At 37.2% G+C, this 72,089-nt stretch overlaps 3 protein-coding genes and 2 long non-coding RNA genes across 7 annotated transcripts; 3 read left to right on the forward strand and 2 right to left on the reverse strand.

Annotated features, from left to right (window-relative positions):
- Positions 1 to 4,946: 4,946 nt before the first annotated feature.
- LOC140955088 (uncharacterized) lies at positions 4,947 to 6,388 on the reverse strand. Its single transcript, XR_012168763.1, has 3 exons — positions 6,250 to 6,388; positions 5,844 to 5,941; positions 4,947 to 5,558 (listed from the first exon to the last, which is right to left on the reverse strand). It is a non-coding gene; the product is annotated as an uncharacterized lncRNA (long non-coding RNA).
- Positions 6,389 to 7,802: 1,414 nt separating this feature from the next.
- Positions 7,803 to 15,814, reverse strand: LOC118043382 (uncharacterized). Its single transcript, XM_035051342.2, has 12 exons — positions 15,663 to 15,814; positions 13,736 to 15,099; positions 13,373 to 13,380; positions 12,703 to 12,878; positions 11,341 to 11,401; positions 11,155 to 11,253; positions 10,455 to 10,549; positions 10,134 to 10,247; positions 9,768 to 9,835; positions 8,610 to 8,720; positions 8,198 to 8,426; positions 7,803 to 8,025 (listed from the first exon to the last, which is right to left on the reverse strand). Exons 2-12 carry the CDS (start codon positions 15,094 to 15,096, stop codon positions 7,915 to 7,917), a joined length of 2,433 nt encoding a protein of 810 aa, XP_034907233.1. The 5' UTR covers positions 15,097 to 15,099; positions 15,663 to 15,814; the 3' UTR covers positions 7,803 to 7,914.
- An 8,248-nt stretch (positions 15,815 to 24,062) lies between these two features.
- Positions 24,063 to 27,536, forward strand: LOC118043385 (disease resistance protein RPS2-like). Its single transcript, XM_073406951.1, has 4 exons — positions 24,063 to 24,233; positions 25,021 to 25,292; positions 25,494 to 25,980; positions 27,485 to 27,536. Exons 2-4 carry the CDS (start codon positions 25,043 to 25,045, stop codon positions 27,534 to 27,536), a joined length of 789 nt encoding a protein of 262 aa, XP_073263052.1. The 5' UTR covers positions 24,063 to 24,233; positions 25,021 to 25,042.
- Positions 27,537 to 30,309: 2,773 nt separating this feature from the next.
- Positions 30,310 to 31,508, forward strand: LOC140954130 (disease resistance protein At4g27190-like). The gene is made up of 2 exons (XM_073406478.1): positions 30,310 to 30,913; positions 31,285 to 31,508. The coding sequence occupies exons 1-2, from the start codon at positions 30,347 to 30,349 to the stop codon at positions 31,288 to 31,290; spliced, it is 573 nt and encodes a 190-aa protein (XP_073262579.1). The 5' UTR covers positions 30,310 to 30,346; the 3' UTR covers positions 31,291 to 31,508.
- Positions 31,509 to 49,393: 17,885 nt separating this feature from the next.
- LOC118043383 (uncharacterized) lies at positions 49,394 to 51,855 on the forward strand. 3 transcript variants are annotated; one of them, XR_004686631.1, is made up of 6 exons: positions 49,394 to 49,493; positions 50,469 to 50,540; positions 50,641 to 50,712; positions 50,800 to 50,873; positions 51,366 to 51,484; positions 51,698 to 51,855. It is a non-coding gene; the product is annotated as an uncharacterized lncRNA (long non-coding RNA). The 3 variants fall into 3 exon arrangements; XR_004686632.2 differs by lacking the exon at positions 49,394 to 49,493 and adding an exon at positions 49,514 to 50,057; XR_004686633.2 differs by lacking the exon at positions 49,394 to 49,493 and adding an exon at positions 50,072 to 50,382.
- The last annotated feature ends 20,234 nt before the right edge of the window (positions 51,856 to 72,089 follow it).

Below are 72,089 nucleotides of genomic sequence, written 5' to 3' on the forward strand. Positions count from 1 at the left end.
GTTGATGAAACTTTGAAAACCTTGGCAAATCAGAATTGTTGGATTCGTAAATCAAGTCAAATAAATTTATGTTCCTTCCAAGAATAAAAAAGACTATACTAGCTGATATGCTATAAAGCAGGCCTTTTATAAGAGGGCAGGACTAATGCTCAGTTGCTACTGTTTCGTTGTTAGCAGGACCTGCATTGGATGGTCTTGTGATATTTGTTCCTGAAAGACATTGCCGGAAGACATCAGTTTTATATTCACAGTCCATGCAATCGTCATTGTACGTTCATTCTAGCAGTTTCTTCAGGCGATCAACAATTTATCATAGGTTTTTTCACTATATTCCCTTATTTACAATTCTATAGACATGGAGGAGATCATGAGGGCGATTGGATTTTCATTGACTATGCTATTGAGTGGAAATTGTGCACCAGGATTGAGCACGCAGCTGTTTTCAAGGATGAAGTATATGTTGTAACTGGAGATGCAAGAATTGGGATATTCAATCTGCTAGATTCTCAACCTCGTGTAAGAATGCTGGAAGTACATGGAGGCGATCCTGGATTGCTTGTTCCTGGATTCATTGAATTTAGTTGCTTCAGATGAACAGTATTTTTTCATGGTTCTATATATGAAACGACATTTACTAATTAGATTTTACTGAACTCACTCTCAGAAGACGGCTGGCCTCCTCAGGTTCTATCCACGAGTTTGTGGAATCAGAACAGTATGATCCGTTTAAAGACATGCTATAAGTTTAAGAAGTTTGCTGGGGGGAAGTTAGGAAATCAATAAGAAATTTGGTGAGGGAAATTAGGAAATCAATGGTATACTGAGAGAGAGATCTCTCTTAGTGGAAGCAACTTTATCAAATAAAAAATTAGGAAATCAAATCCCTCAAGATAATTGTTTGGTTTGTTGGGTATACGACCAAAGTCCCATATTGGCTAGAAATATGGAGGATCATGGGTATATAAGGATGGACAAATATCTTCATTGGTATGAGGCCTTTTGAGGTATAGCCCAAGAGCAAATCCATGAGGGCTTAGGCCCAAAGTAGACAATATCATACCAATGTGGAGATAAGTGGTGTTCATAGTCCCAACAAGTGGTATCAAAGCCTTGCCCCAGAGTTAGCCATGATGGATGAATCCTCAAAATGCCGAACAAAAGGTGGTGGGCCCCAATTAGATCACGATGTAATATGTGGATCAGCTCTATTGGATAGGCGGTGTACTCCAGATGCTTCATGGACGTGTCTTGGCTCCAACACGGTGAAGAGAAGTTGACCTAGAAAGAGCAAACTCTCAAGTCAGGTGGTGCTCTCTGGATGCTTCATGGACGTGTCCTATAACCCCAACACAGTGAAGTAGAGAATGAAGAATCCTGGTTGGTAAAGAGTGGACGGATGAATGATCGTTTGAGGGGAGGCTCGGTGGTCCTTTGTTCGAGGGGAGGATTGTTGGGTATACGACCAAAGTCCCACATTGGCTAGAAATGGGGAGGATCATGGGTATATAAGGATGGACAAATATCTCTATTGGTATGAGGCCTTTTGGGGTATAGCCCAAGAGCAAATCCATGAGGGCTTAGGCCCAAAGTGGACAATATCATACTAATGTGGAGATAAGTGGTGTCCATAGTCCCAACAAGGAAGTGCCACTAATTGGCAATATCCTAACAATCACCCCCTTTGCCATTTATGTAGGCAATCGTCCTCTTGCTTCATCAGCACAAGCTTGCATTCTGCAGCTCTTCCAAGCTTACCATTCCGAGAGCGTCTGTGGCCAAGTTTACAGGTACTCGCCAAACCTTTCAATCACCAGAGTCACCAAAGGATCACTTCAATCAGATGGTCTCATACATCACATTTGAAAAGTGTTAACACTTGTCTCTAGGAACATTCCCCTTCGAGCGTATCAACCATGCTCAGTCCGGAATGATTTATCAAGCCTCACACCAAGGCTTATAACACTCTCTCAAACGAATATTCCAAGTGCGACAGTCATTATCTAAGTATCTCAATATGATCACGAGCCCACCACTCTTCCAAGAGTCTACTCATCCAGGAGTTGCATCTGCCCTCTATTCCACTCTAGGAACCACGCCTTACTTCTCTGTGAGTCTCCCGCTCTTAGTCTCAAGAGTCTAGGTAGCTATCCACCTTTAACCATGGGGGCAGCCCATTAAAGGTTGATCCATATATTTCTTGATACTCTGAGTATTACAATGCCTTCACCGAGCTCACCACCTTGACAAGAGTCAACTTGTTCCCGGAACCTGCGCATGCCCTCTACTCCTTCATAGTAGTCGCGTCTTAATGCTCCACAAGTCATCCACTTATTGTCCAAGGCAAATGTCCTCTAGCTCATTGATCTTTAGCATGGGGGCAATATCCATGAAAGTCAATCCTGCATTTGTCTCCATACTCATCATAGCTACTTCATTAGCTATACACATGTCCACTTATATCTAGCCATCACATCGGCTCTGGGGCGTTCTGAACTGGGGCTCCTATCCTGGCCCTCACACCTTCTCCTCAGGTGCCTCCGCTCATCGTCATGCGGCGGTCTGAATCTAGGACTCATTTTATAGCCCACACACCTTCTTCTAAGGTGTCTCTGCCTTTCATAGGCAGTCGCATCCTCCTTCAGCTAGGATACTTCAAAGTAGCTCCAAGATTCTCTACACCATGTGGATTTGGGAGAGATTACTGCCACTGACTACATAGAAAGAGAAAGTTGTGGTATACCCCTCGCAATCCTCCACCTCGATTTCTATGTTTGGAGCTTCTACGCCTTTCTGCTTGACAGCTCCACCTACACCACTCTCTTTGGTGTCTTCACCTTTCATAGGTGGTCGCCTTTTATCACAGGCGTTTGCACCCCCTCAATTAGGTGCCTCTGCAACAGCTCATCTTTTCATCCTTGCATGCATTGGAAAGGTCCTCGCTTGTTGCCTTTATCAAGAGCACAAGAGACTTCTTGTTGTACATCCTTCACACAGTCTCTGCTCTGAGCTTCATCTGGGAACTATTCTTCTCCTTGCACCTGTTGTCTCATTACAGTACCTCGTTAGGATCCTTCGGGTACTCCTGCACAATCTCCGTGTGCCTTCGTGCAATATCTGTTCTCTAGATTTTTTTCCCCTATTCCTTGCTTATGTTTGACAGCAGCTCATCTTGTCACAACACTTGGCCAAGTCAAAATAGGGTGTCAATCTTTATCCCCTTGCTATATTTCTCTTCCATTATCAGGGTCTTCATCAATTCTCCCCTCGAGAAATTACAGTCACCGAATCTAACTTCTTTGGAGAAATCACCACTCCATCAGATCCTGGAGTGGGTCACACTGGTCCCGCTTAAAACCCAATCTCCTAGACAGAACTTCTTAGGCCATATCTATCCATCGTACTGTCTCTCCGTATATACAACCATTTTCTAGCTTTGTTGCGGCTTTCCTTCACAAGTGATCTGGAATATACAGGTTTAATACATGATTTCTAAACATCTAGCGAGACTACCGGTGCTTAGATTCGTCAAGATTGGTCTTCGTCAATTTCCACTCTCCACCTCAAATCGTCCACATGACCGGGTGTCTAGAGTGTCCCAATTTTGCCTACCATCAAGGCAATAAATTTCCCCATTTACTAGTTCAGCACATGTAATTGGGCAAACATGTGCACCTTCTTCTTCTTCATTTCCATCGACCTCAATCCAGACCCTCAGATGCCTCCTGATCGGGCAATCTCTCTTTAATAATTCACCACTGCCATTTTCGGTCTTGAATCTCAACGATCAGACCTTACCATTGCAACCAGAATGATCAAATTAGCTGGCAACATGTCTTGAATCGTCCAAATCGCACATCAGACGGCTACAATTTGATCAAAACAATTCTGGCCTAATTCAACGGCTCAGATTCAGTCTCAGATCCGGTTGCACATAGGATCAGCTACACTGGATCCTGTCCCTCAGCTCACGGCTCGGCTCGGTTCTCCTTTGGCTCCATCGGCGCGGCTCCACTCGGCTCGGCTAACGGCGCTGATGTGGCAGTGGGCCCTACTATGCTGACGTCACCATTACATCATGCTGATGCCATCATGGGTCATGCTTACTTTTCATGATGACGTCACAATTACGTCATGCTGACATCATCCTTATCCGGGTCAGCCACGTGGGTCGGGTCGTCTGGTATTCGGGTCGGGTCAGCCCATCCGGGCGAAGAAGACGCGTGTGACGCGTGGCGCGCGTCTGCGCGCTTGGCCAACCTCCTCATCGGCGCGTGTGGCCATGTTCGACGTGGTTTTCACCAGTGGCTTTGTATTTCCCTCCTCTACACAGTGGTATGGTCAAAACACAATTTTGACAACTTTCATTTTTAAGCAAAAATCAAACACCACTTAAACCATATGCTCTGATACCAATTGTTGGGCAGAATCCGGGGACCGGTGATGAACTGATCTCTGCTCATAGAAGAGGAAAGCACACTGAGACACAGTATTTAACGTGGTTCGGCAAATCGCCTACATCCACGGGAGAGAGTCATTTCATTATAGATAGAGAAAGGATACAATAAATACATGGAGGAGGATCACATCCACTCAACTCCCATCTCTCGTTGCTGCCCTTGCAGCTGCATGGTAGCAGCCCTTTCTCTTCTCTTTCTCTTCACACTCTCTACACTTCTCACACTCTTGCTCTCTAGATACATGCCTCTTTTATAGGCAAAAACATGGCTGAAAACATGGCATAAATTATACCATAATTCATGCTTCCACTTGCTTGGTGGTGGGGTAGTGCCACTAATTGGCAATATCCTAACATGGTTTAGTTTATGTTTTGGTTCTTTCACCTCACAAATCCCTAAAGATAATTGTTGCTCGATACCAATTTGTCAATTGTTTTACACTAAGTGCAGAACATAAAACGTAAAAGGAATCAAAATAGAAATGTGGGAGACATCTTAAATAGAGATACAGTTTTAGTTTGAAACAAAGACTATCAAATCTGAAGATTACATGACAAACAAATCCATAAAATAAAATCAGATTTTATTCCTAAAGATTTGGTCTTCAAGTAAATAACTTCATCAGCAAATCTCCTAATCTTCTGCAGCTTTTTAAGGCATTCTTTCAACAGGCTACACTACTCCGCCATTCCCATTCTCTAAATCATCCTCCATTAAAAAATTATAGATCTCAGCCCAACTTCTTCCAAGTGTGTGACCAATTCCATCTGATGCTTGTGTCATTCCTCCATCTCCTGCTAAATTGTCGACTTCATTATAGTTTTGTTCTTGTGGAGTGGTTGAAATGGCATTATCATTTTCATTGCTTGAACTTGCTATGCTTTTATGTCTTTTGTTGCCACCATGCATAGCTAGAAAAGCTTCTTCTTGAACTTGTTTAGACACTTGTCTACAAATTGCAACACCACGCCCTTTCTCTCCTGATAAATGCCATTTGATCCTTGAAATGGAAGTATCCTTAGCAAATTGATGCCCGCAATACAAACACTTCATCTCCTCAACATGATGCCAAAATGGATCATTTGACTGAACCATTGTGCCCTATGTATAAAAACAAAGTCAAAATATTGAATAAAATTAACGTAAGTTACATCAATCGGAAAAGGAAAGGTTGAAACTAAAATAATAAGTTAAAAACAGCAAAGAATATAAAAAGAAAAAAACAACGAATTTGGTATGAAATCCATAAGGCAATTTATTTATAAAAACGTAAGAAAGATCAATTTGTTTATATTTGGGAACTATTGATGATACTAAATCCAAAGTTTCTCAATAAAAATGGTACAAAATGAAGAAGATTCGGGTCGTGACATATAAATACATTACCTGGATTCAAAAGAATTTCAACGAAAGAATCTGAAGCTAATTGCTGAGTGAGGTAACGAGTGGACGCACCCCAATGTTGAAACTCTGGGAAAGCTGATCTGAAAATGTAAGCACAAGAATATGAGAAAGAGTAGCCAAACTAGTCACCTATCAAGCTGACAAGAGGCACTCAACAGACAAAGAAACCTTGAGAGCAGCTGTTTTTAAGATAAGTAGTTGAAGTTGATAGCAATATGAACATGTAAGAACAAAGCTATAATATGAGTTTTGAGTTCTAAAATAGATTATGCAACATACATAATTAAGTTCTACCTGATTGATCAATCTACAATCCTACTTATTAATTCTACAACCAAAAGGGCAAATCTTATTTGAAACAAAATTAGTGGAAGAAAGTAGGATTTACCTTGCAAGCAAGAAAGATAGAGATGAAGAACTCAAGACGAGATGATTCAATTCAATCAGAAAATTAAAGAAGCTCCGATCATGAGAAAGGTTTAAGAAATTTGGTGAGGGAAATTAGGAAATCAATGGTATACTGAGAGATCTCTCTCTTAGTGGAAGACTAGCTATTAAAGTCATTGCGATAGAAATTGGCAGGAAGCTGCAACTTTGTGTCACTTTCTGCTTGCGAAACCGTTTGGGAAATGCGTGTAAACCGTGTATTCAAAAAATTCCATTTTTTTTTATTAAAATTTAATATGGTTTATATGTTTTGGATCGTTTTGATGTGCTGATATCAAAAATAATTTTTAAAAAATAAAAAAATATTATTGATATGCATTTCAACACGAAAAGTTATTTAAAAAATAACCACTACTATACTGTCAAATATCCTCTAGAATTATTTGTCCTATTGGAACGATTGCTCTCATGGAAACCTCCATGCAAACTTTATGTCACTTTCTGCTTCATTTATTCAAACTAACTGTTCAACGTGTTCACATTACACTGCTTTAAATCCTCGAGTCTAATGAATTAATGAAGATAGAAACTCCGAAGAAAATCACTTGGCCATAAATCCCTTGTGCTGTATCCAAAGACTAGTCTCCCTGCCTCCTGGAAATCACCAATGTCACTTTCATGAATCACTTGCTTTATTTAATCACACTAGCTATTCAACATGTTTACGTACATTATACTGTTTCAATCATTGAGTCTACTGTTACATGCTAAAACATTTATGTATTTTTTCAATTAAAAAACCAGAGTCACAAGAACAATAGATGAACACCTGCTTTATTTTTTTCATCATCCTTGCAATCCAGTTTGCTGTCGAGTTGAGTTATTCTAACCGAGTTACAGAACTTTCAATTCCTTATTAAGGTGCGTGGTTCATATCAAGGACGATGCAGAAGTCAGTATCCTCACAATTCGGGTTCACTCACTGTATAACAGTTCATTTCTGAGTTTGCGTAGTTTGATTCATCCACCCCAGTTCATACAAAACCTTTATTTCATCATAATGGTGGCTCATATTAATTTGTATATAATAATATCTGGAAGTAAGATTCTGAACAATAATTGAACAAAACATCCCTTTCTATTTTAAAAACAGATTATACTTTTCTAAATCTTCGGTTCTTTTGATATGAATAATTAGTTGAATCTGAAAGATTTCTAAAAGAAATAGAAGCTGACAAAAGATGAAGAAATTATATTCTCAGCTTACTAAATGTTTTACAGTGTACATATATATATGCGTACAATCTTAAAAATAAGGTGTTCCAAGTAGTCAGGAGAGCATGGATACAAGTTCGATCAATCTGGTCCACTGAAATTAATTTTGCTAAAAAGAAATTGCAGAGAGATGCTTTCCTTTGGTCATTAGCTTGCTTGGAATGGAAGAAATGCCAGATTTCCCAATATTCAAAGTTCCAGTACTTCTGTTTTGGTTGCTCAAATACTCTGGTACGGATATAGTCCAATCGATTTTTTATAAACGAAAAAGAAAAGAGATTAACTTCAATTCTTTGATTTATTTAAGAAATAAAACCATTAAAAACCAAATATTATTCCTGCATACATCACATTGTTACACAACCATTTGTAGATAGACAAGAAGCCATAGCTAACTTGGAGATAGAAAGCGCACCCTAGCAAGTGTGAATTCTTTTCCAGCTATCCATACACCAGTTTGTGACCATTGCACATCCTCCCAGTCAAGATTCTCCTCCAATACCTGTTCAAATTCACAGATGTTGCAGTCAGCCTAGAAGGGGGAAAAACTTAAGAAAAACGTAACTACAAGCTGACAATATGAGTTTCTTCTGCAGTCTCCTTGTGAAAATATGCCAAACTTTAACATCTAAATATGAAGAGAAGTTTCAAGTAAAGAAATTGAAATAAAGTACCTCAACATGTTCCAGGGGCAATGGGATCCCAACTGACTGCATGACCTTCTGTGGTAGTGGTTTCTTACAGCGAGACCACCGGAATATGTCAATAAGAACATTATCAGAGTCGTGCTTCTCACCGTTTGAGGAATGTGGTTGGTGACTATGGAACTTGTTTGTCTCTTCATGCACCTGAGTAGCCTGTGTCACTTTCACCATTTTCTCTCCTGTAAAACAGAGCTCGTACCTTCACATAAGAAATCAAAAATTCAGAATCAGAACATCACTAAGAATTCACCACGTGAACTTCATGATTTCAATACCTCAGACTTGCACACAAAAAATGTTCGTTTACTAAATATTTTAAATATATAAACCAATATAATTTTGTTTTCTATGCATGAGCAAACAACAAAAGAAGAAGAAGTACCTGCATGAATGTGTTTCTAAATATAGAACTTCTCCCTTCTTCAAACGTGCAGAAGTATAGAGAGGCTTTTTCAGACCCTTGTCAGCAACAATACTAATGCTGTATTTTATCCTGATACATTATGCAGGCATCAAAATTGAAACATTGAGCATTTTACTAACATATAAGTCAAGAAATACAAGAAGATTGGAAAAGTGCAAACACCTTGCAAGGAAATGAAAATTAGTGCCCACACAGATAAACAAAAAAGATAAACACTTATTGAACTATGTCATTGGAACATTCTAAACTCCAGTAAACTGTCATGGAAACATCCAAACTTCAGATAAACATGTCTATTGGTTGGAAACTGTGGATAGTTGATCGAATGAAATGTTAGAACAGCTATATAAAACCAAGATCTAGGGTTAGAACACGTATAGTAAACTAATGGCACAGCAGTTGTAGAAATTAATAGAGGATATCTGTTATGTGTTGCTAAGAAAAAAACCTTAAAACGCCTTTAAAATCTTGGTAGCTATTAGTTTTCATAAACCAGAAAAATCCCATAAAGAAAACAAGAACAATTCCCTAGAAGGCTATCAACTTCAAAACAATAAGATGAAAACAATTGATGCCACAGCAAAGATAACTGAATTTGTTTGGGTGGATATGAAATAAACTCTCTATGAGATCTAAGTTGAGAGTTGTTCCATATATAAATGTTCAGGCCCTTCTTTTCCTTTTCTGTTCCCTCTTCACTTCATCAGAAGGAGAATTAAATCCAAACACAAATACCGATGACCTATTTTACACACAGCTATATGATAAAAGATCTAAATTTTCATGTGAAGAAAAACTTGTTACATCACAGAGTTGAAATAGGCCATCATCATCTCTTTATTGCAGCCTTAGGTGCATTAAAAGCAAGATCCACAGGTCAATGACTACAAGCACAATAGACAAACATACGCATTTGAACACACATGCAGTTGATAATTTCATAAATAACTACATGGTATGGATATCACAATTAATAAAACACAAAGCAAGTTGCTTCCAAACCATTTTGGATGATGGCAAAATTAACTTCTACTTTTCATAGGACAAAAACCTCAAGTCCATACAGATCTGAAAAATTGCAGCATATCATAGTTATCAAAAAGATCTAGAATCTACCAGGGCTCATTGCAAAGGTTGTACTGTATTGTAACTTCACGTACAAATCTCTGTTGCCGCAATGCATTCTGAAAGAGAAAAGCTGTCATAATGTAAGTAGATCCAAATAACAGAAAAGTGCTTGGTCACAGAAATATTTTAGCTCTTTTTATTAGTAGCCACAAACATGCGATTATCATTGAAATAAGCAGAATCATAAAGAGTAAAACATTTGCTCAGAGCTCTACCTCAGATGACAGTTCTACTAATTGAGTAGAACATTTGCTCAATCAAACAGTGAAAACAGGATATAGGAACAGCATACAGAGAAGTAAAGAGCAAGAACATAAACTCAATGGATTATGGAAGAAAATGGCAATGCCATACCGAAGCTGCAGCACGGGTAGTCATTGTCCGTTCAACAGCCACAGGAGCAAGAGTAGGTTCCACTGCTGATGTATGTGTAAGACAGGGCTCAAGATCAATGGTTCCACCTCCTTTCTGAAATAAACAAGAAATTAGAAATAACCATGATTGAAGGCATTTCTTGACTAGGATTTTGTAGGACAAAACAAGAAGCAGCAAGCAATATTCGTGAAGATGGTAATAGCAATGTCGCTATGACACCCTCAGACATTTCTAAAGGTTCTCAATGAATTGCAGAAAAATTGAGATTAAAACTACAATTGCGAAAAAAGTTTCCACCACCTTCATGATGCAGCAACGCTCAACACGGTAGCTACAACCAATTCCAGCTCCCCAGGCACGTGAACGAACATTATTTCTCAGCATAGAAATGTAGCCTAATGCACATACCAAAGTTACAGTGTTAAAAGTCCGCACAAGTAATAATGCATGGATGGTAAGGACACACATGCAGAAAGGCAATACTAGCAAGAAAAAGTTAAGAGTGTGTAAGTCATTTAAGTTTCTCGTATGGCTATATACCATCAAAGGAAGTATTGTCATCTTGACAATTGACAAAAGAGCACAGTTCAAGCATGTCGGGTTTTTTAAGAGCTCTAGTTATCTTGTTTGGAACATGTCTTTGCATCCTTGTGATTCACTTGTGCAAATATGGTATGGATTATGCATGACTTTGATGTCAGCAAAATCGATTATACAAGGCCAATCTCAGACACCATTACAAAGTTGACTACACTTCAACCAAAACCCAAACTACTCTGACCATCTAGGTGATATCATTATTTTCACGAACTTACAACATAAGAACTTTAAGAAACAACACAAATTTCATTCTGAAGTAAGATGTAGAGACACACAAGTTCAAATGGATAGCTGTCTCCAGATTTGTAACATTTACATGAATTATTTGACTGCATGATCATGATGTGAATGTGTTTAGAAATGGCAGCATCATAAAGAGAGCGAGATAGAAGGGGCTTACTATCTTGTGGAGGCAACACTCTGATAGTAGCACATAACTCTTGGATGGCAGGTGGAGGAGGTGAAGCAGTGGGACGGAAGTAGCCTGTATGCATGAGAACTGCAACAAAATTGCAACATCAATATTGTTTCAGTTCAGATATAAACAAATTCTACAATTGTTACTGTTCATCATATCACAGCATACCAGCGACAAGATCAGAGTCATTTGTATATATATCTGTCCCCCATAATTGTCCACCTCTTACCTGCACTTAATAAACTTAAAGACCTAAGCATGGGCATACTTATCTAATAGGTAATACCCAAACATGAAGACATCAAACTATGCAGAGCAGAAATCCTGTAATATTAGAGCTAGCATGTCACATAATTGCTCTTATAGAGGTCTCTTCTCTTCTAAAGAAAGTTGACCATCTGACGATTCACAGTAAAAATTTGTACACATCAGAACATAAAAGGCACCCACATATCATACAACTTATCTACCAACAAATTGACCTTAAAATTTAAGAACAGCCATATCTTTCAAAATTTTGGGTTGCAGACACAACACACACATAAACATATAGAAGGAACCAAACCCCACACAACCGATCTCATCATTCAATTCTAAACCTCCCAAAACTTTCAGATAAAGGCTAGTTAAATTCACGTAATCAAACTAATAAAAATCAGACTCTATGAAGAAACCCTTATTCAGACAACGTGGAAAGGTTTGAAACTTTTTAAGGAAACCAATGGACCATTGGTTGTTAGAACCTTACTATTCACAATTCGAATATTACAATTCATTGAATATTACAAGCAACTCAAACAATAAATTAAAAATAGTAATATATTGTTGAATTTTTTCAACAGATAGAGTTCATGGACGACAAACCTTTGGTAAATCAAACCTAAACCAATTAAAAATTAAATTTTCATAATAGAAAGGGAAGTGACAACAGCAATTTTCATATTAGAAGGATTATTACTTTCTATTAAAGCCAGGAGATCTAGTAGTTTTGATAGCTTTAGAAGTATTATAACTTCTTGTGTCATTACAATGATCACGAAATAGCAATATGTTGAATTTTTTTCAAACTTTTAAACTTCTGAGTCTTTGAATGACTTGGAACTAATAAATTAAATGAGTTGATACATTTTAGGTTTAATAACTTAGCATTTTTTATTTGTTTTAGAAGTATGCAGTATGTAATCATACTTGGATAATACTGGCAATTAAAAGTTCTGACCCCAATGCATCCTTAGAATTTCCCACAAGCTCCCACACAAGAGACAATCAATATCTTGTGGTAAGATGGAAAGGCATGGTCAAACAAACAACAATCAGATGACGTAATGGGGAGTCCACAGCTCAAAGAGAATATCAATAACTATACCCTCACCTCTGACCCCCTTAGCATTTGTCCAAGAGATATACAATTCCAAGATAGTTTAAGAAAACATTAAAAAGGAAAGAAAAAAAAGACACATGAGAGAAGAAATAAATTATATTATAAAAACAAGCAAAAGTGTCAAATATTACAAACAGCAGCATGCTTACTTGGCGATTTGTAGCAGTAATATGTTCAGCTGGTATTCGAATTTCAAGAGTGGGGCCCTTTTGACTGCTTTCACTATTTTTATCAGATTGAGATGTTTCATACTCCTTCCAAAATTTTATCAGCTCTTGCATGCAATCACTAACTTTATAAATGACAGAAGATACCTCAGATTTGCCTGGAGCACCAGAAGGTAAATTCAATAGCCATAAAAAAAGAAAATCAAGTAACTTGTGAACTACGATGTTATCAAGTTATTATTTTATCATCCATCAGCAAGCTCTAATATGTTTACTAATAGAAGTAATTTATGACACAGAGAGCACGAATTGTTGACACAAGCTAAACATTTGTTATGACAAAGAAACCTAAAAAGGCCCAAAATCTACCAATTAATAGAAGCTCAAAAAAATATTATACAGCACAATGAAGAAAAGAAAGGGAAGGGGGAAAAGGGAAATATGAAAGCTAACATCTCATTCTGGCATATCCAATGCATTAGGAGAGTGGAAAAGGAAAGAAGTTAAAATAATAATCTAATTAAGCAGTGATAGCTAATAGTTTCAGTTTAAGCAATCCAATCAGTAATCTGAAGGAGATCCCTTCATGCAACCCATTGATCATAGCGCACGAATAAATTTCCAGCTTCGTAAAATGGAAATGGCAGCTTACCTTGACATCTGCAAGATATAAAGGAGCTTGGTTATGATGATTTTAGACTATAGTTTACTCTTGAATTATTAAAGTAGAATGATGCTCAATTTAACCAATCTAAGAGAACAAACATGCTAAAGAATTCATGACAATGGAAAATTTGGTTAAAGGTTTCAGCAACAATGAAAGTAATTTTATCTTTAGAAACTATCATTGTAGGATAAATCTCAGGACACTTAGCTCCAATAATAGCAGTTTCCACTTTCATATCAAATATTTTAAAGCAAGTTTCCACAAGGTAATTGTCAATAATCCAAAATCAATCATAAGGATAACATACTTCCAATTAAAACAGCAATTAAGAAGAATTGAAAAACATACCCCTCAGAGTCTTGAGTATGGGACCTAAACCGGGGTTCACAATTTGCCACTTGCGGGCTGCCCCTAGGCCGAAGCATCCTCTTGCGCTGCTGGACTCCACAGTTAAAAACTCCTCTTTCCCTTTCAGTTGCAATTTCACCATCAGCACATCCATCATCAGATTCTTTCCCACACATCATGCTACCTTTCTCAGGTCTATCTCCTTCTATGCCGGCTTCTCTTTCTTTCTTTTTATCTTTAGCTTCTTTATCGACATTTTTCCAGTTATCAAAATCCTTCTGTTTCTTTGGCTCCAAAGCTGGATTTTCCTGTTCTGAAATTCTGACAGATCCATCCACAGACTCCTTTTCATTGTGCAAACCCTCCTTTTCAGCTCCAGTTCCTGATTCTATTTTCATGTGGTCCTTCTCCCTCTCTTTTAACCTTTCCCTGTCTTTTGACAGATCCTTCCTCTCCCACTCCCACCTCTCTCCTTCTCTCTCTTCCATCACCGACTCTTTTCCTTCAGCACTACTGTTGCCTACTTGCATACTTCCCCTTCGGTCACTTCTTTCCTTATCTCTGTCTCCCCATTCCCGGAGCTTCAAATCTTTCCTCTTCTTCTCCTTGTCTTTAAATCTATCCTCGCCTTTCAATTCAACTTTATTTTCTCCATCTGCTTCATGAACTTTGGCATGATCCCTCTTCTCAATACTGACAACTTCCTTTCCAATCTCAACAGGGCCTTGGGAATTTCCACGTGATATATGCCAAGGATCCACATGTCCACCTGCAGATTCCAAATATCTCTTTCCCCTATGGTATTCTTTTGTTTCCTTCCAATTCACCTGACTACTTGCAGGACCAAAACCATCCTTTTCTATCTTCATGTCATTCTTCGGCTCAATATGAGCTTCTCTGTCATACTTTACTTCCTTATTGTCATCCCCTCTACTCTCAAACCTCACATCCTTTTCATTTTTAACACTTTGTGAATCCCTCCTTGCCTCTCCATACATCTCTCTTGCATCAGTCCTTGGGTCATGGTTTTCAATCCGGTAGTCTCTGCTGTCCTTGGAATCCCTTGATTCAGGCCTGCTTTCAGGAGCAACATTCAAATGAGAATCCATGTGTGATTCATTTGAAGATGCTGGCATTCGATACATAGAATGCAAAGGTGATCTTCTATCTACATCTCGAGACTCAGTTCTGGGAATCTTAGCCACCCTAGCATCCAGACCCATCTCATATGGTAGATGGTACTCATTCGAAACCCCTGATGTCAGCTTAGGATACGAACCTGTATCTTCATGAGGAGGGAATTTCAAAGAAGAAGAATGACCACCTTCTTCATGCGATCTTTTAACAGGAGCACCACTCATGCTCTATATCACCAACTTAACCTCATAAGAAATCAAAAAACAAAACAATAAAACTCTAATAAAACGAGCATTCACCCCCCCCCCTCCCCACCATCACAAAACAAGAATTAACCTTTTTTTTCCAACCAACCGAAACCCTCCAAATCCAAGTACAAAAAAGAAAAAAAAGCTTTAAACTAAAAAACACCAAAATGGAGTCAGCAATGCTCGATATAGACTGCTTCAAAAGCTTGAAACAATAAAACTATACATAAAATGGTAAGCTTTAAAAATCCAACAATCGACAATGGCAAAAGCTTAAAACTTTCACACTCTCACAAATCGTAAACTTGAAATTGAAACTCGTCCTCTCACAAATTACAATGAGAGGAGAATAAATCAACAATACTTTCAAAATGGACCACCTTTCTCTCTAAGAAACTTAGGCTTTGAATTCTAAACACAGATCTTTGATAGAGCAATCTTTTTATGGAAACCAAAAAAAAAAAAACCGAAACATAAACCAAAAAAATTACTCAAAAAAATGAAATGGCAACACTAAGAGAGGGTTTAGTTAGTTTCTGTACCTTTGTTGTTGCTGTTGTCTGTGTCAATTCCCTGTCTGCTTCTTTCTTTCTTTCTGTGTCTTTCTCCACCTTTGCTCTGTTTTTTGCTTTCTTCTGGACGCTAAGCTTGAGCTGAAGGTAACCCGAATCCAACGCTTGCCTATTGGACTCACTTATTTTATTCATTTACAGCCCATAGAAACAAAAGTCCATTTTATAATACGAGGAATAAACAAAAGGCCCAAGAGTCGGGTCATAAATTACTCACCTGTACCAGATTAATTCAAAATAGTATATTTTAAGATTTTTAAAAAAATTTAATTTTCGTTTTAAAAACATAAAATGAAATCAAATAATATTTAATTTTAAATTTGACATGGCTAAATACTAGATAAACAAGTAGCCTATTTTGAAGTATAGTTACGGTTGTTTTTTTAAAGTATTTTTCACTTGAAAATATATCAAAATAATATTTTGATTATTTTTAAAAAATTATTTTGAAATCAGCGCATTAAAATGATTTAAGAATATTAAAATAAATATTAATTTGAAGTAAAAAAATTAATTTTTCTTAAAAAACACTTTTGAAATGCAAAAAACAGAACTTACTAAATTAATTGCATGAGTCAGATTTATAATATTATAATAAATAGTTATAAATTAAGTTTAATTCATTGTTAATCAGGATGGGTTATTATTCTATCATATTCTTAGTGGAATAATGTATGACTTCTTACTTTTACTAGTTCTTAGTTTCCTACAAATTTAGGTTTATTTCAATTTTTTTATATTTTTCTTTGAAATGATTCATATGTGCTGATTTTGGAATTGAATGTAAAATAAGATTCGAACCTTGAAATATTTTAGTATTAGGATGACAATAAGAAACCCAAACAAATCACCCAATAATTAATTCAAACCAATATAGTGGCAAATCTAGTAAATAATTATTAAATAAATTATATTTTCCTTATATTTATCTACTGAGGTTATTATTATTATTATTATTTTGTGATTTGATGGGCTTTTAAACATTATTCATGGTGAATGATAATTTAACTTGACTTGGAAGGTATTCAATTTCATTTAATTTGATTGTATGAGACTTTGAGTAACGGGTTTTTTATCCCACCTTAATTTTAAAAATTTTATTTTTTTATATTTTTATTATACATATTATATTTTTAAATCTTGGATTAGTATGATAAGTTGACTTGGGATCTAAAACCAATTTGGATTGAAAAAAAAATAAAAACTAAATTGGTTAATTTAGTTAAAAAATCGAAATAACCTGATGACCCGGTTAACCTGGGCTTTACTCAGTCAAAATTAGATTATCAATTTTGTTGGCTTTTTTTTTTTATCAAAACAATATTATTTTAATTTTTTTTAAAAAATAGTATCAACTTGAGTTTACTCAAGCTAAATCTTCCATGTATAACTCAAAATTTTCATTGGTTAGATTTTAAAATCATGACACGTAGAAAATCCTAAAAGGTATAGTTCGACTAGTTAGATCTTGAGTTTATTTGTTAGAGATTACCAATTTGAGTCTCATAAACTTAAGGACCACTAAAAGCTTACATGATTGTTAATTTCAGGGTCCATGAAATTAGTTGAGGCACGCGCAAGCTGGCCGAACACCCATATTAATTAAAAAATAAAGAAGAAAGAAGAAACTCATCACTCATCAAAAAATGATTTTGTGAAACCGAAGAAACACACCAAAATTGATCTGAAATCGAAGTAGTAGCAAGTGCTGTAAATAATCAGAAATCAACGGCACTTTCACTATATCAATCCAACAAGATACTCATTGAATTTGAATATTTGAGTGGCCTTTTTAGCATTCCATACGATTCCACATCGCTAAAAACACCCAAGGATAACTAACCCAGCTGAGTGAAGATCTATACAGTTGTTGTGAGGAATCGAAAAATCGGTGGCATTTTCACCGTTGTGTCTATTGTGCAATATTTTTTGTTGGCCCAACAAAACAAAACAAAACTAATTTTTTGTTGGATTGATTGGCCTTCTTATATTGGGCTTGATCCATTACTATCTGGCCCAACAAAACAAAACCTTACTGAAACCCAGAGTCAAAACCAAAGTCAGAGTAATTTTATTATACTCAAAAAATAATTAGTGGTATTAGCAGGGAGTAATTTGAAAACTCAAAACATAATGCCTGCCGTTAGTCCTGCCTTCTGGTCTTGTTAGGAGGGAGTAATTTGAAATTGGAACCATAACAAACTGATCTGTAGACATCTGATAAGATTTTGGCTAGCTTGACTCGGCCTTTCCTTGTGAGCCATCCATCTGCCATGTAAAGCAATCCTAGCCGTCCCTTAGAGAAACTCTGAATTAACACCTCTCTCAGCCTCAACCCGATCAACAGCCTTCTTTCCCAATTCCTCTTTCAATTTTGTTTTGCAGACCCATTTCCATGCTAGAACAGTAGAACCCTAGCTTGCTACATTCCACCCCTCTTAAAAAACCTTCATGGTGAGGGTAAAGGCCACTCGTTCATTGCTAACTAATTACTTTAAAAGTTTATAATTACTTAAATAGATCATAAAACGACATTTATAAGGTTAAAAAAATATAGTTAAAACTCTCTCTTAAACACCCCCTGAAACAATGGCGGACTTGACAGAACAAACTCTATTTTTTTTAGGATATTGCAGGCAGAGAAGGGTATTCAAATACTGATATGCAGTGATTGCTGCTTTGACCTTATACCCTTTCAAAAATCCAAATGTAGAAGAATCCCTAAATATCAAATAATTTGCACTAACACGATAATTAGTATCTGATTGCAGATCAACTCTGCAAGATGAGGTTGATAAACCCACATGGGAGTGTTTGAATCACCAGCAGAGTTTACCCTAAGTTGGCTGTGCATGAAGAAGCTCCCTTGTTCATGTTTAACCATGGAAATCTGAGCTGTTTTAATAAAAAACCCATTACTCTGGATTACTTTGTGCATTTCCACAGCCATTCTAAATTATATAATTACCTTCCTGTTTTCAAAGTTTCAACTACAACTGGGTTATTGACATGGAATGCTCAACAGCTTGTTCCTGGAATGTATTAAAAAATGTTTGTGCTACAATAATAAATATAATTTTTAATCCATAGTTAGGCTATAATGAAATTTAAAAAACTCGACGAAAGTTAAGATTACTGTGCAGATTAAATCTAGAAGTTGTTTTTCAATTTTATTTTTTATTTTTTAATTAGTTAGGTCGGTCTTGTTAATATGTAAATAGTTTAGTATGTTATTTTTAGAACAAATTAGTTGTTCAAGAATTTTTTAAAATATTTTAAGTGCAAAAACAGCAAACCAGCACTTGAAGAACATCAATAGCTGAATCCAGGTATATTATTTTTTGTTCGTCACATGTTATTATTTTTTGGATCTTTTAAGTGCAAAAACAAGTTGTAGAAACATGAACTGGCATGGTGTTGGCATTTGTAGCTTCGCTTCTTGCTACTGCTGAACTCATTTACATGTCACGAAAGGAAATAATGAGCCTATTGCCCTGTTTCCATCGCCCATCGACCCGTACTTCCGCACCTGGAGAGCCTGTAGGCACTATTCCTGGCAATGCTTTTATTCGACAGTGGAGTATGTATATGCTCGTCAGAATAAAGATAATCCAATTAAGATGTGTCTTCTGCCTTTCCTTTTCTTATTATGTGTGGTGTTTTTCCATATTTATAAAAAATAGTTCCATTGACAAGAGTACTGCTTAGGAACGGTATATTTCTTATCTAAAAAAATGGTAGTGTTTTGTTTCAAGGACTGCATATTTTTAGTGGAATGTGTCGAAGACTTTGACACAGGATATGATCTCGTCTTCTTATTGTTTTAAATTTCTTGCAGCTCTATATCAATTCTGGTCTTTAATATCTTAATTACAGTTTCTTGCAGTTCCTACATCACGAGAGCCAATGACCATCGATCTTTAATTTGAATAAAGCCTATTTCTTATCTCTTCATCATGGAAGAAAAAAGGGAATTTCTTGGTTATTGTTTTGCAGTAGAAAGAGATAAGGAAGATAAATGGGATATATTTCCTTGTATTTTTTATTTTAAAAATATAGAAATTTATCAAAAACCTATAGTAAAATATATATTTATTTTATGTGTTTTTGGTTTTTTCTATTCTGATGTAGTAATTAAATGCTATTTTGCTTTTGTTCATGTAACGCTACTAGTTCCCAAAGAGAAGCTAATATTTGCTCAAAAGCTTGTGCTTATTGACCGTGGCTATTAGGCTACCACTTCCTCCAAATTCTGGGATTCAGACATCTCTGACTAGCGATCCCTTGTTATTGAGGACAGGTTTTGTCCATAAAAAGTAAAGCATGTGCAAAAACTAACCAAAAAAATTTAATCTTTTTGACACAAAATTAATTAAATCTAACAATTAAATAAAGATTATATTGCTAAGTACTTTTCAACATTAAACACTTAATTACAATCATAGCTTCCTTTTCCTCGTTTTTAGAATCCCTGTTCAGAAGGCAATCCTGAAAACTCAGGGTAGGTTAGCGTGATAGGTGAGTATTTAGAATTTGCACTCTTATATTCTTGTGCTTCCTTTTTCGATGAGCTTTTTCACAGCTTCAAAATTGGGGTTGGCTGTATAGTTTTTTCTCAAAATAGTAAAATTAAAGGTGAAAGGCAACTTCCTTTGACTAACGCCTACACCGCTGGTTGTATAGTTTTTTTCAAAAAAACATTTTTAACCATAAATCAAAAAGTTTATATAAATATTTAATTAAATGAATAGATAATCATATGTATAAATAAATAAAAATAATTATTAACAATAACTAAAAGCAAAATTAAAAAAATTGAGACATAAATATGGATCAATGGATTTGATCTTATAACATGGAACATTTATTCGGTTGTATTTACTAAATTTATTTATTAAAAATATTTATTTATTAAATCAAACAATAATGAAAATAGACATATACTAAACTAATTGAATAAAAGAAAAGAAAAAAATATTATGCAATGATGCAAATATTATAAATATTATCTAAAAATAAATATTTTTATTTTATAGATGAATCAAGATAAATGAAAAAAAAACACAATTGTTTTAAAAAAAACTTAATTAAAAAAAAGCCTTGCAAAGCCCGTGATCTAGGACATGAGACCAGGATAACCTGATAAAAAAAAAATTTGATGATAACCACAAAACCAATCTCTTTTTATTTATTTTTTTAAAAAAACATAATGTCAAACAATTAAATCAAAAATGAAATGAGAAAAAAAAAGAATGTTGACTCGCATTAACTTTTTTAAACCCTAATAAATTAAATGTTGAAAGATGAAGTCAGGAAAAAAATCAATTAAACAAAATGATCTAAAACAAAAAAGTCATAGTTAAAAGAATGAGGGTGAAATCGAAATAAAAAATAAATTAAAGGGCAACCAAATTTTTTTGATTGGAGGGTTAAATTGAAAAGAAAATCAACTTAAACAAAAAGAAAGAAACTCAAGAGAATGAGGGTCAAATTAGAAAACATAATACAACATAAAATTTGATTGAAAGATAAAATTGAAAACCAATAAAAACTTTAACAAAAAAGACCAAGGAAAAAAAATTAAAAATAAGGACTAAATTAATGGAAGAAATAATATATGATAAATTGTAATTGAAGGACTAAATTGAAAATAAACAAAACTTTTATTAAAAGGTTAGGAACAAAAATCATAAATCTAAAGAATAAGAATCAAAATTGAAATATAAAAAATAAAGAGGAATAACATGTATTTTTTGGGTAGGAGATAAAAAAATAAGAGGAAAAAAAGACGACCACCGGCAACAAACTACCAATCATCCACCATCACCCGTCGCACCATGAGAAAGAGAATGTAACAACGCTTCCAACAACACGATGCAGGGGCAAGTTTGGTCGGCCAAGAGGCGCCTCATGCTCCATTCAAATGATGTGGATGCCCTCCATGTGTTGGCATGTAAAGAGCATGTGTCAATAGCTTTTTCAAATAAAAAATTCATTATTCAATCTAAAAAGATCGAAATATCCTCCATAAAAAGATTAATTATTCAATATAAAAGATCAAAAATAAATTAAAGATAATCACAAAACATCTGTGGAATGATCCTGTTAACTGTATTTCTTCAAATCATGAAGGGAATTCCAAAATGAAGTAACATATTCTAGATACTTGTATCCTTGATTTCCAATGATCCTGTTAACTGTTTTAACACACTTCATTCTTGTCTTTTGCTCTGTTGCAAAGATTGTTCGCCAAAGAACCATAATCCTTAGTATTGGCATGGACGATCTTCTATTTCTTGGAACTTAGATTTACCATAATCTATCTCGACATCTTCATTTCTTAGAGGTAATCCTCGATCAGTTTTTTTCTCCCATGATCCTTAGCTTTCTTTTTTCGCTTTTCTCAATTGATTACATGTTTATTTCAAATATGACTTCAACTTTCACTTATGAGCTCGAGTTATATGCTCCTTAATCTTGCTTGCATGCTATTTTGTTGCCCAGAGAGATCTAATCACTGTGCTAGCTGAAACGTATTTAAGTAGTTAACTCGAATTTTCTGTATTTGTTGGTCTCTCTCTCTCTCTCTCTCTCTCTCTCTCTCTATATATATATATATATATATATATATATATGTGTGTGTGTGTGTGTGTGTGTGTGTAGTCAGATTTTGCATTTAGCTTTGAATTGTAATAATAATTTCGTCCTCGAATTCCATGAACTGAATTTGTTCATATGTTCAAGCTCCTGGTGAAAAAGGATCAATGAATTTGGTGTTCAGGAAATGGTTATCAGATTCCACTCTCTCCAACTGATAAAATATTTGGGGTTGAGTATTGAAAGAAGGTGTTCATGGTTCTATACAGATCAGACGTGACTTCAATTCTGCAATTCTCATCTTTCTCTCTGCTTACATCCTTCTTCCTTGACTGATGGGCAGTACCTAGTTGACAGCACAGACTGATATGGACCCATCCCAATGGTGGAGAAGAATGAAGGCCAAGCTAAAATTAAAATTAAAATCCCTAAACAAAAAGAAAAAGAAAAGACCAGAACTAAACATAAAAATCCAGAAAAATCAAGTAAAAATAAAAAAAATTTATTCAAAGAGATCTTCGTGGCCCTCCTATAGAAATGAGTTTTATAAATCTTTTTAAAAAATTTGAGTTTGATTTAAAAATCAAATCCAAAATTATAGTTTTTTATTGTCACTATGTTATCCAGCACAACCATATCTCTCTTTTTGAGCTTTATCATGTCTACTTTTCTATAAAAATATATATTAGACCATTTATGTTATCTATTTATTATGACAAATTATTGTTTAATTGCTCAGAACTTTCAATTTTTATTAGCCTTTCAGTATCATCTTCTACCTATCAATATAAAAAACTCTCTCGCTGTTATTTATATCATAATTCAGACAATAATTCATTTTTCCATCGTCAACACCTTGTAACTCGTTTCCTGTGCTTAGTAATCATGTGTTTGTGTACTCAGGAGGGGATTCACCTGCAATATCCTTTATTTACTGGTAAATATATGTCCAGAACTAGAAGATTCTTGCTTTGGGGTCACATTTCCAGTGATTTTGTAGTTATCGCTTCCCTTAGAACTAAGCCGTGCAGTGTAGCTTTCTTCAAATAAACATGATCGAATCCTACAACTTCCCTTCAGTTTTCTGGCAAAGGAAGAGTTAATCATGTTTGATAATGCTGTGGATAAAAACGGATAATAAAAGCTAATAATATTATCATGCTTGGGTAAAATATAATGACCAGATAAGGAGAATTCGAAGGATTCTTGATGTTATATTTCTTTCTTGATTTTTTTGCTTCCGCCATTTGTAGGAAGATTTTAAAGCATGATGATGATGTAGAGCTCTAAAATTATCTAAAGCTGATGTAAACTGAAACTACATTAAAAATTATTGGCTACTCTCTCTTATTCCGATCAGCTTTCCAGAGTTTCAATATTGGGGTGCGTCCACACGTTACCTCACTCAACAATTAGCTTCAGATTCTTTTGTTAAATTCTTTTGAATCCAGGTAAAGTAATTATACTTCATCTTATTATGGAATTTGTTGTAATATAGGAAATTTTGTACTTTCCTTATATAGATTTATCATGCGTTGTATTGTACACAATAACTAATATATGTCGCCCTAGTTGTATAAATAGTTGCATCAGAGCAGGAAATATCCTAACAGATTTACGCCTCCCTCCTTCTCCCCTTGCCCGGCGCCTCCTCCTCTTCTGCCGATTACGGCTGCAGTATTTTGGTTCTTCACTCTTGCGTTCTCTGCTCCCTCTTCTTCTCCTTGATACTATCTTCCTCCTGGAGCATACTCCAGCAGCATACTGCACTCTTGAAAGCAGTAACATACTCTAGTGAACAAACAACAGTCCCCTCTGCAAAAATAACTCTGCTGCAGATTCATTCCAGCAGCAACTCTCGATCCGTTTCCTCCAGCTTCAACTTTGGGGTGCGTCCACACGTTACCTCACTCAACAATTAGCTTCAGATTCTTTTGAATCCAGGTGAAGTATTTATACTTCATCTTCTTCATTTTGTTGCTGTCTTTGTTTTTGACATGTTACTATTGTTTGAATCTTTTTAAGTAAAACACAGGTTGTTGAAATCTTATTGAGAAACTTTGGAGTTAGGATCGTCATTAGTTTCCAAATATATGAATAAATTGATCTTTCCTAGTTTTTATAATCCATGCCTTATAGAGTTTATAACAAATTCATTGTTAATATTATTTGTTTTGATTCTTCCAAACAACAGTGCCCATTTGGTTGTAGAATTGGTTCATTGATCATATTAGATCTTAAGTATATTACTAGCTTTGTTCTTACATGTTCATATTGCTATCAACCTCAACCACTTATCTTCAAAACAAGCAGAATTTCTTCCAAATTTTTATTTTAGATTGCTTTTCTGACAATTATTTAAACTATTCAATATTTGTTATAATTTTTTATCTTCTTAAAGTACATCTCTTTAGGAAAATATACAGTTAAGTGTCTGCCTATTTAACATGTAATGATTGATTTAATTATACAGATTCAGTTTATTTTTTTAACACATTTACGGCTAGGATGTTTGCTGGTTGTAGACAAACTGGAGGATCTGTTCTTGCTGCCTTTGCTTCTGGCCTTCTTTCTTTGAAGGGCACTGTGCACTCTTTTCCTTTGCTTACTTATTTAAAAAATAATGATTTCCTCTGAATTTTCATTTTAAGATTGAGTTCTTATTTTCCAATTAATTCAACATCCATTTTTTATGCGTTACTTTTGACAATTTTTTATTTGATGTTTGAAGGGCCAAAGAAGAAAGCGGTGAAATGGCTAGACCGAATGATCCATTTTATCATGATCAACTCTGTTCTCCATCTGCAAAAAACGATGTCATTATGGATGATGTGCAGAACATAGTTAGAGAGAAAACAGAACCAGTAGCTAGTATGTTGGAGCAAAGCCATGCAATACTTAATAAATTGGCAGTTGGTGATGATGGAAGGATACAGGTGGGAGTTCAGGCCATGGAACAAGGTGAAGGATTTATTCAGCATGTCGACAGAAATGTCTGCCCAGGTAAATTATTTATACCTCATCGCCTTTTTTCTTTTTCTTTTTTTTATACCCGTTTTTCACATGGAACTATTGCTTGAATCTTTGGAGTTAGGATCATTAATAGTTTCAATCAATTGGTCTTTCTTGGTTTATATAATCCATGCTTTATGGAGTTCAAGCTAAACTGATCCTAAACCTATTTTCCTTCCCACGTCTCATCAGAACGAGCTAGATTAATGGAGAACAGTAGTGGAAGATTAGTGCAGCCCAGCACAAGTGCTAGCTCTACAAAGCTAGTGGGTCGAGCATTTGAACAGAATATGAAGGTGATATGGTCTTGGTTAATGGATGATGAAGTCTCAACCATTGGCATTTACGGAATGGGGGGAGTTGGTAAAACGACAATACTGCAACATATCCGCAATGAGCTTCTAGAAAGACGAGATATTTCTCATAGTGTCTACTGGGTGAATGTGCCTCAAGGTTTCAAGATTGAAGAATTGCAGGATCTTATTGCTAAATGTCTTCATTTAGATCTTTCAAGCAAAGACGATGATCTGTCTAGAGCTGTCAAGTTAGCAAAAGAACTAGCGAAGAAACAAAAATGGATTCTCATTTTAGATGATTTGTGGAACTCTTTTGAGCCACAAGAAGTGGGGATTCCTATCCCATTGAAAGGATGCAAGCTCTGTTGGTGGGAGAAACCTTTGTATTTCTGTTGGAGAGCCTCCCATATATCATGTGACGTTTCAGCGGAAGCTATTATCTCGAATGTATCTTCATCAAGACCTTGATAGATGATGGTCTTTGCCTTGTTGTCCTTCTTTCTGTTGACTTTGAGGGCTTGCTTCTGTGCCTCTTGTAAAGCATCTTCTCTTTCTTTGGACTCTGGTTCATCATAACCAGTTTGTACAATATCAAAACACTCTTGTGACCCAAGGAATGCCTTCAATCTGATGCACCAACTATCATAGTTGTCTTTGGTCAGCTTTGGAATGAGTGTATGTGTACCTTCTGTAGTCATTTTCCTCTTTGAATGACTATATCACCTTTCTGGGAGCCGAATTTGACCAAACGGACAATGTAGATCGATCCGGAATGGTCCAAATAGTAGGGAATCGGTCTGACTTTGTTGAAATCAGGTCCGAAAATGGGTGAACCGTTAAAAAAACCAATTCTGTACGGCGGGCGGTTCGCTGGGTTGAACTGGGAATATTCTGGGGAATATTCGGGGAATATTCCTTCGGCTCGGCTGAGGCTGGAACGCGGCTTGTGGCTCGACTAGGCCTCGGCGTATACGGCTCGGCGCGGCTCAAATATGGCGCGCGTGTGGCTTAGTCGTCTTCAACCTCGGGGCGCGTGGGATGCGCGTGGGCGATCTGGCTGAATATTCAGGAGGCGCGTGTGGGCTACCCCGGACTCCGATGAGGCTGATTCTTGCGACAGTGAGTTCGTCTTGATGAGCTCTACACTGTGGAATGATCAAAACTTGTTTTTGACAACTTTGAAAATTCGGATATACCCCAAAACTCTTCTGTTTTCCGGCGAACGGGGCTCTGATACCATTTGATGGGGCGGAATCCGGGGACCGGTGATGTACTGATCTTTGCTCATCGGAGGGGTAAGCACACTGAGACACAATATTTAACGTGGTTCGGCAAATTGCCTACATCCACGGGAGAGATAGATATTATTAGAGATAGAGAAAGAATACAATACATGGAGGAGGATCACATCCACTCAACTCCCAGAAAGGTGATATAGTCATTCAAAGAGGAAAATGACTACAGAAGGTACACATACACTCATTCCAAAGCTGACCAAAGACAACTATGATAGTTGGTGCATCAGATTGAAGGCATTCCTTGGGTCACAAGAGTGTTTTGATATTGTACAAACTGGTTATGATGAACCAGAGTCCAAAGAAAGAGAAGATGCTTTACAAGAGGCACAGAAGCAAGCCCTCAAAGTCAACAGAAAGAAGGACAACAAGGCAAAGACCATCATCTATCAAGGTCTTGATGAAGATACATTCGAGATAATAGCTTCCGCTGAAACGTCACATGATATATGGGAGGCTCTCCAACAGAAATACAAAGGTGCTGACAGAATCAAGAAGATTCGTCTTCAATCTTTGAGAGGAGAATTCGAATTATTACGAATGAAGTCCTCAGAATCTATTTCTGATTATCATACAAGGATTATGATGATAGTCAATCAGATGAGGAGAAATGGAGAAGCCATCATAGATACTCGAATTATTGAGAAAATTTTGAGATCCATTGATCCAAAATTTGATCATGTTGTTGTCGCAATTGAAGAGTCCAAGGAAGTGGACAAGTTGACAGTGGATGAGCTTATGAGTTCTTTGCAAGCTCATGAGCAGAAGATTGTAATGCGAAATGAAGATAAGGCCATTGAGCATGCCTTACAAGCAAAGTTGTCCCTCAAGGACAGATATGAGCAAGGGGAGACTTCATCAAGTGGCTACACCACTCAAGGAGGAAGTCAACAATCCAGAGGAGGATTCCAGCAATTCCAAGGAAGAGGTTCTTGGAATACAAGCTTCAGAGGAAGAGGTGGTAGAAACACCACCAGAGGAGGTCGAGGACAACAGGCATTCACTCCTAGAGGAAGAGGAGGCGGTTACAATAACCGTGACAAGAGGAACATCAAATGTTATAGTTGCAATCAATTTGGGCACTATAGCACCGAATGCCGAAGGAAAGCTCCGTTAGAGATACATGAGCATGCCAACTTTGCAGCAAAAGATGACACAGGAGCAGCTGCATTGCTTGTCCAACAAGGACTTGGTGAAAAGCAGGAGGACATATGGTATCTAGATACTGGAGCCAGCAATCATATGTGCGGCTACCGAGAGTTATTTAGTAATCTAGATGAGACCAAGCAAGGTCTAGTTACTTTTGGAGATACCACAAAGGTTTCATTCAAAGGTAAAGGCAACATCCCAGTCAAGATGAAGAATGGCGATTCCAGCTACATCGCCGATGTCTATTATGTCCCAGCCATAAAACAGAACCTAATCAGCTTAGGTCAACTTTTGGAGAGAGGCTATACTTTTTACTCGGAGAATTGTCATCTAGCAATTAGAGACAACAATTGGAGATTAATGGCCTACGTGAAAATGTCCAAGAATAGGATGTTTCCTTTGAACATCCAGTATGATGCAACAAGGTGTTTGAGCGCCATCACCAACAGTGAAGAATGGCTTTGGCACCTAAGGCTTGGACATCTGAATTTCACGAGTATGAAGATGCTAGCAAGCAAGAAGATGGTCAAAGGTTTGCCTCACATTGATCATCTAGATGAAGTCTGTGAAAGTTGTGTCCTCAGCAAACAACACAAATCCAGTTTTGCCAAAGAAGTCAACTGGAGAGCAAAGAGGCCACTGGAGTTAGTACACACAGATGTGTGTGGCCCAATCACGCCTATGTCGACTGGACAAAATAGGTACTTCCTCACTTTTACTGATGATTTTAGTAGAAAGACGTGGATATACTTTCTGAAGAGGAAGTCAGAAGTATTCAATTGTTTTAAAGATTTTAAAGCAATTGTGGAGAAGCAAACTGGTTACACGATCAGAACCGTAAGATCTGATCAAGGTGGAGAATATACAGCAAATGACTTTGAAGCCTATTGTACACAACAAGGCATCAGACATCAGACGACGCTAGCTTATTCACCACAGCTGAACGGTGTAGCAGAAAGGAAGAATCGCATGATTCTTGACATGGCAAGAAGTCTGCTCAAAGCAAAGAAGTTGCCCAAGCAATACTGGGCTGAAGCTGTATCATGTGCAGTGTATCTACTGAATCGCTGCCCAACTAGAAGTTTGCAAGGAGTCACTCCAGAAGAAGCATGGAGTGGTCACAAACCAAGTGTTACTCATCTACGAGTCTTTGGTTGTGTGGCATATGCAAAGATCCCAGATGCAAGAAGGAGAAAGCTCGATGATAAGAGCGAGAAATGCATCTTTGTCGGATATGGTGAAAGAAGGATGGGATACAGGCTGTATAATCCCATCACAAAGAAGGTGATTACGAGTAGAGATGTTATCTTTGAAGAAGATAAATCTTGGGCATGGAATGGTGATCAAGAAGCAATCAAATGGATCAATCTTGATTTGATCCTTGAAGGTGAAGAAGTACCAACAGTACTTGTCGAAGAACCTATTGTGCCAGCAGCTGAACCACAAAGTCCGACACACAGTTTCCCTGTATTCAACAGGAGGAACACACCAGGAGCATCATCATCAACACCACCAGCATCATCATCAACACCACCAGCATCCTCATCAGAAAGACCAAGAAGGATGCGGAATCTTGAAGAGTTGTACGATACCACTCAGGTCATGGAAGATACAACTCTGTTTTGTTTTCATGCAGATAGTAACCCATTAAGCTTCAATAAAGCTGTCACAGAAAAGAAATGGATAAAAGCAATGGATGGAGAAATACATGCCATTGAGAAGAAAGATACCCGGAAGCTGACTTATCCTCCAGAAAAGAAGAAAGCAATAGGTGTCAAAAGGGTCTACAAGACGAAAGCCAAATTAGTGGATAAAGGGTACAAGCAGAAAGAAGGCATTGAAAGGAGAAGTGTTCATGCTTGACATGATATCTCTCGATTGAGTTTAAAGGGGAGATTTGTTGAATAAACTCAATCCAGAAGCTCCTAGATGGTCAAGGAAGGCAACCACCGCCCAGCCAGCCACCAGCTGCCACCAACCAACCACCCACCAGCCGCAGCCGCCAGCCGCCTTCAACAGCCGCCTTCACACCTGGAACAGTAGATTTTCGTATTCTGAATTTATGTATAAATAGGGTGCTCAGTTATGTTATTTTGTGTGGAGAGAATTGTGAGGAACACTTGAAAGAGAATAGAGAGAGAGAGAGGGCGTGTATTAAGCTTTTGTTTTGTGTAATTGTAAGCTTCGGTTTTGTGTAATAAAACAGTGTGTTTTATCCCCTCTGAGTGTTTCAAAGCCACCACCAGTGGTTTCTCCCACCAACAAGCTCATTATCACAACTCGATCATAAATAGTATGTCGACAGATGAATAGCCAAAACAATATAAGAGTGGATGCTCTTTCTGATGAAGAATCCTGGACTTTGTTCATGGAGAAGCTTGGACATGAAAGACCATTTTCTCCAGAAGTGGAACGAATTGCTGTAGATGTTGCAAGGGAATGTGCTGGTTTGCCATTGGGAATTGTTACATTAGCAGAAAGTTTGAAGGGAGTGGATGACCTACATGAGTGGAGGATTACATTGAAGAGATTGAAAGAATCAAATTTTTGGGACATTGAAGATCAAATGTTCCAGATATTAAGATTGAGTTATGATTATTTAGATGATTCAGCACAACAATGTTTCGTATATTGTGCATTATTTGATGAACGTCATAAGATTGAAAGGGAGATGTTGATAGAGTCGTTTATCGAGGAGGGGATAATTCAAGAAATGAACAGCCAAGCAGCAGTTGACAAGTGCCACTCAATTCTTGATAGACTAGAAAATGTCTGCTTATTGGAAGGAATTGATGGTGGTAGTGCTGTCAAGATGCATGACTTGCTTAGGGACTTGGCCATCCAAATACTAGATGAGTACTCTCTAGTCATGGTAAACTTTACTTTCTATCATCCTCCTTTTTTTATATACAGTTTAACCACTAATTTTGTTTCATCACGTATTTCTTTTGATTCTTCTGAATCAAAGTGCTCTTTGGTTATATTAAAATCAATGACTAAGTTGTAGAATTTGTAGGCAGGATTCTATCTTGATCAGGTAAAACTAATTTATTTATGTTGCTTAATGAATAACATAACTCAACTCATATTATAATTTTGTTCATTTTGTTGTTATCTTCAACTACTTGCCTTTAAAACAAGGAGAATTTCTTTAAAAACTTTTTTTTAGATTACTTGGCAGGCTATTTTTTAAAAAATTACTTCAAAATCAATTTTTAATTTAATGTTTATTTGTATCTGCAGGGCTAGAGAAGAAGAAGAAGAGGATGATGACATCAGGACAAACTTTGCTGATGACAAACTTAGTTCTAGAGATTGCATTTGTAGTTTTTTATCAACTGGGTTATGCATTATGTATGGATATGCTCGTCAGAAGAAAGATAATCCAAACAAGTTGTGTCATTTTCTTATTATATATGTGTGGTGATTTCAAAATTAATCAAAAAGAAGAGTGCTTGGCAATGGTATTTTCTTTGAACTAGAAAAAAAATGGCAGTACATTTTTGTTTCAAGGACTCGGATTTTGTCGGCTTTTGATAATGAAGATTCTCTACAACATTCAAGGCAAAAATAATTAAATTAGAATAATTATACTTCAACTTATGCTTTTATTTATCTTCTTTATCTTTTTATTGCAATACTGTAATGTTATTTTTCAAGTCTATTTTTATCAACACTACTATGCACAGCTTGCTTAACAGGCTCGTCTGAAACATCTTGCACTGTTTGTGAAGCTTTGGCCTCAATCTTCATTTGCTTGCAATGATATATTAACTGAATAAATGATTGTTGAACCAATACTAAGAGATCAAAAAAGAGATGTAAACAATTTTGCTGGTGTTTTCTTGTTCTTTAATGAGTATTAGAGATTATTTGGACAATTGTACCATTTCCAGATATCAGATTCTATATTTCCCATTTTTGCATGTTTCTTAATCCTTATTGACATCAAGTTTGTTTGATTGAAGTAAACTGATAAGCCTTGTTTTTGGATTATGAAAGCTCATATATATTTGGATCTGATTTTAGGACTAATAAGATGAAAGTGTTTATAATTTGACATTATAAAGTTTCCAAAAAGAAGCTGATCTTCTTGCAAAACGTATTATTATCCATCATGGTCATTAGTTTATCACATTATAAACTAGGTGTGTGTGTGTGTGTGTATATAAAATAATCGAGTGGATTTAAAAATAAGGCCAGAGAACCATTAGACTAATGGGATTCTAGCAAAAAGGAACACAAATGTCAGATTTGTATGAAATCCCTGCATTTTTTTCTAATTATAAAAGCATTGAAGAACCACCATGTTTTTTAAGGAATGTCAATGTGTTCCATAGCCTTCAACTTTTTCTTTTCTTTTCAATGGCCATCAAATCTCATATGTAATTCTGCATCTTAAGGTCTATTTTCTGGAATAGACATTGTTAGTCTAATTTGCAAACCCGCCCACAATGATCTTGTTGGGAGCACCTGTCTCAGATTTCTTGAAAATTGCATTCAGCTCCGCAATAGCCTACTGGGATCCTTTTTTCTCGCTGAAGTATACTTCTTGCTTTGGTTAAATTCTTGACAATACGACCCAATTAGGGGTGATTATTTTTTGTTCGGTTTGGTTTTTATAAAAAAAAATAAAAAAAATTTTTTTTTCAAAAAAAACCCAAAAAGCGGTTCAAACCGACCAATTTCGGCTTGGTTTGGTTTGTTTTTTAGAACAAAAACCGGTTCAAACTGGTTTGGCTCGGGTTTTCCCGGTTTTGCTCGATTTTTTTCTGGTTTTTTTTTCTTCTGTTTGGGTCCGGTTCGGTTCGGTTTTTTCAGTTTCAAACTTAAAACTGAAACCGAACTGATTGGTTTTTTTAAAATTTTAATCGGTTTGATAGATTTTTTTTCACGATTTGACTTTTTCAGTTATTTTTTTCTGGTTTTTTTAGTTTAATCAGTTTTTTAATTTTTTTTTCTCATTCTTGTGACTAGTATCTTTGTACTTCTTTATTTTTATCAGTACTCGACATAATAAAAATCTCACCCTTTTCTTTTTGTCTTGGCCGAAACCCATCAATGGGGTAGATTTTCTCTTCAATTCTTCCAATTGAATCATTGTCCCATCATATTTCACGCTTATAGATATCTTTCAAACTACACAATATCATCAATTTAAACATTCATTCAACAAATTTCAAACTTCCATCATGCATATATAACCTAAAATGTATCCATTTCACAAGATTAAACTCAAACCAAGCCTGAATCAACACCCCTCTCAGCCTCAACCCGATCAACAGCCTTCTTTCCCAATTCCTCTTTCAATTTTGTTTTGCAGACCCATTTCCATGCTAGAACCCTAGCTTGCTACATTCCACCCCTCTTAAAAAAACCTTCATGGTGAGGGTAAAGGCCACTCGTTCATTGCTAACTAATTACTTTAAAAGTTTATAATTACTTGAATAGATCATAAAACGACATTTATAAGGTTAAAAAAATATAGTTAAAACTCTCTCTTAAACACCCCCTGAAACAATGGCGGACTTGACAGAACAAACTCTATTTTTTTTAGGATATTGCAGGCAGAGAAGGATATGCAAATACTGATATGCAGTGATTGCTGCTTTGACCTTATACCCTTTCAAAAATCCAAATGTAGAAGAAGCCCTAAATATCAAATAATTTGCACTAACACGATAATTAGTATCTGATTGCAGATCAACTCTGCAAGATGAGGTTGATAAACCCACATGGGAGTGTTTGAATCACCAGCAGAGTTTACCCTAAGTTGGCTGTGCATGAAGAAGCTCCCTTGTTCATGTTTAACCATGGAAATCTGAGCTGTTTTAATAAAACGCCCATTACTCTGGATTACTTTGTGCATTTCCACAGCCATTCTAAATTATATAATTACCTTCCTGTTTTCAAAGTTTCAACTGCAACTGGGTTATTCACATGGAATGCTCAACAGCTTGTTCCTGGAATGTATTAAAAAATGTTTGTGCTACAATAATAAATATAATTTTTAATCCATAGTTAGGTTATAATGAAATTTAAAAAACTCGACGAAAGTTAAGATTACTGTGCAGATTAAATCTAGAAGTTGTTTTTCAATTTTATTTTTTATTTTTTAATTAGTTAGGTCGGTCTTGTTAATATGTAAATAGTTTAGTATGTTATTTTTAGAACAAATTAGTTGTTCAAGAATTTTTTAAAATATTGTTAAAATATTTTAAGTGCAAAAACAGCAAACCAGCACTTGAAGAACATCAATAGCTGAATCCAGGTATATTATTTTTTGTTCGTCACATGTTATTATTTTTTGGATCTTTTAAGTGCAAAAACAAGTTGTAGAAACATGAACTGGCATGGTGTTGGCATTTGTAGCTTCGCTTCTTGCTACTGCTGAACTCATTTACATGTCACGAAAGGAAATAATGAGCCTATTGCCCTGTTTCCATCGCCCATCGACCCGTACTTCCGCACCTGGAGAGCCTGTAGGCACTATTCCTGGCAATGCTTTTATTCGACAGTGGAGTATGTATATGCTCGTCAGAATAAAGATAATCCAATTAAGATGTGTCTTCTGCCTTTCCTTTTCTTATTATGTGTGGTGTTTTTCCATATTTATAAAAAATAGTTCCATTGACAAGAGTACTGCTTAGGAACGGTATATTTTCTTATCCAAAAAAATGGTAGTGTTTTGTTTTAAGGACTGTATATTTTTTAGTGGAATGACACAGGATATGATCTCGTCTTCTTATTGTTTTAAATTTCTTGCAGCTCTATATCAATTCTGGTCTTTAACATCTTAATTACAATTTCTTGCAGTTCCTACATCACGAGAGCCAATGACCATCGATCTTTAATTTGAATAAAGCCTATTTCTTATCTCTTCATCATGGAAGAAAAAAAGGGAATTTCTTGGTTATTGTTTTGCAGTAGAAAGAGATAAGGAAGATAAATGGGATATATTTCCTTGTATTTTTTATTTTAAAAATATAGAAATTTATCAAAAACCTATAGTAAAATATATATTTATTTTATGTTTTTTGGTTTTTTCTATTCTGATGTAGTAATTAAATGCTATTTTGCTTTTGTTCATGTAACGCTACTAGTTCCCAAAGAGAAGCTAATATTTGCTCAAAGCTTGTGCTTATTGACCGTGGCTATTAGGCTACCACTTCCTCCAAATTCTGGGATTCAGACATCTCTGACTAGCGATCACTTGTTATTGAGGACAGGTTTTGTCCATAAAAAGTAAAGCATGTGCAAAAACACATACAATAACCAAAAAAATTTAATCTTTTTGACACAAAATTAATTAAATCTAACAATTAAATAAAGATTATATTGCTAAGTACTTTTCAACATTAAACACTTAATTAAAATCATAGCTTCCTTTTCCTCGTTTTTAGAATCCCTGTTCAGAAGGCAATCCTGAAAACTCAGGGTAGGTTAGCGTGATAGGTGAGTATTTAGAATTTGCACTCTTATATTCTTGTGCTTCCTTTTTCGATGAGCCTTTTTCAAAGCTAGCGAAATTGGGGTTGGTTTTATAGTTTTTTTCAAAAAAGCAAAATTAAAGGTTAAAAGCAACTTGCTTTGACTCACGCCTACACGTTGAAAAGCAACTTGCTTTGCCAATAGTCTCAAAGCACGAAACCATAACAAAAATGGTGAATGACCAATTAAGATTTAAAGATTTGATCTTATTTTAGCTTTTACAAGAACCAGATCTCATATAACAACTGACATTGATCATCTGAGTATATTTTTCACTCCGTAGATCTGGTGCAAAAGCCTAAGGGATAACTGTGCCTGATGGGAACCAATGACAGAGCCCACTCTTACAAGCATGTAGTTCCGACTCCATGTCAAAACTTACGATCCATGCTAGCTGCTGGCCCGAGCCCCTCTTACAAGCATATATTTCTGGCTAATTGATTTTCTTAGGAGTTTCTATCTTCATCTATTGTTCTCGCGACTCTGGTTTTTTTATTAAAATAATACATGAATGTTTTAGCATCTAACAGTAGAATCAATGGTTGAAACAGTATAATGTACGTAAACAAGTTGAATAGTTAGTGTGAATAAATAAAGCAGGTGTTTCATAAAATTAAAAATAATTCCCTTTACGAGTTCAGCTGTTACTGACAGACTAAAAAATAAAGCAGGTCTTCGATCTAACAGTAGAATCAATGGTTGAAACAGTGTAATGTACGTAAACATGTTGAATAGTTAGTGTGAATAAATAAAGCAGGTGTTTCATGAAAGTGACATAAAATTTGTATGGGCAGTGGGAGTAATAATTACATATTTGAACAAATAAAGCCCCTTTACATGGTGGTTCTCAGGAGACAGTGGAAGTAATAATTGCATATTGGACAATGAAAGCACAAAAGAATTTGCATGGTGGTTTCCAGAAAATAGAGTGATAATTGCATATAGGACAGAGAACGCAAAGGGATTTGCCCTATTGTTTTATTTCTTTAGAGTAAACGGGTAATTATCCAGTCCTCCTTCATGTTAATCAATTAATTGCCTGTGCTTTCCTTCACGAGATCAGCTGTTACTGACAGACTAAAAATAAGTTTGCAGTACTGATTAAATTAAAACAACAAAATAGGATTGTTCCTTTTTTATGCTGATATAGGAAATGCGTAATTTTCCTAGTAGCATATGTTTATCCATGCTAGCAGCTGACCCGAGGAGTACTGTTATTTCTGGCCAAGTGATTTTCTTTGGAGTTTCGATCTTCATTAAGTGTTCTGGCTTTTTATTTAAAAAAAGTACATAACACTGTTGTTTTAGCATCTAACAGTAGACTCAAGGATTTGAAGCAGTGTAATGTGAACACGTTGAATACTTAGTGTGAATAATTAAAGCATAAAGTGGCATAAAGTTTGCATATAGGACAAAGAAAGCACAGGCAGAAAGTGACATAAAGTTGTAGCTTCCTGCCAATTTCTATTGCAATGACTTTAATAGCTAGTCTTCCACTAAGACATATCTCTCTCAGTATACCATTGAATTCCTAATTCCCCTCACCAAATTTCTTGAACCTTTCTCATGATCTGTGCTTCCTTTTCATGATTGAATCGAATCATCTCATATTGTGTTCTTGATCGGTATCTTTCTTGCTTGCAAGGTAAATCCTACTTTCTTTTCTTGTTTTTCTTCCACTAATTTTGTTTCAAATAAGATTTGCCCATTTGGTTGTAGAATTAACAAGTAGGATTGTAGATTGATCAATCAAGTAGAACTTAATTATATATGTGTTGCTTGATCTATTTTAGAACTCAAAACTCATAGTTAGCTTTGTTCTTACATATTGCCATCAACTTAAACTATTTATCTGGAAAACTGCTGCTCTCAAGGTTTCTTTTGTCTGTTATGTGCCTCTTGTCAGCTTGACTAGTTTGCCTACTCTTTCTCATATTCTTGTGCTTACATTTTCAGATCTGCTTTCCCAGAGTTTCAACATTGGAGCGTGTCCACGCGTTTCTTCACTCAGCAATTAGCTTCAGATTCTTTTGTTAAAATTCTTTTGAATCCAGGTAAAGTGTTTATACTTCATCTTCTTCATTTTGTTGCTGTCTTTGTTTTTGAATCCTTTTTAGTAAACCGCAAGCTGTTGAAATCTTATTGAGAAACTATTAAAGTCCTTGCCTTCTAGAGTTCATACCAAATTCATTGTTAATATTAGTTGTTTTGATTCTTCCAAATAAAAGTATGAGTTTGAGTTCTATGCATTATAGAACTCAAACTCATATTATAACTTTGTTCATTTTGCTTTCAACTTCAACTGCTTATCTTCAAAAAATGCCGAGTTTCTTCCAAATTTTTATCTTAGATTGCTTTTCTGACAATTATTTAAATTATTCAATAGTTGTTATAATTTTTTTATCTGCTTGAAGTGCATCTCTATAGGAAAATATATAGTTAAGTGCCTGCCTATTTAATTTTAGAATTTGTAATGATTGATTTAATTATACAGATTCAGTTTATTTTGTGAACACACTTACGGCATTAATGTTTTGTAAGATATTTGAGGTTTGCACTCTTTTCCTTTGCTTACTTATTTAAAAAATAATGATTTCCTCTAAATTTTCATTTTAAGATTGAGTTCTTATTTTCCAATTAATTCAACATCCATTTTTAGGCCTTACTTTTAACAATTTTTTATTTGATGTTTGAAGGGCCAAAGAAGAAAGCGGTGAAAATGGCTAGACAGAATGATCCATTTTGGGATTTTGTTGGGAAGTTGGATGATGGTCGTTTCAAATGTACATTTTGCGGCTATATATATGCTCCTGCTACTTCCGTTACGAGGATCAAATGGCATTTGTCAGGAGTCCAAGGGCGTGGTGTTGCCATTTGTGGACAAGTTCCTGAAGACGTTCAAGAAGCAGCTTTTCAAGCTGTGCATGGTGGCAACAAAAGACATAAAGGCGTAGCACCAGTTACAATGGTTCAAGCAATTGGAAAATTTTTGGAAGAGATCACCAATGATATAGAGGATGATACAGAGAATGGGACTGGAGGAGTAGTGCAGCCTGGTGCAGGAGCTAGCTCTTCTGGAGGGCTTACAGGCAACACAAATGAGACTCCAGGAGATCCATTACCTACTAGCTTACATGTTGAAGTCGACAATGTGGCGCCACAAGGGCAACATCTGGAGAGAGTAACTGGGCAGCCTGTTGTAAGAGGTAGTTCTCGTGGGAGGCCACTTGTTAATCATGATGAGCCTCAAGAAGATTATCATGATCAACCCTGTCCTCCACTAGTGAACATGGATGGAGACCCTGGGCAGCCTGTTGTAAGAGGTAGCTCTCATGAAGTTCTTCAATGTAATGGCGATGAGAGCGGACGAGATGTGTTTCTAACTGAAGAACTAATAGGTGGAGAGTTTGAAAATAATAAGAATGCTATCTGGTCGTGGATAATGAATGATGAAGCCTCATCAAGTATTGGCATTTACGGGATGGGGGGTGCGGGCAAAACAACATTGCTCACACATATCTACAATCAGCTTCTACAAGAACCTGGCACTTTTCCTCATGTTCACTGGATCACGGTATCGCAGGATTTTCGTGTTTGTAAATTGCAGAATCTTATTGCAAACGACATTCATTTAGATCTTTCAAATGAAGACAACGAGAGGAAAAGGGCTGCAAAACTGTCAAAAGCATTAATTAAGAAACAACGGTGGGTTCTCATCCTAGATGATTTGTGGGACTGTTTTGATTATAATAAGGTGGGAATTCCTATCAGAGTCAAGGGATGCAAACTAATTCTTACAACTCGATCATTTGGAGTTTGTCAGCGGATGTTCTGCCAGAAGACAATCAAAGTGGAGCCTCTTTCAAAGGAAGAAGCTTGGGCTCTGTTCATGAAGGTACTTGGATGTATTCCTCCAGAAGTGGAAGAAATTGCAAGATCTATTGCTAGTGAATGTGCTGGTTTGCCTCTTGGAATTATAACAATGGCCGGAACCATGAGGGGAGTGGATGACAGATGTGAGTGGAGGAATGCTTTAGAGGACCTGAAACAATCAAGAATTAGGAAAGATGATATGGAGCCTGAGGTATTCCATATACTGAGATTTAGTTTTATGCACTTAAAGGAGTCAGAACTGCAACAATGCTTCTTGTGCTGTGCATTATTCCCGGAAGACTTCAAGATCCGTAGAGAGGATTTGATAGCTTATTTGATTGACGAGGGAGTGATAAAAGGGCTGGAAAGTAGGGAGGCAGAATTTAACAAAGGCCACTCGATGCTGAATAAACTCGAAAGAGTCTGCCTATTGGAAAGCGCTAAGAAACTTAAATTGGGCGTTCGTTTAAGATGTGTCAAGATGCATGACTTGATTAGGGATATGGCCATCCAAATACTGCAAGAGAACTCTCAAGGCATGGTTAAAGCAGGTGAACGGTTAAGAGAAGTGCCGGGTGCAGAGGAGTGGACAGAGAATCTTACTAGAGTTTCACTGATGTATAACCAGATTGAAGAAATTCCTTCCACGCATTCACCGAGGTGTCCCAGTCTTTCAACTCTATTGTTATGCGACAATTCACAGTTGCAATTTATTGCAGATTTATTTTTTGAGCAGTTGCATGAGCTCAAGGTTCTTGATCTGTCTCGTACAAATATCACAAAACTACCTGATTCTGTCTCTGGATTGGTGAGTCTCACTGCATTACTGCTCATTGATTGTAAGATGTTAAGGCATGTACCGTCATTAGAAAAGCTCAGGGCATTGAAGAGGTTAGAACTCTCTGGTACTTGGGCACTTGAAAAGATTCCTCAAGGCATGGAATGTCTATGCAACCTGAGGTGTCTTAAAATGAATGGATGTGGTGAAAAGGAGTTTCCTAGTGGGTTGTTACCTAAGCTCTCTCACCTGCAAGTCTTTGTATTACAGGAGTGGGTTCTTGAAAATAGTAATAGTGAAGCACAATATGTTCCGACAACAGTTAAAGGAAAGGATGTGGCATGCTTGAGGAAATTGGAAAGTTTGGTATGCCATTTTGAAGGTTGCTCAGAGTACGTGGAGTATCTCAAATCTCGGGATGAAACCAAATCACTAACCACATACCAAATTCTTGTAGGACCACTGGATAAGTATGATTATGATTATGATTATGATTATGAGGGTTATGGTCATGATGGTTGCAGAAGGAAAACAATTGTTTGGGGTAACTTGAGTATCGACAGAGATGGAGGTTTTTGTTGAAGCTTGGTACCTAAGCTAGCAGAAGCAGAAGACTTAGCAGTAATTCACTGCTGCATTATTTCTTTGTTTTTAGCTGAGACTATTATCTAGTGTAGGATATGTTTTTGATTTCTTTGTTAAGATTATCTAGGATAGAATTAACTTGTAATCATCTCCTTAAATAAAGGAGAAGAAGGCAGGCACGTTTCTAGTTATTGTTTTCCATTCAAATTCTGTTTCTTTCCCTTTATAAATAAAGACTTGGGATGGCAGTAACCAACTACTCAATTCTGCTCTTTGTTCTTTATAATTGATAATCAAAACTCTGTGTTTTTACTTAAGCATTTGTTCTTCTCAATCGTGAACTAAGTTCACTGTTCTTTTCTTTCATCAGTAAATGCAGGGCAGCCTTTTATAGTTCTTTACATTTCAACAATTGGTATCAGAGCTCTTTTTTTATCTTTGAAGGGATTCTTTGTGAGTGAGAAACACGAGAGTACTGTGAGGATAAAATCAAAGTTTTACTTTGAGGACTGGTGAGTGATACACGAGAGATTGAGTGAGTTTTTTAAAGCAATGGATTCTGCAAATTTTCCAGCAAAAAAACACCATTGTTTGCAGGCAGAATTTTTGGGGTGTGGGCTGTGGAAAATGGAAACCTATCTCAAAGCTCTTGATTTATGGGAGATAGTGGAAAGTGATAGGCAACCTACTCCTCTAGGTAACAATCCCACAATTGCTCAAATGAAGTTTTTTAATGAAGAAAAGGCAAAGAGATTCAAAGCTCTTTCTTGTCTTCATAATTCAGTAAGTGAAGACATCTTCACGAGGATCATGGCATGCAAAATCTGCCAAGGAAACATGGGATAAATTAAAAGCAGAGTTTCCATGGTGATGAGAAATCAAGAAGGATGCAGATTCTGAATCTGAGAAGACAATTCGAAGGTTTGAAGATGAAAGAAAATGAGAGCATCAAAGATTTCTCTTCTCAAATTTCAACACTTGTGAATCAAGTAAGACTCTTGGGAGAAGATTTTCCAGATTCAAGAATTGTAGAGAAAGTTCTGGTGAGTTTGCCAGAAAAATTTGAACATAAAATTTGTTCTTTAGAAGATTCTAAAGATTTTTCTGAGATAAGCCTGCAAGAATTGGTTAATGCATTGCAAGCTGTGGAGCAAAGGCAAGCATATAGACAAGAAGGATCAAGTGAAGGAGCCCTTGTTGCAGTTTACAAGGATAAGGGTCGGGCTAAGAACATCTTCAGAAATAATCAAGAAGGAAAAAGAGAAAAAGGAAGAGACTGGAAATCTGCTAACTGGCAACAGAATAGCAATAACAGTTTCATGAGGGGGAAAGAGAAGAAAGAAAATTTTCCTGCTTGCAAATACTGTCAGAAAACCAATCATCTTGAAGCCTGGTGTTGGCTCAAGAATGCTCAATGTCGAAAATGCAAGCAATTTGGTCACATTCAAAGATTCTGCAAAAATAGAACAGAAACTGAACAACAAGCACAAGTAGCCGATTGTTCAGAAGTCAAGGAAGAACTTCTATTCATGGTCACAGTTCAGGACATATGTAATTCAGCAGAGACAAAGGACTCATCATGGCTCATTGATAGCGGCTGCACTAATCATATGACAGCAGACTTAAGCTTATTCAGAGACTTGGATAGAAGCTACTTGTCTAAAGTCAGAATTGGAAATGGAGACTGTGTGAAAGTTGAAGGAAAAGGAGCAATTGCAGTAGAAACACTGTCAGGTACAAAAATTCTTAAAAAATGTTTCTTTATGTACCTAAGATCAACCAAAATCTAGTTAGTGTGGGTCAATTGATTGAATCTGGATATTCAATAGTTTTTAATGATGGAGTGTGTGACATTAAAGATAGAAATGGAATGCTTTTACTGTCTGCAAAAATGATGAACCGAAGCTTTAATGTAAATTGGAGTGAAGTGTGTTTAAGTGCTAATACTTACGAGTGCAAGGAATCTGTTCTTTGGCACAAACGGCTGGGACACTTCAATTATGCTACTTTAAAAAGAATGGCTGATCAGCAGATGGCTTATGGATTGCCAAATATACAGGAGCAGCAAACTATATGTGAGGCTTGTCAGCTGGGAAAACAAACTAGAACTGTTTTTCCAGAAAATGCATACAGGGCAGTATCTAAACTTCAACTTGTACACACAGATGTGTGTGGACCTATGCACAATGAATCATTAAATGGTTCAAAGTACTTTCTTCTGTTTATTGATGATTTTAGCAGGTATTGCTGGGTTTATTTTCTAAAATCCAAAGCTGATGTGTTTGCTGAGTTTGTTAAGTTCAAGGCAGTAGTTGAACTAGAAACAGGAAGCAAATTAAAGACTTTGAGATCTGACAATGGAGGAGAGTATACCTCTCGACAATTTGAAGCATACCTTGCTAAAGAAGGGATTAAACACCAGCTGACTGTTCCCTACACACCACAGCAGAATGGTGTAAGTGAAAGAAGAAACCGAACATTGATGGAGATGGCTAGATGCTTGCTCTATGAGAAGAAGTTGCCATTGAATTTCTGGGCAGAAGCAGTAAACACAGCAGCATACCTTATAAACCGAATGGCTTCAAGAGTTTTGGCAGATAAAACTCCTTATGAACTCTGGTATGATTTTAAACCCAGTATTGATCATTTAAAAGTATTTGGAAGTATCTGTTATGTTCTGAAACCTGAAGTCAGAAGAAGGAAACTTGATCAAAAGGCTGATATAGGGATTCTTATAGGCTATAGTACAAATTCTAAAGCTTATAAAATCTATGATTTGAATGTTAACAAAGTGGTGGTTGCTAGAGATGTCAAAGTTGTAGAAAATGCAGCTTGGAACTGGAAAAAAATTCATCAAATGCAGGATCAAACCAGATGCAACAAGATGACCTGGATGCTACAAACATGACTGATCAACAAACAGATGTTGCTGGGAATATTGAGCAACAAGATGAGTTGGATGCTGCAGAAAATAGTGATGATCAACCAGTAAGAGGAACAAGAACTCTATCAGATATCTATAGCAGGTGCAATGTAGCTGAGGCAGAACCAATAAATGTTGAAGAAGCTATGAACTCTCAAGTTTGGATAGCAGCAATGAAGGAGGAGCTTGCAATGATAGACAAGAATCAAACATGGATGCTAGTTGACAGACCAGCTCATAAGAAGGTGATTGGAGTGAAATGGATTTTCAAAACAAAAGTAAATGCAGATGGAAAGATCAACAAGCATAAGGCCAGACTTGTAGTGAAAGGATATTCACAAGAGGTAGGGATCGACTTCACAGAAACTTTTGCTCCAGTTTCCAGACATGAAACAATGAAACTCCTGTTTGCTCTAGCAGCACAAAACGGTTGGTATATATTTCAATTGGATGTTAAATCTGCATTTTTGAATGGGGTGCTAGATGAAGAGATTTATGTTGAGCAGCCTGCTGGTTTTGAAAAATCTAATTTAACAAACAAGGTTTATTTACTGAAGAAAGCATTGTATGGATTGAAACAAGCTCCTAGAGCTTGGTATAGCAGGTTGGATAATCATCTCTTAAGCTTGGGATTTAACAGGAGCATGAATGAGGTAACTTTATATGTGAAGCATGCTGCTGGACATAAACTAATTGTATCAGTTTATGTTGATGATTTACTAATCACAGGGGATAAGGAGCAGCTTGTAGAGGAATTCAAAAACCAATATGAAAGACATGTTTGAGATGAATGAACTTGGTTTGTTGACTTATTTTTTAGGAATGGAAGTAACTCAAAACTGATCAAGGTTATTTTCTTTGTCAACAACGTTTTTCTTGAAAATACTGGACAGTTTTGCAATGAACAATTGCAAGCCAGTAAGCACTCCTATGATACAGGGGCAGAAGCTAATGAAAGAGGATGGCTCACCAAAAGCTGATGGGAAAATCTACAGGAGTCTAATTGGGAGTTTGCTGTATTTAGCAGCCACACGTCCTGACATTCAATTTGCTGTGAATTATCTTTCCAGGTTCATGCAAGAGCCAAGTCAAAATCACTTTGTGGCAGCTAAGAGAGTATTAAGATATCTAAGAGGGACTGCAGGTTTTGGCATACACTTTGTGAAGTCCAGCTCAATTAATCTTGTTGGTTTTTCAGACAGTGATTGGGGAGGAAGTGATGAAGGAATGATGAGCACATCAGGCTACTGTTTTGCTGTGGGAAAGAGTATGTTTTGCTGTAATTCAAAGAAACAATCGGTGGTGGCACATTCTACTGCAGAAGCCGAATATATAGCTGCTTATGTAGCAGCAAAACAACTAATATGGCTGAGGAAGATGCTAAGTGACTTAGACTGCAATCAACACAATCCCACAACATTGTTTTGTGACAATACATCAGCTATAGCCATTTCTAAAAACTCTATCTTCCATGATAAAACCAAGCACATGAAGATCAAGTTTCATGCAATCAGGCAGTTTCAACAAGAAGAAGAACTGGAACTGTGCTACTGCACTTCTGAAGATCAACTAGCAGATCTTTTCACCAAACCGTTGGGTAAAACCAGGTTTGAAGATCTAAGGGCAAGAATTGGAATGACTCGCTTTGGAACCAAGGAGGAGTGTTGAAGCTTGGTACCTAAGCTAGCAGAAGCAGAAGACTTAGCAGTAATTCACTGCTGCATTATTTCTTTGTTTTTAGCTGAGACTATTATCTAGTGTAGGATATGTTTTTGATTTCTTTGTTAAGATTATCTAGGATAGAATTAACTTGTAATCATCTCCTTAAATAAAGGAGAAGAAGGCAGGCACGTTTCTAGTTATTGTTTTCCATTCAAATTCTGTTTCTTTCCCTTTATAAATAAAGACTTGGGATGGCAGTAACCAACTACTCAATTCTGCTCTTTGTTCTTTATAATTGATAATCAAAGCTCTGTGTTTTTACTTAAGCATTTGTTCTTCTCAATCGTGAACTAAGTTCACTGTTCTTTTCTTTCATCAGTAAATGCAGGGCAGCCTTTTATAGTTCTTTACATTTCAACAGTTTTCAGGTCATGTTTCCAAAGGACATTCAACAATTGATTATTGATAATAATGATGATGCAACAAGTTCATGCGATGTTTCCTCTCAAATAAAGTATGCAACTGATCTGGAGGTTATCAAGATTTTTAGTTGCAATAGCATGGAGAGCTTGGTTTCATCTTCTTGGTTCCGCTCTACTCCACTACCATCTCCATCTTACAACGGTATATTTTCTGGTCTTAAGAAGTTCTTTTGCATTGGATGTAGTAGTATGAAGAAGTTGTTCCCTCTTGTCCTGCTGCCAAACCTTGTAAAATTAGAAGAGATTAGAGTTGAAAACTGTGAGAAGATGGAGGAGATAATAGGTGGAACAAGACCAAATGAAGAGGGGGTTATGGGTGAAGAAACTAGCAGCAGCAATATCGAATTCAAACTCCCAAAGTTAAGAAATATGGATTTGAGAGGATTACCAGAACTGAAAAGCATTTGTAGTGCAAAATTAATTTGCGATTCTATCGAAGGAATTGAAGTAAGATATTGCGAGAAGATGGAGGAGATAATAAGTGGAACAAGATCAGATGAAGAAGGGGTTAAGGGTGGAGAAAGCAACAGCTGTAGCATCACCGATCTCAAACTCACAAAATTAAGGAGTCTAACATTGATTGGTTTACCAGAACTCGGAAGCATTTGTAGTGCAAAATTGATTTGCGATTCTATCGAAGAAATTGATGTAAGATATTGCGAGAAGATGGAGGAGATAATAAGTGGAACAAGATCAGATGAAGAAGAGGTTAAGGGTGAAGAAAGCAACAGCTGTAGCATCACCGATCTCAAACTCACAAAATTAAGGAATCTAACATTGATTGGTTTACCAGAGCTCAGAAGCATTTGTAGTGCAAAACTGATTTGCGATTCTCTCCAAATAATTGAAGTATGGAATTGTGAGAAGCTGAAGAGGATGCCAATTTGTCTCCCCTTGCTTGAAAATGGCGAGCCATCTCCTCTCCCTTTTCTTCAATGCATCGTGGTATATCCAAAAGAATGGTGGGAGTCAGTAGTGGAGTGGGAGCATCCTAACGCTAAGGATGTCCTTCGTCCTGTTGTGAGGTTTTTGTCGAAGCATGTGTACGGATGACAGTGCCCTTAATATAATAATAAATTAAGAGTAAGCATTGTTGTTTTAATTGGATTAATAAGCTTAAGCTATATGTCTACTTAATGACTGATGTGTTTATTATATTAATAGGTTTGACCTGGAAGACATTTATTTAGAGAGTAGAACATCAAATGCAAGATAGTGGAGCATGCGATGTCATCCGTCCCTTTATGGAGTTTTCTTTATGGAGTTTTCATTCGTAAGCATTCATATGAAACTCTTGTAATTAAAAGTAGCTCGCTCATATTAAAAAACTGATTGCCATGGTAAAATTCTTGTAGCACTGGGACACATTGTAATGTTCATCATAATACTGTAATTATTTTTTTATCCTCCTAGCAAAAATACTTAAGCTTAATTATTTCACTATTTTGTTGAATCTGATCTATATCTTAGGTTTTTTTTTTAAATTGATTTTTTTTTTTTATCTTTATACATTTGATTTATTAGAGGTTAGTTTTCATATCTTTATTTTTATTTTTTTTATGTTTAATTATTTCAATCTTATGCTCATGTTCATGATTATAAGTTTAATGTATTGACGGCGAGCAAAATAAATAAATAAAAATTTAACTTAGAATGTGAAAAATCCTTAAATATTATGGTGCAATAATACTGCACTATCAAACAAGTGAAATGAGACACTATTCAACACTTCAAAGAGCCATCAAACATTAAGGAATTTTTGGTGTATAAATATCTAAAATAAATTTTAAATTATCTGATTTATAATTTTTTATTTTAGATTAATTTTTTAATGTTTTTTTATTATTTTGATATATAAATATCTAAAATAAGTTTTAAATATAAACAAATATTTTAAAATAAAAAATATTTTTAAAAACAAACGTCAACACACAAACACATACCATGGAGAAATTTACAGCAGTGGTTCGTGGAAGATGCTGCCAACTTTCTCTGCTTAATGTTCAATGTATCTCATCAGTCCAAAACACGCTTCATTTCACAGTATCCTTTTCATGGATACAATGAGTTGCCAGGGAAGATTACGTTGTTCACTGGTAATTTTTTTCCCATTTCACTAATATAAAACGAGAGCCTTGAAGAAGTGGTTGATGTATGACTTCATATGACAAATCTGGTGAGCAATCTCATCACATTGATTAGAAAATGAGAAGATAAAATGAAGAAACATTTTGGAGGGGGAATTCAAAAAACAATAGGGAGAGGGCTTGGATGGATTTGCGAAGATGAAAATGACCCTCCGCTTTAAAGTTGTCTACAGGCTTGGATGGATTTCCTTAGCCTTGGCATTGCAAATTTGACAGTAGTGGTTCGTGGAAGATGCTGCCACCTGTTAAAGGAAAGGAAGAGGGTTGTTTGAGGAAGTTGGAAAGTTTGGTATGCCATTTTGAAGGTTACTCAGACTACGTGGAGTATCTCAAATCTCAGGATGAAACCAAATCACTAACCACATACCAAAATCGTCTAGGACCACTGGATAAGTCTCATTATGGTTATGATTATGATTATGATGGTTGCAGAAGGAAAACAATTGTTTGGGGTAACTCGAGTATAGACAAAGATGGAGATTTTCAGGTCATGTTCTCGAAGGACATTCAAAAACTATACATTGATAATTATGATGATGCAACAAGTTTATGTGATTTTTAGTCTCTAATAAAGAATGCAACTAAACTGAAGTGTATCCACATTAGGGATTGCAATAACATTGAGAGCTTGGTTTCATCTTCTTGGTTCCGCTCTGCTCCACTACCATCTCCATCTTACAACGGTATATTTTCTGGTCTTAAACGGTTTAATTGTTCTGGTTGTAAGAGCAAGAAGAAGTTGTTCCCTCTTGTCTTGCTGCCAAGCCTCGTAAACCTGAAATGGATTACAGTTAAAGGTTGTGAGAAAATGGAGGAGATAATAGATGGAACAAGACCAGATGAAGAGGGGGTTATGGGTGAATAAACCAGCAGCAGCAATATCGAATTCAAATTCCCAAAGTTAGGATATCTGAAATTGGAGGGATTACCAGAACTGAAAAGCATTTGTAGTGCAAAATTGATTTGCGATTCTATCAGAGTAATTGAAGTAGGAAATTGCGAGAAGATGGAAGAGATAATAAGTGGAACAAGACCAGATGAAGAAGGGGTTATGGGTGAAGAAAGCAGTAGCAGCGAGTTCAAACTCCCAAAGTTAAGAATGTTGGCATTGAGAGGATTACCAGAACTGAAAAGCATTTAGAGAGCAACAACACATTTTAGCCAAATTCAACTACAAGGTTTTCTCTTATTAGACCTTTACGTTGTTTACACTCCTCATTTTGCTGTTATCATCCCAACCTTAAAAACTTCCTTCTCTTATTTATTGATTCCTCTGTTATTTTATTTTATTTTATTTTTTGTTGGTAGGAAATTATTTTAACTTATCTACTATCTTCATATTGAAAATAACAAGCTCTTGGGCATCTCTACTTAGACTACCAGATTAATTACTCAATTCTCATTATATTTTTCTGCAAGTTACGGTGTGCTAGATGGAAGCGATGCCAGAGCCCTCGCTTATAAGGAAGGAGATAGTTTTATCCATGCTAGCTGCTGACACAAGTACTGAAGTATGTTATATCTTCATTAATTTTAATTAATTTTCATTAGACTCAAGGAATTAAAGCAGTGTAATGTGAACACGTTGAATAGTTAGTGTGAATAAATAAAGCAGAAAGTGACAAAGTTTGCAGGGTGGTTCCATGAGAGTAATCATTGCACACAGTAAAATGGTAAGACGGACCTTACCCGTATTCTCTTCGCTGGTTTTGTACCTCCCCAATGGGGTACCTTGCACTTAGAGGAGCAGTAACGAGGACAATGTGAATAGTTCATCAAGAAATGTTGGCAGATTGATCTGTCCTGGCTAGGATTTAGAGGCTTTAAGTATGGATTTTGAATCATTCAGACTGTTTAGCATGAAGTGACATGAACACATTCATTCCTGTTACACAAGCATTTAAGGAAATGATTTTTCAGGACCCATGCCACCTGATATTCAAAAACTGATCAATTTACAGAAACTGTAATACTTTTTCTTCATTTTCATGTTTATTGTTTATAGATCTTGTATCATATAATATTACTCATACTATGCCTACAGAACTTGGCAAGTTGGTCAACTTGACAGATATGTAAGCAGACACCTTTTCTTTTTTGTGTGTGTCGTTTAATCGAATTCACAGGTCTATGAACCCATAAAGCATTGATTACTCATCATTTTTCATGTCTTTATCCTTGGATTTACCTCGGCTGGGTGGTTTTCCCCAACAGATATATAATCATCCTCTATAAGCACAGGAAATGTAGCTGGTTTTGATGAGAAAAAATCTCATATTTAACTTTCCGAGATTGTTTAGATCTTTGAATCTTCTATGCTGATAACTCAACCATGCACATGGATCAAATTCAGTGGAAATAATGTTAATGGAATTCTTTCAAATATTGTTTTACATACGTGTAATGTTCTTCATCTTTTTATCTAAATTTATTGTAAACAATATTACTTACAAAAACTGAGTTTGTATTTCTTTGACACCTTTTAGGAGGATGAATGATAATAATTTCTCAGGGAAGTTACCTGCTATCATCAGTAAATGAACACAGGTTCAGAAACTGTGAGTTTCCTACCTTAACCTCTTTATAATCCACCCTTTCCTTTTGTCTTAATTTTTTTGATAACTGATGGATACTTTTGTTGTTCTATTTGTATTACAGTCATATACAAGCTTCCTCTCTTGAGGGGACTATACCTTCTAGCACTGCTTCCTTGACCAGACTAAGTGATTTGTAAGCAATCAGAATTTCTGAATTTTGTTTTTATGTCTTTTTAATGTGTTTATGACAGCATGATGTTATGTTTTATGATACTCGTAGGAGGAGATTGGTGACTTAACAGAAAGAGGGTCTTCTTTCCCGCCATTGTGTAATATGGAATCCATAGAAACATTGTGAGTTGGAGTTCTTCTACTTCTACTACCTTACAAGAAAAACTTTTTAACTGTGCTGTAGACCATCCAATCAACTGATATATTTGTAGCTAGTGTGTTACATTCTCAAGTACTAGGTGTAGGAACTGGAATGTGGTAGCCATAGAAACTGGGACAGTAGCTGGAGCAGTTTATGTTGCCCTTCTAGTACTTGGTGGCAAACTCTCTGCAGATAAAGGCATTGGTATTTCTTTTGGGCTCCTTGTAAAAGGGGAACAAAAAATAGAAAGTTCTTTGGCATCTATACTTGGACTGCAAAATTAACTACTCAATTCTCATTATATTTTCTTTGAAGATTTAAAATATTTTCTATGAATTCGCTAGCTCTTCAACATTTTCCTGTCAACTAGAATTACTCTGTTTAATATTCTTTTTAAGATACTGAAAACAAAACAGAACTTTTTTTTTTTAACATTTGAATATTCTCTGACATCCAAAATTGCTGTCTGGCAGAGCTTAGGGATCTAGATCTTCAAACAGGACTTTTCACACTAAAACTGATGAAAGCTGCTACCAAGAACTTCGATGCAGCAAACAATGTCGGGGAGGGTGTTTTTGCTTCTGTTTTCAAGGTAACTGAATGTTTAATGTTTTCTCTCATCTGTCCTTACTACACTCTATAAGTTTGTGGTGGAAAAATAGCTGTAGCAATAGGTCAAATGTTCTCTATGAACTCTTTGGATTCTTTCTAGTTTTAGATGTAGAACAGAAAATAATGAAAGCAGAGCAAATTATTAATTGTTAGCCATAAGTTTGAGGTGGGAACTTTCCATTATTGAATGCAGGGTTCATTATCAGATGGAACTGTGATTGCAGTGATGCTGCTTTCCTCAAAATCTAAGCAAGGAAACCGTGAATTTGTGAATGAGATAGGAATGATATCTGCGCTGCAACATCCAAATCGTTGTAGAGTTGTATGGATGTTGTCTTGGAGGAAACCAATTAATGCCGGTCCCGTGCTCTATTTGGTGAGTTAATTTCTTCCTTCCATCAGAAGCATTTTGTAAAATATTTGATGCTATTATTGGTTTAATGCTCATCGGAAAACATCACACGGTATCTGTAAGTGAACTAGCTATTCTTATGTTTCTTGTCAATTTTTCATCGTTGCTTGTAATGTTTCGTCAAATTCGCAAACTATTCAACCTGGCAAACAACATTTTGTTTTATCTGCCGAACACATTTTTTAGATGGACAAACATATATCTGCTTTTGTCGTTCTTTATTTCTGCTGAACTTCCTATACTCATTTTACCTGTGATGTTTTGTATTAAAGGGATAGGAAAAGCCTAGAAAGCCCTTGAAAGCTTAGATGTAGGAATAAATTAAATGAGGGGTATAGTAATAATTGGATAAATAGTTGATAAATATAAATAGGAAGTAAAAAAATAAAATAAATATAGAAATCTGATTTTGAGAGGAAGAGAATCGGCAGAAGTGAGAAAGGAAAGAAGAAGAAGAGAAAAGAGGGGAAAATAAGGGGAAAAAGGAAGAGAATTGGAGGAAATAAGTGAAAAAGATAAGATTTAGGTTGTTTAATGTGTATAATATGTTAATTAAGTTTTAATTTCAGTTTTTATGAATGTTAGGGTTTTGAGAATTTGTGTTTGATTTAAATTGATGAATTAAATTGAAGGTTAGGGGTTGATTGTTGTGTTTAATTGATGATTTAGTTGATTATGGAAGATTATGATGATTTTGAGTTATAGAATTGTGTAAATGGTGAAAATTGAGTTAGAAATCAGGGGAGAACAGTGGGGTTTCTGTTAAAATCTGGACTGGAGGTTGAAGATGACGAAAATTCAGAAAATTACAGTTTAGTCCCCGAACTTTGGAAAATTACAAATTGGTCCCTGGAGCATATTCCGAGATTCTGAACAGAATAACATATGAATTATGGACATAATTACTGTATAGATAAGAGAATTTAACACTTTCAATTTAGTCCTCCAATTTGACAAAAAGTACGATTTGATCCTAAAAATTTAGTAAAACTCCAGAATGATCCCTAAAGCATAATGATACATCCTGGACAGAATTGAGGATTAATTAAGGTCAGAATTTCAGTATATTCATGGATTTATGACAAATTTCAGTTTGGTCCTCCATTTGATAAAAGTTACAATTTGGCCCTAAAAATATAGAAAAATTCCAGATTAGTCCCTATCTGTAATATTTAGCTTTTGCAGATTAGTTTGATGAATAATTAAGGGTTATTTAGTGAATTATTACCAATTTTATTAGTTGTTTTTATTATGGATTAGATTTCGGGAAAACCGTTAGATTTTGGGTTTTTAAGAAAATTGACTATAATATATAGGGTTACGGAATACACCCTTAGTTAAGTGTATTAAATAGATTAAATGTTCTTTCGAGTCGTTTTTGAATATGTTTCCTTTGTATTCAGATAATCCTGATATTCTACCGGCAGGACGTCAGTAGAATTTCCTTCGGTTTCAGCTTGTGTGTGTTGTTTGCTTTTGAGTCAGGTGAGTGGATAATTTTCCATATGCATGAGAAATATTATAAATATTTGATTTGTTAATATGAATTGGATCATGCTTCTTGATAATATATATGCTGATTATTATCCTTGATATGATAAAGCATTGTCGCACCCAAAAAAAAATCAGCGCGCGGCGTCGGCTGGCGATTTTTTTATCGTTGTTGCGTTTTCTTGAATTTGGTTTGTTGGAGTCGCCACCTAGTAATTGATTTCGGGCTACTAGGAAACCGGATGTACTGGTTTTGTCAGAGATTCGCGGGTAAGGGACTGGTTGTGGTTAGGGAAGGTATCAGCACCCCTAACGCACCCTACCTGAGGTAAGCTGCTTCGTGGCTTTGACGCGTTAAAGAAGTTTTAATAATTGTCTTTTCGTCGGAAATTAGAAATATCACTTACGTATAAGTTAATAATTCTTAACCGTGATCCGATCAAAATATTAAATTCTTCTTTAATCTATTTGCAATTTTTATCATTAAAAAATATGTACAAATAAATAAAACAAAATACAAACTCACACACATACACTTTCACTATTTTCTTTTCTTTTCTTTTTCTTTTCTTTTACATCCGTATTTACAAAATACAACTAAAAATTCAATAATAAATAAAGAAATTACATTAAACGATTCTAAAATTACTAAACAACCCCTAAAACATCCTAAGGCTTCTAGAACATGCAGGAACAGTGCTCGGGAACAGTGGCGGGAAGGTTGCTGGGGCAGAAATCAGTGGCGGCGCGTCTTCCCACGCGCCACCGCCACTGGCAGCGCGTGGGTTCACGCGCCGCCGCAAGAAAAACCGGCAACCAGGGCTGGATCGACTTCCTCTCAGCCTCCCAACGCCGGCGATGACCTGCAGAACAAAAAAGGGATCAACACAGCAGTCGATTTTAACTTTTTTCTTAGTTTTTCAGATCTGTTTTTATTCTCTCTTCACTGTTTCGGGTCTGCTTCTTCTTGTCCGATCTGGCTTCTCCTTCTCTGTTTTCAGGTGGCTGGAAGTGCGTCTGTGTTTCGGTCAATGGCTGCGCAGCTGCTGGTGTCCAAATCGTCGGCTTCAGCTGGCTTTGCTGTTGCAGCCCGCGGCCACTGGAGCTGTTGCGGAGATGGGCGAGGTTGCTGGCGGCGTTGAGACGGAGGATCTGCGACCGACCAGTTGAAAGAGATGACCGGTCTTGGCTGGTCTGTGGCCGATCTGGTGGGTGTCGGTGCTGGTGCTGGTGCTGGTGCTGGTGCTGGTGCTGGTGCTGCTGCTACCACCGGTGGGGGGGGAACGGCTGGAGCTTGTCTGGTGTGGAGATGGCAGTGGAGAGGGGGAAACAACCGGGAAGAAGACAACGCCTTCGCTGCACAGGGCTGCTGTTTTGGCCGGTTGAGGGCTGGCTTCGGTTGCTCTTTGGCAGGGAAGAGGAGGTCGGCGGGAGGAGATGAAGGGGGTAACAGCGGCTGTGGATGAAGAGGATGAGAGGCTGAAGGAGGAAAAAAATAATCCGGGTGGATTTGGAAGGGCTGTTTGGCCGGTTTCCAAAGAAAAAAATTCAATTCGGGTGAGGGGCTGTGTGGGGGAGAAAAAAATGAATTGGCTCCGGCGGCTGGGAAAAAATTCAAACCAGAGGGGGGGCGGCTGCTCTTCAAAAAAGATTAGGTTTAGGTTTTTTGTATTTTTTTGTGTTTCCAAAATTAACCCCCCTAATCTCAAAATTGCCCCCCTTTTCAAAAATCAGTTTAGCATGGTATTTATAGGAAAACTTTTGCTAGGTTTTTCAACTTGGTCCCTCAACTTCTTTCTTTTTGTAAATTTTGATTTTTTTTATTTTTTTGTATTTTTTGAAAACGAGCAATATCAACGTCGACTCAAAATGCGGAAAATCAATGATTTAAAAATAACGCGTGAAAAGTCGAACGCGTTTGAAAAATCTTTTAACAATTTAAATTCTTTTTTAGACGACGTTGAAAATGCTAAAATGACGAGAATATATAAAAAAACATATTTTTTTGGATTTTCATTGTTTTTCTCTATTTTTGGATTTTTTGAAAATATATCAAAAACATGGATCAAAAATTGGGTAGCAACAGATGCCCCCTCTTTACAATGCTTACGAAGCAAAACTCCTCAAAATTTTGCATAGTAAGCTTTGTAAAGAAAACAAAAGGAAAATGATTTCATTATCTTGGGCGACCTGCCCACACATACTCACCCTAGTCTATTTTCATGGGCGACCGACCCACACATACTCACCCAAATCTATTTTCAGGGGCGACCGACCCACACTCTCCCAATAGTCTATTTTCACGGGCGACCTACCCACACATTGGGTTTACCTGAGATCCCATCTGGCGACCTCATTCAACTGGAACGAAAATATTGTGTAACTCGGTTAACCTGAAATCCCATCTGGCGATTCCCTTTAACCAAAGCTACATGAGATCCCATCTGGCGACCTCATTCAACATGGAACAAAATATGCATAACTCGGTTAACCTGAAATCCCATCTAGCGATTCCCTTTAACCAAAGCTACATGAGATCCCATCTGGCGACCTCATTCAACTGGAACGAAATATGCGTAACTCGGTTAACCTGAAATCCCATCTGGCGATTCCCTTTAACCAAAGCTACATGAGATCCCATCTGGCGACCTCATTCTGGTCTCATTGTACGGGTGACTAACCCTAGAAAAAAGCTGGTCTCATTGTACGGGTGACGAACCCTATATTGGTCTCATTGTACGGGTGACGAACCCTATGATGGTCTCATTGTACGGGTGACGAACCCTATGTTGGTCTCATTGTACGGGTGACGAACCCTAGTGCTGCTGGTCTCATTGTATGGGTGACGAACCCTAGAAAACTGCTAGTCTCATTGTACGGGTGACTAACCCTGAAAAAAATGATGGTCTCATTGTATGGGTGACCGACCCAAGAAAAATGCTGGTCTCATTGTATGGGTGACCGACCCAACATGGAAAAAATGTGAATAAGTGTGGTCACTGTAATGGGTGACCTATCCATGTGGAAAGAATATGAAAAGGTGGTCTCGTTGCGATGGGCGACCTACCCAAATAGAAAGAATGTGATGTGCGGTCTCATTGTAATGGGTGACCTACCCAAAAAATAGAAAAAATATGAAGTGTGGTCTCATTGTAATGGGTGACCTACCCAGATGGAAAAATATGATGAAGTGTGGTCTCATTGTCATGGGTGACCTACCCGGATGGAAAAAATGTGAAAAACACGGTCTCATTGTCATGGGTGACCAACCCAGGTGGAAAAAATATGATATGACAAGTGTGAAAAATAGGACTTACCTGGCGAAGTCTGAGGGGATGGTAGAAGAAGGGCTGGAAAACTTGGTGCTTCCTGATAATTCTCAATCATAGGGTTTGAAAACTCGATGTTTTCTGACTGCAAGGGTTGAAAATTCGAGGCTTCCTGATTGCAAGGTTGATCTTTTCATTTCTTTGGGATTTTCCTAATGGTAGGGTTCATCCCATCGTCCTTTTATTCCATGATCAAAACCGATTCTTTATTATCATCACCACAATGCTTCTTTCTCTTTCCACCATCTTGCTGGACCTCATTAAGGATTTTCTTGTAACAATTCAAAAATATGTGCAAATGGTTTTTTTTTTTTTTTTTTTGAGGTTAGATGATATGCATGCATCCTTACCTGATTTGAAATAATAGGTCCCCCCTCTTTAATGCTCCATCGTCATAGGGTGCCTTTGTTTGCATTCCATAGCTTTCCTTGTTTCTTTCGATGTATTGACTTATTCATGTGCTAGCCATCCACTCAGCTGTAAATGCAGTGCCCATACCGGGTTGTCTTTGGACAATTACTGCTCTCGTTGGTTCATCAAGCTTGACAATGCCCCCCAAGTGTGGTGTTGCTTGATTTATTATGAAGGATGTTCTCTCTTGGATTCTTCTGGGAATTATCTTCTGATTGGTTGTGTGTATCATGCCAACACCCATCACGTTTGTTAATCAGTCATGAACTTGCCTTCGGTTGAAACACCATTCAAGTATGTATGACCAGCCTTCATGGAACTGCCAAGTCATCCAGACATGTATCTCATGCTCTGCTTTGGCATCATCAATGATGTTCATGTTATCACCCATATTCATGCGGTGAAGTGCGCATTTGAGCTTCAGAATAGATGTCCCACAATCAGTCTTCGAGGTGGGTGCCTTTCCGACATTCATTCAGTGCAATTGTGTGATAACATCTGTCTATAACCATGTTTCAAAGAATGACAATATGAGATTGTCCTTTAAGTGCAACATTGTTCCACAGTCAGTCTTAGTGGTATGCATCTTTTCTCTATTCAATTACATTCATATGTGTATTCCTCATCGATCGCGAGCCATGTTTCAAAAATGATGATAGGAAAGTGCCCTTCAGGTACGTTTTTGTTTCTCCATTGCCGACAGGATTCACTAAAGCATGGGCCATTTTGGAATGACATTGCCCCCAGTATGATCCGAATGTGCTCGTTCATTGATTATCTGTCTTTGAACATCATTGCCTTCAGTTCACTGATTCATCATTTAAACATTGCCTCATAGCTGATCTGAGCACTGCTTGTTTTTCCTTTTCAAGGTCTACTGTATTGCCCCCAGCTGCTCAACTTTTCAAGGAGTGTCGAGGACTTCAATGTCATTTTTATCAACGATTCTGCATACTCAATCAATGTTCTTCTGTGTTTGATAATCTTCCTTGTTCTGGAATCAACTCTCATATTTCAAAGATCATGTCTATTCAAAAGTCTAGTTTGTTGAAATGAAATCAGAGATGTCCTTTTTGAAAATCTTTTGAAAATCAAGCTTTTTGATCAAAGACCCAACACACGTTATTCGAATATATAGTCCTTTGATTGTCATGCATTTTGAAAACAGAAATTGACCCAATGTAGGATTAAGAATGGCTTTTTCCATGGTTCTTTGTATCAATTTGAATCCTTGATGTTGGGTATATCATTTAATAGTCTATGATGAGGTGACCTTTTGCATGAATTTCAAAAAACAAAAATGCTCAAGTCAAAACTCCGGCTTTATCAAGAAAGGTTGTTTCTCTTCTTATAACTTTGTTTTATCAGCATGCATAATAACCAATAGCTTAATTCATGAAGTCACGACCCTTATGGAAAAACTCTTCAAATTTTGAGAGCGCCATTTATCGTTCAAATTGCTTGCTTGATTAAAAGGGCTTTTAAAAGCACGTAATGCAGGCTATGGTTCATGGCTATGAAAGAAAGGAATTTCAAAGGCTCAAACGGTGTTTGAGGGTTTCAAAGACCTAGGATCAACATCAACTATTCATCAACTCTTTTATATTGTTGTCTTTGTAGAGGAGACGACATATAACCTTGTTAACCTCAAAGATCAGCCTTCGCTTAACATAAGTCATAATGCAAATCCACCTTTCCTTGATGAATAACCAACCTTAATCACCTGATAACATCAGAGACTTTATAATGGACACCAAAAGTCACGTTTATAGCTTAGTCTTTTTCTGGTATTGACTTTTGTTGTGCCCTTCCTTGATTGAAATTTCTTTTGCTCTTCATAGACTTGATAGGCGTTTCTCCTTCCTTTATCTTTGACTTGTATTTTAAGTGAGGGAAATTTCAACTTTTTTTTTCGTTCTCTTTTTTCATAGCCTTCCTCAAAGTTTTTCTTGGATGACCCTCAATCTATGGATTTTCTTCTGCTAGCCCTTTCTCAAACTTTGGACTTTTGTTCTAAGCTTTTCTTTGATCCATTGATTTTATCAGTGTCTCCAAAATATCTCTCATTTGCCCCCCAGTGTGGGGTGTGATCCTAGTCAGAGTTTTTTTTTTTTTTTGAAAGAAAATATTTTTACCAGGCTCAAAATGGGACTGCAAGGGATATAATCTTTAGAAAGTGAAGGGATATCAAAGATGGCCTTTTCTCATTTCAAGCAAGGTCGGTTAGAACCGATAAATTTTGACCTCATCCAGTGTAATGATTGGGACTTGTAAGAATCATGATTCACGAGTCTATAACTACTGAATCCACTACATGTCATTATGCATACTGTTAAAACTTAGCTATATGATGTGTGGTTCAGTTTCAGGTGTGAGCTCAAAATTGTTGGTCACCTCATGTCCTTTTCAAGCATAGGGTCATTTCTGTAATCAAAACACTTTTAATCTTCCGGATTGATTAACCTTTATTGCATGTTGGAGTTTGATCAAAATATTTTGTCAGGATAAAATGCTAAACATCTGTTGATTTCAAAACAACAAAGAGACAAAAGTAAGACATGTTTCGTTGAAGGATGAGATGTGATCCCAAAACAAAATGCCGAAATCCATAACAATATGATTGACTGTTCATCACCATTCTTGAATCAGCTTTTCTGGCAACATCTGTGTTCGGCCAAGCACTTTCGATCACATGTCATTCTGAAGATGTTCGGGGGGGAATATAGCCAATAACACCCTCCTTTACCGACTCCACTTGTCTCTTGCTCACCAACTTTCAGACTCAATTCTTGCAATTCTTGAAACTGTTCACTTGAAATGGTTGAGGACCCCACCATGACATCACATCTCTTATCTGGATTATACCACCGAGAAATTGGTGGTTGCATGGGATTTGTCGGAGTCAAGCAAAATTCTGGAATCTGGCAGATGTTGGTCGACAAACTTAAACGGCATAGGAATGTCCCATCTTGGCAAATACATTTGATCAATTGATGCTTGAGCAAGGCTTGACTAGGCAAAATAACTGAGGTTTCTCAATCGAGAGTCATCTTCTGATTCAACTCTCTTCACGGTTCTGGAATCCATAACAAAAACTTCAATCTTTCCCATCGTGATAGCTTGTTCAATTTTTGGCAATCCACAACTTCATGTCAATCTTCCAATGTTATTGTTGTTGTTCTAGGATTGTTGGAAACCTCTTAATATCTTGGTAATCCTGGCAGCGCCTAGAGACTTGTAGTATTGCCACTACCGACGTGTGGAATCACACATTGTCTCTATTAGAAGAGCACCTGATGAATCTGAAAGTCCTTTGTCCCCTCTTTGATTTCTCACTGACAGTGCAGCAAACAAACACCTATAGAGGAAGTCCTGCTCTGTTGAAGTTTCAGTCTTCTTCATGTTTTTCAGTCTAGGCATGTCTCTTCTCTCTACTCTTGCATTTTAATACTGACACTGTTGGAGGAAAATCATAGCTGATCTGAAACTATTGTATTCCTTCTTGGATTTCCCATTTGCGGATCTACGAACAGATTCCTGCCGAAAGAGCTCTGCTACGTTGAAGTTTGAAGTCTGCTCGTATTTTTCAGACCAGGTCTGGATCTTTAATGTACTAAGATGTCTCCGTGCTGAAACTGATGAGAGAAATATTTGTAGCATATGCAACTTATAAATTCCCTCTTGCATTCCTAATTTGCAGAGCCATAAATTGATTTTTGTAGAGAGAGCTCTGCCACATTGAAGTTCAATGTTCAATCATGGTTTTTTCGAACCAACATCTTGTGCTGGAATTGAGCTTATAATTGGGGTAACTTCAAAGCAGATTAATGCACCCTGTACAGGAGGCTAGTAGTCGTTTGGTTCCATTAGATGATGTGGAGGCGATGAACACTTAACAATGCAACTAGACAAGAATCAGAGTTGTCATTAGTTGATGACTGAAGGCATTGTTGCTATTGTTCATGACGGAAAAGGAGAGATACAGCTTCAATTAGATGTGAACCAGCAGTGTTCCCACAGAAGACTATGCAGACATTCTCTTTCTATTTGATGCTCAACACTTGTTCGAGCAGATCTGAGTGTAGCTACTTCACATTTAATGCTCTCAACCTTAATCTGATAATGAGCCTCTATCTAACACATTTCTTCACCTCCATCACGTGCATCACAACTTGTACAGGGGACCCACCTTTCAAACCGATTCATGCATGATAAATGTATGAACATGTAATCTATATGATGAACTCACCCTTCGAGAGGTGACAATATGGTCGTAACTCTTGTATTATGGACAAGAATCGTGATTTTTTGCCCAAACTCTACAATGAAAATTTTCGGAGCAACGGCCAATGTGTCACCCACAAGTCTTGAGTTCAAGATGCTTCAAGAAGGGTTTGCCCTTATGCAAAAACGATAGCACATACAACCTAAGGACAGGTTCTATTCATTATGTGAACATGGATAGGTTTTCTATCTGGTCTCAAAAGGGTCTCATATCTGCCCAGTGACGTTCTTCGTAAAGACAGTATGGGGGCGTTGCAAGAAATGGTTAAGGCAAGTATACCCACCATTACCAAGCAGGCACTCAGATATGAGTTGGGTGTTTCACGCATCTGAACCCTGACCAATAGTCTTAGGGCAGATCGCTAGTTCCCCACCTAACCTAGAAGCTTGTGTGTGCTTTTAAAAATAAATACAGGTGATGCATGAGACAATTCTATAAAATGCATGGAAATAAATATTAACAAAAAGATAAAAAATGCAAAAACTTAAACACATCAAATACACAAAGCTTAGTCCAATAATCGAAAAAATACCTTCCCCAGCAGAGTCGCCATTCTGTCGCACCCAAAAAAAAAATCAGCGCGCGGCGTCAGCTGGCGATTTTTTTATCGTTGTTGCGTTTTCTTGAATTTGGTTTGTTGGAGTCGCCACCTAGTAATTGATTTCGGGCTACTAGGAAACCGGATGTACTGGTTTTGTCAGAGATTCGCGGGTAAGGGACTGGTTGTGGTTAGGGAAGGTATCAGCACCCCTAACGCACCCTACCTGAGGTAAGCTGCTTCGTGGCTTTGACGCGTTAAAGAAGTTTTAATAATTGTCTTTTCGTCGGAAATTAGAAATATCACTTACGTATAAGTTAATAATTCTTAACCGTGATCCGATCAAAATATTAAATTCTTCTTTAATCTATTTGCAATTTTTATCATTAAAAAATATGTACAAATAAATAAAACAAAATACAAACTCACACACATACACTTTCACTATTTTCTTTTCTTTTCTTTTTCTTTTCTTTTACATCCGTATTTACAAAATACAACTAAAAATTCAATAATAAATAAAGAAATTACATTAAACGATTCTAAAATTACTAAACAACCCCTAAAACATCCTAAGGCTTCTAGAACATGCAGGAACAGTGCTCGGGAACAGTGGCGGGAAGGTTGCTGGGGCAGAAATCAGTGGCGGCGCGTCTTCCCACGCGCCATCGCCACTAGCGGCGCGTGGGTTCACGCGCCGCCGCAAGAAAAACCGGCAACCAGGGCTGGATCGACTTCCTCTCAGCCTCCCAACGCCGGCGATGACCTGCAGAACAAAAAAGGGAGCAACACAGCAGTCGATTTTAACTTTTTTCTTAGTTTTTCAGATCTGTTTTTATTCTCTCTTCACTGTTTCGGGTCTGCTTCTTCTTGTCCGATCTGGCTTCTCCTTCTCTGTTTTCAGGTGGCTGGAAGTGCGTCTGTGTTTCGGTCAATGGCTGCGCAGCTGCTGGTGTCCAAATCGTCGGCTTCAGCTGGCTTTGCTGTTGCAGCCCGCGGCCACTGGAGCTGTTGCGGAGATGGGCGAGGTTGCTGGCGGCGTTGAGACGGAGGATCTGCGACCGACCAGTTGAAAGAGATGACCGGTCTTGGCTGGTCTGTGGCCGATCTGGTGGGTGTCGGTGCTGGTGCTGGTGCTGGTGCTGGTGCTGGTGCTGCTGCTACCACCGGTGGGGGGGGAACGGCTGGAGCTTGTCTGGTGTGGAGATGGCAGTGGAGAGGGGGAAACAACCGGGAAGAAGACAACGCCTTCGCTGCACAGGGCTGCTGTTTTGGCCGGTTGAGGGCTGGCTTCGGTTGCTCTTTGGCAGGGAAGAGGAGGTCGGCGGGAGGAGATGAAGGGGGTAACAGCGGCTGTGGATGAAGAGGATGAGAGGCTGAAGGAGGAAAAAAATAATCCGGGTGGATTTGGAAGGGCTGTTTGGCCGGTTTCCAAAGAAAAAAAATTCAATTCGGGTGAGGGCTGTGTGGGGGAGAAAAAAATGAATTGGCTCCGGCGGCTGGGAAAAAATTCAAACCAGAGGGGGGGCGGCTGCTCTTCAAAAAAGATTAGGTTTAGGTTTTTTGTATTTTTTTGTGTTTCCAAAATTAAACCCCCCTAATCTCAAAATTGCCCCCCTTTTCAAAAATCAGTTTAGCATGGTATTTATAGGAAACTTTTGCTAGGTTTTTCAACTTGGTCCCTCAACTTCTTTCTTTTTGTAAATTTTGATTTTTTATTATTTTTTTGTATTTTTTGAAAACGAGCAATATCAACGTCGACTCAAAATGCGGAAAATCAATGATTTAAAATAACGCCGTGAAAAGTCGAACGCGTTTGAAAAAATCTTTTAACAATTTAAAATTCTTTTTTAGACGACGTTGAAAATGCTAAAATGACGAGAATATATAAAAAAACATATTTTTTTGGATTTTCATTGTTTTTCTCTATTTTTGGATTTTTTGAAAATATATCAAAAACATGGATCAAAAATTGGGTAGCAACAAGCATGATCAATTATTGAATCTGATTTCTTGATATGAACCAATATGATTTGACTTCTGATTGATAGCTCCTCATTTGATGGATGTCATGAGTTGAGCTTTGAGATATGAATATGTTTGTGAGATTATGATTATGAACCTATGGTATATCAGTCAGAATACCCATGCTAACAGGGTAGTGTTAGTCTTTGTGCACATCGTATCTGAACCCTAGTTGGTCGGGGGGAGTCACCAACCTGTGTGGACTGATCATCCCACAGTACGGAGCCTCATGCTCATTGCATTTTGATTTTCTGACGAGTTTTACCATATGATATTCTTGTTATGGCCTATTTGATAAACCTTCGTATAAGAACTAAAGCCATACTTGTATATATATTTCTCATTGCTATATTACCTCGTGTATGTATATTGAACGTTATCTACTCACTGAGTTGTTGAACTCACCCTCTCATTATTTATCCTTTTCAGGCTTATAGCTTGATAGCAGGTTACTTTTGTTGAACCTTCCGAACCTGCCTTTTGGTTGTAATTTGTACCTTCCTTTTATGTCAAGTTAGTGCTCCAAAACTATGAAATTATTAACTCTTGTATTAAGACAATTACATTATATTATAAAGTTGTTTGTTGTTAATTCTGCGTTAAACTCTGATTGAGTTGTTTAAAGGATTGTATGTAAGTTTGGGTTCGCATAGGTTTGGAACCTTGGAGGGGAACCTTGCCTATGTGCCGGTCATGGATCCGGGATTCGGGTCGTGACAAACTTGGTATCAGAGCTTTAGGTTAAAGAAACAATAATATAATTAATTTCATAATAAGTGGAGCATTAGGATCCGTATCGTCTTGTTTGTTGTTTTTGAAATTTTAAATTCTCATCAAGCATGTCTCTTTCTTGTGATAGATATGCTTTCCTATAATTCTGAGATAATTATCATGCTATTGTTCTAGCATGACTTAAGTGATCTCTCTTTTATTTTAGGAAATGCCGAGGAATAGACGAAGAACTGATACTCTTAGGGTAGATGATGATCAGGATGATGTCCCTATTATGCAGTTGATAACTGCAAGGCAGAGAAGGAGGCGTGGTGCACCCGTGCCTCAACATGTTGATGAGGTACCTCCACCAGTGGAGGAAGAGCCTCAGGAGATAGAAGAGGAAGATATGGTTGATGAAATAGGTGTGGGGGTAGCTGACCCTGAGCCTGTTACAGAGGTTCAGCGACTTAGCCAGGTTGTGCAGACTTGGATAGAGTTTACTATGGATAGAGACAGATGAGGGATAGAGATGTACCCTCGACATCCCACACTGTTCAGGGAGTTAATGTGCCATTGGATGACTTTATGAAGTTGGCACCTCCTATTTTTACTGGGATAGACAGTTCAGAGGATCCTCAAAAGTTCCTAGATGACATTTGGCGACGATGTAAAGCTTTGGGATGTACAGACCACCGAGCTGTGAGTTTGGCATCGTTCAGGTTGGAAGGAGATGTGGCAATCTCTTGGTTTGAGTCTAGGGAAAGAGCAAGACCAGTAGAGGCTCAGTGGACATGGAAGGAGTTTAGCTCCATGTTCTTAGACAGGTTTCTCCCTCAGAGCATCAGGGATGCTCGACTTTATGAGTTTGAGAGGCTATCTCAAGGGAGCATGACAGTGGAGGAGTATGATCTGAAGTTCACTCAACTGTCTAGGTATGCAGAATATCTTCTACCCACTGAGGAATGGAGGGTGAAGAGATTCATTAGAGGACTCAAATCCTCTCTGTATATGGTATTGGCGCCACAAGTGTTTCCATCCTACTCCTCAGCTGTTGATAGCGCCAGATTGCTAGAGACGCGTGAAATAGAGGACATGACTGCTGGCCAGTATAAGAGGCCTAGAGATGAGGGTCAATCTTTTAGGCAACATGGATTGAGTGCAGGTCCGTTTAGGGGACGAAGTGGCCGTCAAGGCTCATGGGTTCAGAGGAGGTTTAGACAAAGACCGTCAGGTAGTGGCTCAGGCGGTCAGAGTGGCAGTAGTGGTGCCCAGAGTTTAGTTCAGACTGCACCTCGTAGTTCATTTGTTTCATCTGGGGATAGTTCTTTGTGTCAGCACTGTGGAGGAGGTCATAACAATGCAGAGTGCTATAGAAGGACCGGGGCTTGTTTTAGTTGTGGCCAGATAGGTCATAAGATTAGAGAGTGCCCGAGGAGACAGTTGTCCACTTCGGGGTTATCTGCTTCAGTCCAGCAGCCTATTCAGGCACCATCGACGAGCCAGTCTGTGGCTCATGGGGGTAGAGGTTTTGGTGGCCGTGGTCAGAGAGGTCGGGGTGCAGGTGATAGAGGTCAGATACAGCAGGGTCAAGGGCATGCCAGAGTTTTTGCCTTGACTCAGCAGGATGCTCAGGCATCCAACACAGTTGTTTCAGGTATTCTTCCTGTTTGCTCTTTTGAAGCAAAAGTTTTGTTTGATACGGGTGCAACTCATTCGTTTGTGTCCCCATATTTTGCCATGAGGTTAGATAAACAACCAACCTTGTTAAAATCCCCCATTTCAGTCTCCACTCCCTTAGATGAGTTAATATTAGTAAAGTATGTGTATATGGATTGTGAAATAGAGATTGGAGATAAGATCTTTATGGGAGACTTAAATGTCTTAGATATGGTTGATTTTGATGTGATTTTGGGAATGGATTGGTTGGCTAAGCATAGGGCTTCGGTAAATTGTTGGGGTAAGAAAATAATGTTTGATCTAGATCAAGAAGTTGGGTTGGTATTTCAAGGAGATAAGATTGGGTCTCCATCAATTATGTTGTCGGCTATCTCGAGGAAAATGGCTCGAAAAGGGGTACAATGCTACCTAGCATATATAGTGGATGTAGAGAAAGAAGTTCCCCAGTTAGAGGAAGTCCCTATAGTAAGAGAGTTTATCGATGTCTTTCCTGATGACTTACCAGGATTGCCTCTGTATAGGGAGATTGAGTTCTGTATTGATTTGGTTCCGGGCACTGAACCAATATCAATGGCACCATATAGAATGGCTCCAGCAGAATTGAGGGAGTTAAAGGAGCAGCTGCAGGATTTATTGGATAAAAAGTTCATCCGACCAAGTGTGTCCCCTTGGGGAGCTCCGGTGTTGTTTGTGAAGAAGAAAGATGGGTCATTGAGGTTGTGTATAGATTATAGGCAATTGAATCGGGTGACAGTTCGAAATAGATACCCACTCCCTCGTATAGATGATTTGTTTGATCAGTTACAGGGAGCTCAATTCTTTTCTAAGATCGATCTTCGATCTGGGTATCATCAGTTGAGGATTAGGGAGGAGGACATTTCAAAGACAGCTTTTAGAACTCGGTATGGTCATTATGAGTTTTTAGTGATGTCTTTTGGGTTGACGAATGCACCAGCAGCTTTTATGGACTTGATGAATAGAGTGTTTGGCCAATTTATTGATCGATTTGTGATAGTTTTTATTGATGATATTTTGGTGTATTCGAGGTCTAGAGAGGAGCATGAGCAGCATTTGAGAATGGTGCTTCAAACTCTGCGAGATCATCAGTTGTATGGCAAGTTCTCAAAGAGTGAGTTTTGGTTGGAGAGTGTAGCATTTCTTGGGCATGTAGTGTCAAGGAATGGGATTGAGGTTGATCCTCAAAAGATTGAAGCAGTTAAGCAGTGGCTTAGGCCTACTTCGGCGACAGAGATTAGAAGTTTCTTAGGTTTGGCCGGCTACTATCGGAGGTTTGTGGAGAACTTTTCTCGAATTTCTGCACCATTGACTAAGTTAAGGCAGAAAAATGTTAAGTTTCAGTGGTCTGAAGCTTGTGAGAAAAGTTTCTTAGAGTTGAAAGAAAGATTGACTACAGCGCCTATTCTAGCAGTACCATCAGGTTCTGGTGCTTACACAGTGTATTGTGATGCTTCGAGAGTGGGGTTAGGATGTGTTCTAATGCAGCATGGCAAGGTTATTGCCTATGCTTCACGGCAGCTGAAGAAGCATGAACAGAACTATCCTACACATGATTTAGAGATGGCGGCTGTAATTTTTGCTTTGAAGATTTGGAGGCACTACTTGTATGGTGAAACTTGTGAGATCTTTACAGATCACAAGAGTTTGAAATACATCTTTCAGCAGAGAGATCTAAACCTGAGGCAGAGGAGATGGATGGAACTGCTGAAGGATTATGATTGTACCATACAGTACCACCCGGGTAGGGCAAATGTAGTTGCCGATGCTTTGAGTAGAAAATCATCAGGGAGCTTAGCTCATATTCAAGAGGTACGAAGACCTCTGATTAGGGAGCTGCATGAGTTAGTGGATGAAGGAGTCAAATTTGATCTTAGTGAAGCTGGAGCAATGATTGCTCATTTTCAGGTTAAGTCAGATTTGTTTGATAAGATAAAAGCAGCTCAGAAGAAAGATGATTCACTACTCAGGATTAGAAATGAGGTTGAGCAGGGTAAGGCTGCAAGTTTTGTGATTGGTGATGATGATGTACTGAGATATAGGGATAGGCTTTGTGTACCTGATGTTGATGATCTGAGGAGAGAATTGATGATAGAGGCACATCAGACAGTTTACACAATGCATCCAGGTTCCACCAAGATGTATAAAGACCTTAAGGTGTGTTATTGGTGGAATAGGATGAAGGCTGATGTAGCAGATTTTGTTTCTAGGTGTTTGACCTGTCAGAGGGTAAAGGGTGAACACCAGAAACCTCCTGGATTGTTACAACCATTGTTGATTCCAGAATGGAAGTGGGAAATGATCACAATGGACTTTGTGACAGGATTGCCTAGGAGTCAGGAGGGTTATGATTCGATATGGGTGATTGTTGACAGGTTGACCAAATCAGCCCATTTTCTGCCAGTTAAGATTACTTATGGATATGTAAAGTTGGCGGAATTGTTTATTAGTGAGATTGTACGGTTGCATGGAGTGCCAATCTCGATAGTGTCTGATAGAGGTCCACAGTTTACATCGCGGTTTTGGGTGAAATTTCAAGAAGCTATGGGTACTAAGGTGCAGTTGAGTACAGCTTTTCACCCTCAGACAGATGGTCAGTCTGAGAGGACTATTCAGACCTTGGAGGATATGTTAAGGGCTTGTGTTATGGATTTTAGAGTTGGTTGGAGTAAGTTCCTACCATTAGTGGAATTTGCTTACAACAACAGTTATCAGGCTAGCATAGAGATGGCACCTTATGAGGCTTTGTATGGTCGGAAGTGTAGATCACCGGTTTGTTGGTTTGAGGTTGGTGAGAAGAGGCTACTGGGACCAGAGTTAATTCAGATTACCTCAGAGAAGATTGAGGTAATTAGAAAGAAGCTTCAAACAGCTCAGAGTAGACATAAAAGTTACGCAGATAGAAGAAGGCGTGACTTAGAGTTTTCAGTGGGTGATTGTGTGTTCTTAAAAGTATCACCTACAAAAGGAGTATTCAGGTTTGGGAAGAAAGGCAAGTTGAGTCCTCGATTCATTGGACCGTATGAGATTCTGGAGAGAGTTGGGGCAGTTGCTTATCGGTTAGCATTACCACCAAACTTGTCTGCTATTCATCCGGTATTTCATGTTTCCATGTTAAGAAAATATATGTCAGATCCATCGCATGTGTTAGAGGTTCATCCTATTGACTTGAGGGATGATATGGTTTATGAGGTGCAACCGGAAGCTATAGTCGACCGACAAGTGAGGAAGCTTAGGTCGAAGGACATAGCTTCAGTGAAAGTGAAATGGAAAGGCCATTCACGTGAGGAAGCGACATGGGAGCTCGAGGATAAGATGCGTGAGGAGTATCCTCATCTTTTCGATAATCTCGGTAAGTACTCAATCTTTTCTATTAAGTTTCGAGGACGAAACTTTTATAAGGTGGGGAGATTGTGATGTTTTGTATTAAAGGGATAGGAAAAGCCTAGAAAGCCCTTGAAGGCTTAGATGTAGGAATAAATTAAATGAGGGGTATAGTAGTAATTGGATAAATAGTTGATAAATATAAATAGGAAGTAAAAAAATAAAATAAATATAGAAATCTGATTTTGAGAGGAAGAGAATCGGCAGAAGTGAGAAAGGAAAGAAGAAGAAGAGAAAAGAGGGGAAAATAAGGGGAAAAAGGAAGAGAATTGGAGGAAATAAGTGAAAAAGGTAAGATTTAGGTTGTTTAATGTGTATAATATGTTAATTAAGTTTTAATTTCAGTTTTTATGAATGTTAGGGTTTTGAGAATTTGTGTTTGATTTAAATTGATGAATTAAATTGAAGGTTAGGGGTTGATTGTTGTGTTTAATTGATGATTTAGTTGATTATGGAAGATTATGATGATTTTGAGTTATAGAATTGTGTAAATGGTGAAAATTGAGTTAGAAATCAGGGGAGAACAGTGGGGTTTCTGTTAAAAATCTGGACTGGAGGTTGAAGATGACGAAAATTCAATTTGGTCCCTCAATTTCAGAAAATTACAGTTTAGTCCCCGAACTTTGGAAAATTACAAATTGGTCCCTGGAGCATATTCCGAGATTCTGAACAGAATAACATATGAATTATGGACATAATTACTGTATAGATAAGAGAATTTAACACTTTCAATTTAGTCCTCCAATTTGACAAAAAGTACGATTTGATCCTAAAAATTTAGTAAAACTCCAGAATGATCCCTAAAGCATAATGATACATCCTGGACAGAATTGAGGATTAATTAAGGTCAGAATTTCAGTATATTCATGGATTTATGACAAATTTCAGTTTGGTCCTCCATTTGATAAAAGTTACAATTTGGCCCTAAAAATATAGAAAAATTCCAGATTAGTCCCTATCTGTAATATTAGCTTTTGCAGATTAGTTTGATGAATAATTAAGGGTTATTTAGTGAATTATTACCAATTTTATTAGTTGTTTTTATTATGGATTAGATTTCGGGAAAACCGTTAGATTTTGGGTTTTTAAGAAAATTGACTATAATATATAGGGTTACGGAATACACCCTTAGTTAAGTGTATTAAATAGATTAAATGTTCTTTCGAGTCGTTTTTGAATATGTTTCCTTTGTATTCAGATAATCCTGATATTCTACCGGCAGGACGTCAGTAGAATTTCCTTCGGTTTCAGCTTGTGTGTGTTGTTTGCTTTTGAGTCAGGTGAGTGGATAATTTTCCATATGCATGAGAAATATTATAAATATTTGATTTGTTAATATGAATTGGATCATGCTTCTTGATAATATATATGCTGATTATTATCCTTGATATGATAAAGCATGATCAATTATTGAATCTGATTTCTTGATATGAACCAATATGATTTGACTTCTGATTGATAGCTCCTCATTTGATGGATGTCATGAGTTGAGCTTTGAGATATGAATATGTTTATGAGATTATGATTATGAACCTATGGTATGTCAGTCAGAATACCCATGCTAACAGGGTAGTGTTAGTCTTTGTGCACATCGTATCTGAACCCTAGTTGGTCGGGGGGAGTCACCAACCTGTGTGGACTGATCATCCCACAGTACGGAGCCTCATGCTCATTGCATTTTGATTTTCTGACGAGTTTTACCATATGATATTCTTGTTATGGCCTATTTGATAAACCTTCGTATAAGAACTAAAGCCATACTTGTATATATATTTCTCATTGCTATATTACCTCGTGTATGTATATTGAACGTTATCTACTCACTGAGTTGTTGAACTCACCCTCTCATTATTTATCCTTTTCAGGCTTATAGCTTGATAGCAGGTTACTTTTGTTGAACCTTCCGAACCTGCCTTTTGGTTGTAATTTGTACCTTCCTTTTATGTCAAGTTAGTGCTCCAAAACTATGAAATTATTAACTCTTGTATTAAGACAATTACATTATATTATAAAGTTGTTTGTTGTTAATTCTGCGTTAAACTCTGATTGAGTTGTTTAAAGGATTGTATGTAAGTTTGGGTTCGCATAGGTTTGGAACCTTGGAGGGGAACCTTGCCTATGTGCCGGTCATGGATCCGGGATTCGGGTCGTGACATTACCATTTTGAATATATTATAGCATCCTTATTTGGATTTATCTGGGATTCTGCCAGGCCTATGTTTTGCAAGAGAGAGGAAGTCTTTCCGAGGTGGTTGATCCAGAATTGAGGTCAGAGTATTCTTCAGGGGAGGCTATGGTGATACT

The sequence above is a fragment of the Populus alba genome, chromosome 19, assembly GCF_005239225.2.
Source record: "Populus alba chromosome 19, ASM523922v2, whole genome shotgun sequence".
NCBI lineage: Eukaryota > Viridiplantae > Streptophyta > Magnoliopsida > Malpighiales > Salicaceae > Populus > Populus alba.

Excerpts from the sequence above, each read along its gene's own strand:
- LOC118043385 (XM_073406951.1), top strand. The coding sequence starts at position 25,043 with ATGGCTAGACCGAATGATCCATTTTATCATGATCAACTCTGTTCTCCA. Across the intron at positions 25,293-25,493 it reads CGACAGAAATGTCTGCCCAG|AACGAGCTAGATTAATGGAG; the intron begins GTAAATTATTTA and ends ACGTCTCATCAG. Across the intron at positions 25,981-27,484 it reads TGTTGGTGGGAGAAACCTTT|TCAATCAGATGAGGAGAAAT; the intron begins GTATTTCTGTTG and ends TTATGATGATAG.
- LOC140954130 (XM_073406478.1), top strand. The coding sequence starts at position 30,347 with ATGAATAGCCAAAACAATATAAGAGTGGATGCTCTTTCTGATGAAGAA.
- LOC118043382 (XM_035051342.2), bottom strand. The coding sequence starts at position 15,096 with ATGAGTGGTGCTCCTGTTAAAAGATCGCATGAAGAAGGTGGTCATTCT. Across the intron at positions 8,721-9,767 it reads AACCTTTGCAATGAGCCCTG|GATAAAATACAGCATTAGTA; the intron begins GTAGATTCTAGA and ends ATAATGTATCAG. Across the intron at positions 8,026-8,197 it reads TGCCCCTGGAACATGTTGAG|GTATTGGAGGAGAATCTTGA; the intron begins GTACTTTATTTC and ends GAATTTGAACAG.